The sequence below is a fragment of the Pongo pygmaeus genome, chromosome 11, assembly GCF_028885625.2.
Source record: "Pongo pygmaeus isolate AG05252 chromosome 11, NHGRI_mPonPyg2-v2.0_pri, whole genome shotgun sequence".
In the NCBI taxonomy this organism is placed as follows: domain Eukaryota; kingdom Metazoa; phylum Chordata; class Mammalia; order Primates; family Hominidae; genus Pongo; species Pongo pygmaeus.
In genome coordinates, this window is record NC_072384.2 from 121,092,293 (window position 1) to 121,164,381 (window position 72,089).

Sequence of the window (72,089 nt, forward strand, 5' to 3'; positions counted from 1 at the left end):
GCTCTCCAGTAGAGTAACCACTAACCACATGTGGCTATTTAATCATATATGGCTATTTAAATTTAACTAAACTAAAATAATTAAAAATACAGTTCCTCGGTCACACTAGCCACATTTCAAGTGCTCAATAACCACGTGTTTTTATGGGCTACCACAGTGAACAGCACACATACAGAATATTTCCATCATTAAAGAAAGTTCTGTTGGACAGCACTGGTCTAGATTATAGATCAAATTATAAATTTATAGCATTTGATACATCTTTACATTTTAGCTTAATTTAAACTGTCTGGATGACTACTTACTTAATACTGCCTGCTACTTTCTCTGACTTTTAAAATTAGGTATCTGTGAATTGCAAATATGTGGTTAAAAATAATATCCTAAGTTCTTATGATGTTGATACCTATTAGATGACTAGAGAGGTTATCAAGGCTTACAAAGGGATTTAAAAATTGATTATCTTGGTTATCTAGATTTGCATTATCACTTTTTTTTTTTTTTTTTTTTTTTTTTTTTGAGATGGTGTCTCACTCTGTCGCCCAGGCTGGAGTGCAGTGGCACGAACTCGGCTCACTGCAAGCTCTGCCTCCCAGGTTCACACCATTCTCCTGCCTCAGCCTCCCAAGTAGCTGGGACTACAGGCACCCGCCACAGCGCCTGGCTAATTTTTTTTTTGTATTTTTAGTAGAGACGGGGTTTTACCATGTTAGCCAGGATGGTCTCGATCTCCTGACCTCGTGATTCACCAGGCTTGGCCTCCCAAAGTGCTGAGATTATAGGTGTGAGCCACCACACCCGGCCACATTTATCACATTTTGTAAGGCTCCTGTCCACCTAAATTAATATGAATGTCCCAGGCTCATTCCCCTCATACAGTCTCATTTGCTACATTGCTTGTGATAAATGTCACTGAGTACGGGCCTTTTCAGTCCCATTAGGGTGATGCTGTAAATGATGATGGTTCAATGATTCTGTACTTCTATTTCTGCTATGCAGTGTCCTGTTCATTTCTAGGCATAACTGCAGGCAGGTGAACACTAGGGAGAGTTTCAGGAATAGCGGTATCAGTTTTGGCTGGATGACATGGAATGTTTTATATGCCATTTGGGACATTTGGCTCACTTTGAAAATCCTGAAGCAACGTTCATATTTTAGAATTAGAAATTCCGCATACCTATCTATAGTGTGCACTGATTTGAACTGGATTTGAAATAAACATATCAACAGTAAATCTTCTTAGGGCTGGTGATGGCACATACTTTTGAAATGCTTAGGTATAAACAAAGCAAGCATACATTTTCTAGGTCTCACTATACAGTCATAAAACGCTTGGCTATAAATCAGCACGGACCACTTTAATTTCATTTCTTGCCCACATAATCAAAACATGAAGCTCTCTTTTCTTTAACACATAATTCTTCTCAATCATTACATAAATTGCCATATTTCTTAATAACAAAGTAAATGCTTAGGTTCAGCTATGATTTACAGATCGGGTAAATTATTAGCTATATGGTTGTAATATGCTGATCTGCTTACAAAATATGTGTTTTAAGTAAATACATCTATGACTACAGAAGAGAATGTTATCCATTACTATTTAGATCTTTTAAATATCTTCTCTATAGCAGGGGCAAATACTTCTAGCTGGGTTATATTATTTGTGTTAATTTTTTTCAAGGCTTTATCATCAAAACCTGCAAAAGCTGATAAGGACATGCCTTCATACAACCACATTTACTATGAGGGTGTCACATCATCTTTTGTCACCAATTCACTTTCCAACTTTCAGAAATTATTTGACTAAGTTGAATTTGTTATATTTCCCAGGTTCCCAGATGCCATTGATTGTATAAGGCACCATTAATTTATGGATCATCTTTCTGAGGGTTAAGCAGGGATCAATTTCAATAAAAGTAATGTTGATTGGCAATGAGCTGCCAAATACATTCTGCCATTATCATCTAGCACCAGAATTTTTCTGAAGGAAAGAATTGTTTTGGTGGGCAAAATATTTTGTTGAAGATTTGGAGTTGCTGCTCAGCAATTCAGGTCATATGTGTCTTGGAGGCAAGTTACATGTCTCCAAGACACATGGGACCTGGATTGCTGAGCAGCAGTGTGTGTGTGTGTGTGTGTGTGTGTGTGTGTGTGATGAAGCTCTGCATACAGACCAAAGACTTTGGAGCTTGGGGTGGGGCAATCCTGGAGATAGTAAAAAAGCAGGGAGAGTGATGAGAAGGACATGTACAAATTGGAAGTGAAGCCTTCCAGTTTGACTTCTTCATATCTCCCACCAAATCTTCAGCAAATCATGCATGCTTACAGAAACCCTAGTGGGAAGATGATTTTGTAGAACTTGGTGGAAAGGCCAAAAATGTTTCACACCTGAGTAGTGGCAAAGATGTAGGGGCCAGGCTCAGAAGAACTATGGAGTGTAAATCCAAGAGTCAGTCCATGTTGATACCAATAGATCTAGTCTGTTTATTGCAAGAATGTATTGGTTTAGTTATACACGCCCTATGGAGGGAATTTAGTTCTTGTCCGTATTTCTTCAGTATAGTCAAAGCTACAAAGAGCACCTCTACATGTCTCCTTAAACACACAGAGAACTTCTCTCAAAAATGTACCTAGAAGTATTATTTTTGGTTCATTGTAAATTTACTACATGTTTACTACAAATTATCCTCCAAAGTAACTATATAAATTTATGCTTTGATTTTCATGAATGAAAGTTTTCCTTTACCCTTATTTTTGTGAACAAAAGATATTATCTTTCTAATTGAGTATGGGATGCTATTTTATTATCTTATTTATTTGTATTTAGTTAATTTATTTTTTGCTGATGGTTAGTGAGACTGGGCAGCTTTTCTTAACTGTATTAGCCATTATGTTTCCCTCTTCCATGTATTGCCTCTGTTTTCTTTGGCAGGCATTGCTAATTGTCTCTCCCTATCCATCCTTCACTTCTTTATCAACAGATTCTAATTTTATTTGAGATCCCAATATGCCCAGGTAAACTTATTTTCTCCTTTCACTTGAGTCTGGAGTGGGAGCCATGTAACCCAGCTCTGGCAAATGGAAAGTGGGAGTCACTGGGGTCTCCAGGTGAATTTTTTAAAGGCAGATCTTTTACTTGTGTCCCTGGCACATCACTTCTGTTTATTTCTGGAGCACAGACCTGATACCTGGAGAAAAGGAAGAAGACTGTCCTAGGTGAAGAGAAAGTCTATTGAACAGGAAAGAAGCCAAGCCCTTGATGATTTCCTCAGACTGAAGTGCTGACCCTAGATGGCTTCTTTCCCGACCTCTGATTATGAGAGGAAAATCAGCCTACATTTACTTAAGCCACTGTAACCACATTTCTTTAATAAGTAGCAACATGTCATACTATTACAGTATCTTTGTCCCATTTTTAATTAGCTTGTTTTTTCTTATTGATTTCCAAGAGTTCTTAATATATGATAGATAAAAATCCTTTGTCAGTTATATGTGCCATAAGTATCTTCTCCCAGTGACAGAGTTTTTGTTCTGACTTTTTCTCTAACTTCACTGTGTGTTCTGAAAACATTGCTTTCCCTCTCTAGATCTTGGGTTGGTATTCTGTAAAATGAAGAGTAGAGAGTATCCAAGGATTTTTCCAGCCCTTATATTCTGAGTTCATTGATACGGGCTTAATAAACATGTCTCTGAACAGCTGCGCAGAGTGGCTGGTCATCCATAGCCAGTCATCTTGATAAAGCTCTTTCTGTCCCTACTGATTGATCACACACAATCCAGACTGATTACTTAAGAGACTATTTGCAAACCATTCTCGTTAGCTGTAGAGTGATCCATCTTTTTGAGAATGTATAAAAATACCCTTACAACTATAGAGCTGAAAACTGTCTTACATTACCCAAAGCAAAAAAAAAATCGTAGAAAAACAAAAGAACAATATTACATTTCAGCACATGTAATGTTAAACTAAATGGACATGAGTTGTCAACAGAACTTGAAAACAGCATATTCCACTAATAAACAATAGAAGAAAATGGTGAGTAATTCTTGATATGTTTCAGAAATACTCATTACGTTCTATCATAAAATAACAACTTCCTAAAGTAAAGTAGTTTGCTAGTTGTCAGTTTTGGATTTGATTTAAAAACAAATGGTGGATAAATCCTAAAAGTCAAACAAAACAACAGGTAGATTAGAATGAGTATTTATTCAAGATGGTCTGTTTTCCACTGTTACTGGGAAAAGAAAATGATTTTAAAACTGGGAAAAACCTCCCCTAAATTTCAGATTTTTCTTTGTGCTTATGTAGAAGCTGATATAGAAAGGATTATGAGAAACAGTTTGGATGAAATTGAGAGAATACCTTTTCAGGGGTCAAGACCATCTTGGACTTCAGCCTAGCAACACCAGCCCCTACGTGAGTACTGGGTTTGCCAAAGGGCTTTGCATGATTCTTTTTCTCATTCCTAGGCTCTGGAAGAGACAAACCTGCCAAGCTGTCTAGAGCTGCAACTCTCAAGTTGGTAACAGTTTACATGAGGTTTACATGAGAACTGAGTGCATGAACGCACTAACCTGATTCAAATGAATGATATGTGTGAGTAAATAAAGTTTTGAATGCAGGGAGTGGAAAAACAAACAGAAAAACCCTAAGGTGATTAATCACTCCCATTCTTCCCTTACCAGTCTGTCTATGGAAAATGTCAGAGCTGCCTACTTTATCTCGTCCTTCATCTCCTGACTCATTACCTTTTCTTTGTTATAAGTCAAGGGTCCTCTGGACCCTAAAGTTTTCTGGAGTCTAATGAAGGAGTTAGCCTAATGTTGTCACTAACTGAACTGGATGGGTAGTCCTGACTTTCCAGTGCTAGGTCTTGGGCCTCTCTCTTTCTCTTGCTTCTCTGTGAGTTACAGAAGAGAGATGCCTGGGCTTTTTCCTTAGAACCACACAGACTTCTGCTGTTGCCTTCTCCCTATTTGTGGCAATGCTGACTCACCTCAGACAAGGTGCCAACATGGCCCCACCCCTCCAGTGCTACCCAAACAACAGCAGCAACACCCAGGAGGCCCATAAACCGAGACACCTCTTGGGGTAGCTTATCTTTGCACGGTGACCACTGGGAGCTGCTCACCTGTCCCACTGGAGTCTGGGTTCCCTATCTTTAGATTCTCTCTTGCTGCTAGCAAAATGGCTTCCCTTGTCTTGCCCTGCTTCATGTCTTCATTTTGGTGAGGTCAGAGGTGGGTTAAGAACCCTGCAGTCAATTTGTTTGTGTCTGTAGTGAGGCAACTGAATCCACAGCCCCTCATCCACAAGTCAGTTTAAGAGTAGTTGAAGCCGGACACGGTGGCAAATGCCTGTAATCCCAGCACTTTGAGAGGCCAAGGCAGGTGGATCACCTGAGGTTAGGAATTCGTGACCAGCCTGGCTAACATGGTGAAACCCCGTCTGTACTAAATTAAAAAGAAAAAAAAATTGCCAGGCATGGTGACGTATGCCTATAATCTGAGCTACTTGGGATGCTGAGACAGGAGAATTGCTTGTACCTGGGAGGCGGAGGTTGCAGTGAGCCGAGATCATACCATTGCACTCCAGCCTGGGCAACAAGAGTGAAACTCTGTCTCAGAAAAAAAAAAAAAAAAAGTAGTTGAACCTAGACCTGAGAAATCCTTCTCGCAAGGTGTCAGGTCCCGGCATTACTTCTGCCCCTCATCCCAGGCTCCTTTCTCACTGATGAAGGGGACTCTCTCAGTGCACCCACCACTGGCTGCATCCCTCCAGCAATCTCTTTCATTTTCTCCTCTCCTCTCCCCTTACTTACTATTGTCCGTGAACTTGAATAGATTTATCTGAACTCCATTTTTTGGCCAGAGTTCAATTATTTCTTTTTCTGTGCATGTTTGTGTTTTTGTTTGTTTGATAGACTAGTAATGATTTCCATAAAGGTTCATAAGAGGTATTTGTGTGAATTTGTTGAGTATATTGATTCTTTTTCTCTTGGAATGGGGCAGTAGAAATCTTTGATGCCATTTTCTATATTTATTGGACCACCTGAGTTTACCAGGAGTGCTGGTGAAGTGTTTCCAGCCCACTGAATTTTTTTGACATTAATTCTGAAATGTACACCTAACTTGATTTAAAAAACCAAAACAATGGCCCCCTCAAAATGAAAAAAGAGTAAAACACCACCCTTGATCTACTTTGTTGAGTAATCAATCCCTTCATTTCTTCCCCATAAGTTAACATCTTGTGGATGCCAGCCTTGATTTACATGCTTATCTGTTCATTCATTATTAAAGTGAAATAAAGACCTGAAAGTGTCTATGTAAACAAGATACATGATATTTTTGTCCATGTAAAAAGTTCATTCTTCTGCATTTTTTCATCATTCAAATTTTGCACCAAAACAGCATGTTTTCCATTCCAGTAGTTTTACAGTCAACTTTTATATCTGGTAAGGTAATCATGATAAATATTCATCTTTTAAAAAATAATCCTTGATATTCTTACCTACTGATTTTTAAATATGGATTTATAATAATTTTGTCTTCAGAACCACCACATCAAGGTATCACTAACAATTAAGTTATACCCATTGTATTGGAAATAGTGATAGCTTTGTAAAATTTCATCTTTCCATTCAGGTATATATATAAGTATATATCTTCATTTATTGAAGTGTCCTAGTAAGATTTTCTAGTCAGGGCTCACCAGAGAAACATAATAAACAAGACGTATATTTATTACCTAAGTTGACCCATAAAGGTACCCATTGCAATAAGGTTTTTAAAATTTCTTCAAATCTTGTGCATATTTTCAAAGTTTATTCCATAATAGTTCATGTTTTTGCTTGCTCTTATAAATTATGATGCCTTTTTCACATTGTGTCTTTAAAGTATAACATTCTGGCATAAGTAATGCATATAAAACTTGTAGAAAAGTTCTTGGCACATGGGAAAGTCTTAATGAATACTGTTGTTCTGTGTATATTTATTATGCATCTAGGCACCTGTCTTAGTCCATTTTATGCTACTATAACAGAATACCACAGACTAGGTTATTTATAAAGAGCAAAGCCTTATTTCTTACACTTCTGGGGGCTGAGAAGTCCAAGAGCATGGTGCCAGCATCTAGTGATGGTCTTCGTGCTGTGTGATAACGTGGCAGAAGTGCAAGTAAGAACAAGAAATAGAGAGAGGAAATTGGGCCAAACTCATCCTTTTATGAGCCCACTCCCAGGATAACTAACCTACTTCTACAATAATGGCATTAATCCACTGACCTAACTACTTCTTAAAGTCCCCACTTCTTAATAACATTACAGTTGGAATTAAGTTTCAACCAAAATTTTGGAGGGAACATTCAAACCGTAGCAACACTTAATACTCTCATACTAGTTTTAAAATTTCCTTTTGTTAAATATTTTATCTTATAGTTATAAATAATATAATCTAGAAATACGTTTAATTTTTACCCATTATTTCAATAAATGCCTTGACAAATGGAATTACCTGAAAGTAAAAATCTTCTGCATGGCCAAAAGGAAAAAAAAAAGAAATGAAGAGATAACCCACAGATTAGGAGAAAATATTTGCAAATCATACATTGGGTAAGAGGCTAATATAAATAACATATTAGAAACTCAAACTACTCAACAACAAGAACCCAAATAACCCTATTATAAAATGGGCAAAGGACTCAAATAGACATTTCTGGGGAAAAAAAGCATACAAATGACCAACAGAAATATTGAAAAGGATCAATATCTCTAATCATCATGGAAAGGCAAATTAAAACCACAATAAAAATAACCTCATACCTGTTAAAATAGCTACTATCAAAAAGATGAAAAAGCAAGGGTTGGCGAGGATGTGGAAAAAAGAGAGTGCCTATACTCTTGTACACTGTTGGTGGGGAAGTAAATCAATAAATGCATTGCTTATTGTTTCGGCTGTATCCTCAAAAACACATCTTAATAATATTAATAAAAGAAGACATCTTGGTCTTATTCCTGAGAATAAGGGGAACCCCATTATTGCATGTTAATTTTCTGCACTAAATTCCCTTTGTTTTATTTAGGGACAGTTTTTTGCTTTGTTTATCCTGGCCTCTTTCATAATTTGTATTTTTCTCATTTTCAGGTCACCCTTAGTTGTCTATTTTTAGCAATGTGACAATAAAACCCTTTTGGCAATTCTTCATACACGGACAGAGCTTTTAGTCTGATGGACTTTACTGAAGAGTGATGGGAATGGGAAATTTTTGTGATGCTGCCTCAAATGTCAGAAATTGGGGCCTTTCAACTTCTCCAGCTTTTAAATCTCTTTGACTCCTTTATTTGAAAGCATTAGCCAGGCCTTCAGGAGTGTTGCACACAGGGTGTGTGCAGAATTAACTATATAGACTTTAAACGACTCCCTTTTACTGTCAGGCTCATGTCTTGTTCCTTCTTTTTCTTCTATACCTTGTACCTAATGTTTCTGAGTCTCAAATGTTTCTAAGATACTGGAGAGGTGGAATGCCTTTTTTTCCTGGATCATCATTTTAAATTCAATTTTTTTTTGTTTGTTTATGTTTTTTGAAACAGTCTTGCTCTGTCACCCAGGCTGGAGTACAGCGACGCAATCTTAGCTCACTGCAACCTTCACCTCCAGAGTTCAAGCAATTCTTGTGCTTCAGCCTCTGGAGTAGCTGGGACTACAGGTGCTCGTCACCACGCCTGGCTAATTTTTGTATTTTTAATAGAGACAAGGTTTTACCATGTTGGCTAGGCTGATCTGGAACTCTTGACCTCTGCCTCAGCCTCCCAAAGTGCTGGGATTACAGGCGTTGAGCCACTGCACGCAGCCAAATTCTAATAAGTCTTTAAATTAATAATTTTGTTAGCTGCCTGATTTAGAGCCTTGTAAGATGTGAAAACATTATTTAATTTCTAATTTTCTAAAAGCTTTTAAAATTAGGAATTTCAACGCCTTTAGGAAACTCTTGAATTTTCTGATTGTTTTTATTATTTACCCATTATTCAACTTTTTCTCCTCATTCTCTAATTCTTCAACACTAATTGAGTATTTGCTGTGCTGTAGATGCTTCTCAGAGAATACAAAACTAAGTAAAAGATACCCTGGGCCATCACAAAGCTTTTAATATAATTGAGAACCTGTTTAAACAATTAAGTATAATTAAATAAGTGTAAAATAGATGTACAGGGAAAATGCTGTGGGGATCAAAGGAAGAAGCAATTAATTAGAAATGAGAAGATTAGGGAAAGTTCCACATCGCTGTTGTCATTTGGGTTGGAATTTGAAGCATGAGAATCTATTTTCTATAGTACTGATAGGGAGTTGTGATGGGCTTGCAGTAATATTCTGAGCCAAAGGAACAGTGAGAAAAAAACCAAAAGTGTGGGGAAAAAAGTGAGAACACATGGATAATGGCAAATAACTTTCTCTGGTTGTTCTCTAAGCTGTGTGGAAGAGGAGATGTATTTCAAAGTTGAAGGGGTCAGATTAATGAAAGCCTTGAAGGATTTTTGTCTTTATGCCATGTGTGTGGACATTCAGACTTGTCAAATAGTTTTTACAATAGCAACATGATCAAAACTCTGCTTTACAAAGATAAATCTGGGGAAAGTGTAAAGGATGGATTGGCAAGGTGAAAGATCAGAAGCAGGGAGCCTGGTAAAAGGTCTGAGTTCAGAAAGAGATTAATAGAGCCCAAACTAAGGCATTGGACATAGTAACTGGAAGAAAGGGATAGATAGGAGAGTCACTTAGAATATATAATTGATAGAAATCACAAACTCATTGGAAATAAGGGCAAATAAAAAAAAAGCAGAAATGAAGAATACATCAAGCTTTCCAGCCTGAGTAACTCGAAGAGTTGCAGGATGATTCCCCAAAGTAAACACAAGAAGTGAACAGAAGAGAATAAAGGAAAGGTAATAGGATGCTCCTAAAAGATACCATGTCAGGAAGTACCACTCAAAGCTTCTTTGGTCACAGGAAGGAAAAACTTCCCTACACTTTGGAGTAGTCAAAATTTCTCCATGTGGAGCAAAGTTCTAGCTTCATTATACTGGTGCTGTAACTAAGAAGTTACAGAATTTGATGAAGAATAGCTGGGAGATTAACTTAGGCTGTAATGAAAAACCAGATTACAGATACCTGAATAATAAAATGCAATCAGAAATGGTGGCTCGCCAACAAAGACAGTGACGCTTGAGGGTGAGGTTTACACATACACACAAATACACACACACACAACACATGAACACATACTCACTTGTAGTAGGCCATTTATGACGGGAAAATTGCATTAATAACAACCCGGGTGGTCTTCAACCCAGGACTGAAAGGCAAAATTGAGTCTGCCTTGGAATCACAATTGATCTAAAATTATGCTGGAATGCAAGTGTGCATGACTACATAAGTTTGTGCAAAGGAAAGGTAACCCTAAGCTTTTTTCTTCCATCCATTCAGAACATGCAGAGACACCCACCTAATTTCTTGGATGCTTTAATAATGGCCAAGGATCAGTCTGTTATTCTGACTCCTCCTGGGCCACTGTGGAGTGTCCTTAAAACAGAGGAAACTCTTCTGGGAGGGGGAGTTGAATATCCAGCACTAAAAGTGCTGCCCTAACTCTAATCCACACTGGGCCCTCCCAGAGGCATGGTGTCAGGCAAAACAAGGGGATGGGGATGGGGGTACAGGACTTCTTCTCTTGTGGCTGGAATTTCTCTAAGAGTTAAACTTTGCCACTCTGATTCCTAAAAAACCTACTTCCTGAGGGCAGTAATGTGGCCCCTAGAGAAAATAAACAAGGGCAGAAATGCATTCTTCCTGAAAAGAATTTCTCTGTGTCACTTTGAGTATCCGCTTCCACCAAATGATCCATCCACCTTATTTAGATTGAGCTAATATAACTATCAGCCATAATTTGCTAATTTACCTTTTCTGATTTTTCCGATCAGGGTGAGTGTCCCCTTCTAAAAATCTTCAAGCCACTTGCTGTTCTTTGGATATATCAAGTTTTCCTTTCTCTTACCTGCCATCTACTACACTTCTTGAAATTTTCCATCCTTAGTTATATTAATTAGTCGAGAATTTCCTTGATATTGATTTTGTAAAAACACTATAACTTTGTTAAAACATTCTTCCACAGTATAATTTCCCTTGGGCACTACCATGGCCTGGGGAAGATCCTATAATGGAGAGACTCTGAGTGAGGACAACAATAATAAAAGTTTGCAGTTAGTCCAAAGACTTATGGATGAGAAACTTCAGAACATTTCTGTGGTTACCTCTGAAGCATTAGGCAAAAATCTAACCTCTGATCTTCAGATGGTAGACTATTAGGGCTGGGCTGATGTTACACAGCCAGTTGGTGTGGGAGCCGGGGTTTTAGGTAAGGCACATCCCCTTGAAGGCCTTAAAACAGAGAATGCCTGGTCATGCAAGACACAGCAAGCTGGTAGGACCTGGCCTCTGTCCTGCTTGGTATGGCATCATGAAAAAATACTATGCCTGTCTGTACAACAGATCAGTGTCTCCTTAATAATACCCAATTTTGTTTTTAACAGAAAGTAGTTTATATACTGAAAGTGTTAGTCATTATAATCTTTTATAATCCCTCACTTTTGTATAGTACTTCTCAGTTTATAAAACTCTGCACACACTTGATCTCATTTAATCTTCCTATGACCTCAGGCAGTACACCTTATTAACCTCCCTTTGCAAGTGTGATGACTTAGAACCGTGGAGATTAAAGCAACTTTTCCACGTCTTTTGCCCCTCCTCCTCAAGTACTTTGTCCAGTAAACCACAACTGCCGCATGATCAAGGACCTGGATAGTTGGTGCAAGCCTCAAGGCTGGCTTGGAAACATGCATCAGCAGAGTTGCTCTTGATATTTCTTTAGAACTAGGCTGTATGTCCTTGGTCATCACGTTTCTACTGTCACATGTACACATTCTTTCCCTCCTTGCCTTAGTTAGAAACCGCTTACCCCTCCAATCGCAGCTGAGTTGTTGGTCCCTTTTGGAAACTCTCTCTGACTTCACTTACATCCACCTCATCCTATACTCTCTGCCTATAACAAACTTCTCTTTTGTGTAATTATGTGATTAATGTTTATGTCCCCTTGGAAGCCCTTGTATGTCTATTGAGTAAGAAAAATCTGTTTTTGTTCGTTGTTATGTCTCAGTGCCCAACAGTTTCTACTCCATAAGAAGCACTCAATATATATGTTTTTAAATGGATGAATGAATAATTAAGTCTTACTTGAATAAGTTCGCCCATTTGTTGGAAAAGCAATAATTTAATAATCTAGTACTGGAAATGTTTTTAAAGACTTTTTCTCCAACTAAGCAAATTTTCTTATTGTGAAACAGACCATGAATCCAATTCCCCTGGTACTTAAACTATTTCATGGAAGTAAATGAAGCTACATAAAATTAGTTAAGTCAAGCAGAGGAGTATTTAAGAAGTTTCAGTTTGAGCACATAAAACTAGTTTCATCCAGAATGAATTATTGAATTTATCAAAGATGTCAAGCTTTTTTTCCCCAAGAAGGCCAGCCACAGAAAGACTTTCATACCAGTGGATTAAATTAATTTCCAAGTATACATTTCAGTTTAAGGTAAACGTAAATGTATCTCAACTGGCCCAAAACATAAATGTCAATTTGTGAGGTACTTGTCTGGCATGCACAAGCTTTTCTCATGAGGATGCTAAATCAGGAACTGACAATCTGATTTGTCCATTTTGTCTTTGATGCTAATGCTGTAGCAGGAATGCATACTCATATTGTTATTTGTAGGAAATCTGTCACAGAGTAGTTTGAGAGGTGACACAGAATTTATTATCTTTATTCATGCTTTTAATAACACTAACAGACAATTCAGTGAGAGCTGGTGCAATTCCCACTGTACAGACAGAATAAAGGAGGCAAATCACAATTCATCATCAAGAATTAGATGAGCCAGAAAAATGCCTTTGGTGAAACAAGTTTCTTGCACTGACCTGTGAGAAGTTTGACTGTGAAATTTTGTCTTCTTAAAAAAGTGAATTTGCAATGAAAGAGTATCTGTAGAATAAAACCAGTGAAGAGCTATAGGAAGCTGCACAGAGATTGCTACATGACACCCCTATTGCTCTAGTGGAGGCAGCCCAACAGAAAGGGAAGACTGGGAGCTGGGAGACCTGGGTTCCATTTCTCGTTTGCAGCAACTTTCTGACTAATCATTGGCAAGTCACTTTACTACTCTGGCTCACAGTTTTTATACCTATAAAATGAGGAAAATAAATTATGTATGGCTCCAAATGTGAAATTGCTGCTTGGTTGCATCAGTAGGACCGGGGACTTTTTAAAATGCAGATTCCTGGCTGCTTTCCAAGACTTAACAAATCAGAACCTTTGGGAGAAGAGTCAAAACTTGGGAATCAATATTTTTAATAGCTCCATAGATGATACTTGCAAATTAATGAAATACAGCTGGAATACTTTCAGCCACAGATTGTAAGCTCTGGCTCCTTCATTCAGCAACCTAATCACAATCCATATCTCCAGGGCAGCAATGGAGACTGTGGTGGTGTCTCTGGTTTTGATTTAGTACAACTGTTCATCAGGATGTACTGCCTGGGATGGTTAATGTGTACAAAAAATAGGTAGAAAGAACAAGTAATAACTACTATTAATAGCATAACAGGTTGACTATAGTCAATAATAACTTAATCTTACATTTTAAATAACTAAAAGAGTATAATTGGAATGTTTATAACACAAAGAATAAATGCTTGAGGGAATATATATCCCATTTCCTATGATGTGACTATTTCACATTGGATATCTGTATCAAAACATCTCATATACCCCACAATTACATGCACCTCATATGTACCCACAAAAATTAAAAATTTGAAAAAATTTGAAAAAGATGTACTGCCTGGATTTTCTAGGCAATGCATAATTTGAGGAATATAGAGCTAAACTATTGTTAGTCTCTTCAGGGTCCGTAAATGTCATAAACCAGAAATGGGACATAGCTCTGCCAACAAAGGAGACCCATGGAAAGCTTTTGAGATGACTGTCATTCACAACTTGCATCTTAGGAAGTTATCTCTTGCAGTAGGTTGGTGGACTACCTGCTGCTGCAACCTAGGCAATGGGTCATGAGCACCAGAACCAGGGCAGTGACCTACTGCATACCTAAACCAAGCCAAAGACTGTCAAGTTGACCCTATAGCCTTTTAGAATGAATGGTGGCACTTCAGAAGCCCATGTGTTTGTATATGTGTGCGTGTGTATTTTTCTGTAGGACTGTGTTTCTTACTTACACATTTAAGGACATTTGTGCTCTTTCAATGTACCTAGATGTGGTGTATGTATGTACATGTGTTTAAGCAGTTTTGGTGGTGTTTTGGGATGTGGGATCCAGAACTGCTAGAAATTCCAGTGGGAATTTGAATTGGAAAAGTGATAATTTTCAGACTTGTATTTCTTTCATTTAAACAACTGACTCATAGTTAAGACATAATTTCAGCATACTGTGTATAATTAACTTTGTTTCCTGTGAAAACCTTCATATTTTAAATCAAGATAATGCGTTTTAATGAAGACCTTTTGGCACAACATTTTAAAAATCAAAATGATGATTTTTAGTGTTAAATCCTTTACATTTCAAAGTAGTAAGAGTTGTATATTGAAGCTAGAATTTTTTAAAGCCAATTCATGTTTGGGTATTTAGCTCATCTTGGCTTTTTTTTTCTTGTTGTACCTCCTAACTGATAGTTTATCCTGATACAAAAGATAAAAATTTAAACCTGTTTATACTAATATGCAATAAGTAATTTACTATTGCATCTTAATTTCTGCTCTCAAAATCTTGTTTTAGGGATCTTATGGGTTGTGGAAATCTCTGTAAGACGGTTTTGGTCTAAGCTACTTGGTTACCAAGATGCCAGTTCAAGAACTAATGACAATTGATATTCATGATTGTCCTTGTTTCAGGCAATCCACACTATGGTTCCCTGAAGGTCTTCCAAATGGTAGCCTTCTCTAGGCAATATTGTCCACTCTGTTATGCTATCAACCAAAGACTGGCTTTTCTCTTTGGCTCCACAGAAATTTATTGAGATACCATCATGAGATCATTGCTATACCCAGTGCTTTTAGACAGGGATCTATGAGCTGCCTGGAAACACAGAGCCAACAACAGGCTTCATTTGAAATCTCACAGTTGAAATATGTGATATATTAAAGTTCACCTTGCAGGTGTGAGCATTCGGATCATCAACACTGTGACCTCGCTGTGTGAACGGGAGCTGCTACAGGAAGGAAGCTTACAAATGAGCTGCATGGATCCCACATTTTGCTAAAATCAAATAGGACCTTTCTCCTCTTTGTTGAATGCCGTAATACACAAGAAATAAGCCAGCGGGATGCTCATGTCCAAGGTACTCATTCTTTTCACCCAATTCAAAGAGAGCCAGTTTCATCACTTTTATTCCGCAAGAAAAATTTCACCATGAGACAACCAGTTTCCCAAAAGAAAGTGAAATCTTTTATCTTAAGAGAGTAAAAAGTAAATTTTTCTATGTATTTTAATGAAGGGTTTCTATTCAAACAACCTTTGCTTCTCATCAGAACTTGTCCTTATATAGGAGAAATTACCTGGACTTTGGTGTCAAACAGACCTCAGTTCTAATCCTAAATCCAGAACTTAATAGCTTTTGCCTTTTTATTTTACATATGTGCTGAGCTTCTATTGTGTAATTCATGAAACAGAGATAATAATAATACTTTATGAGACTGTTTTGAGGATTAAATATTAATAAAAAAGCTACTGTACTGAGGTTGTGTAAGCCTATGAATACCACTTAAACAAATTCCCAAATTGTCTCAGGAATAGGTGTGCATGTGTGTTAATATGTGTGCATGTGAACGTTTGTAGTAGAATAAGTATGGAGTGGGCACTGGAGACTTGGGTTTCAGGCTCTCTCTCTCTGTCCTACCATCTTTCTGTCTCTGTCTTAGCCTCAGTTTCCTCATCTTTAAAAGGAACATAACCCAGGCAGATGTCATGATGACTAGTTGAGATGATCTATGTAAAGTACCTGGAACATGGCCAACACTCTATGTAAATACTAGTTTTCTTCCCCTTTTCCCTGTATACCTTTGCATATGGAGAGAAAGGGGGAGCAGGAGAAAATTAAATGTTATATATTTCATACTTGCAAAATGATTTCTTAATTATGCTGATGATATTGAACATCCATTGCTTACTTTGAACAGTGAAAATCACTTATACATATTATGTCCCGTAATTCTTACTCCAGCCCTTTTTGAGAGATGCTGTTACTACCCCTGCTTTATAGATAGCAAGGTTCAGAGGTTGAGGTAACTCACCTGAGATTGAACATGGGTCTCCTGGATTCCAAAGCCAACCAAAGTGTTCAAGCATTTGCTTTTCCGCTTCCCTGACCAAGCTTCCTTGTCCTTTATTCATGAGTACTTTGTTTGTTTTTTGTTTTGTTTTTGTTTGTTTGTCTTTTCCTAATCTTTAAATCTTTAAATTTAGACCAGGAAGAGTACTGTCTTAAAAATACAGTCAGGACTAACCTCAGCTATCTTTAGACCTGTGCTAGTCCAGAAGGTATCATTATTTTTCAGCCTGAGTATTTGATTGTTGCTTTTATAAGTATGTAATTGAGATGCACTGAGGAAAAAAAGACAGCACTGCACTTTCTCATTTGCTTTGCAACAAAGGTAGATGGTTTGAAGAAGCCTTGCCTTTAAATGATTAGGCAGCTTGTGTGACTAATAAGAATATTGTCCCTAAAGGAAAGTGGAACATCTTACAAATACAAGAGCACTCAATTAGAGTTTTAAATTAGAAAGTAATTATGTGGTTTTTTTTCTCTTTTTTTAAGGAAGAAAAAGAGCTTTTAATCTTTTAGGTGGCTTATTTTGGTGAAAAAACAATTTTAGGAAGTGTTTAAATTTAAAAAGCTACTCTGTGTCTTGTTTAATTTTGGACCTAGTCCAGTCCCTGAAGGACTAGAAGCAGATAAGTTTGCTTATACCTGGCTTTTTAAGTCACTTCATTTTATAATTCAAAACAGGGATGAGCTGTTGATATGGATTACTGCACTCAGTATAATGAAATTGTCAATATGCTTTGAGATGCACGGCATGTAATCAGACATGTAGAGAAATAGCCCATTCAACCTCTGAAACAAAAGATTTGCCTTTGAGACCATGACTGTACAAAAGCAACCATGCTCTTTATTTAGGAAATAAACTGGAATGGGGTAGTTTTCTCAACGTGAAACCAAATGTACTCTTTGACCCAAAACACTCTCCTTTATAGTTTCCATGGACATTTTCCAGGTGGATAAATAAAAGGTTATTGTTTGATTATGGTAGGTCAGGCTCTTGTCTTGTTTGATCAATAATATTATACTTCCTATGACTTTAGAGAGAAGAACAACATGGACGATAAAGACCAATGTGGTTATTTGTACATCTGTTCTTTTGAAAGGTCTCCCTTTATCTACCACCCGAGTTGGCATGAAACAACTTCTGGGGTTCAAATCTTCTGAACAATGATGCAAGTCTTAGCAAATTTCAAGAACAATTTAAAGAGGAAATAAATAGCATTTTGTTTAACTTGGTTCAATTATCTCCTTTTGGTAAGTCTCTTTTCCCATCCTGTGTATTTCTTGTCTGCTCTATCATTGGAATGTTTTCTGATAAGAACATTAGTAGAAGCTATCAACTGGACCCTGCAATGTTCTGGGTATGGTTGTAAATGCTTTATACTTATGTTTTATCTAATGCTTTAAATTTTGTGAAGGTAGGTTTTGTTTCTCCATTCTATTAATGATTGAAAAGATAAAGTGACTCATAGTTTCCATAACGATTATATGGTAGAAGTCAGGTTTACCCACCTTTACTCTTAATCATACAGATGTACTCATTAAGGATTGCTCTTAATCATACAGGTAGACTCATTAAGGGTTATGAGGTGGGGTCTAGCTCATTCTGCCCTTGTTCTTTGCAGTCAGACCCATCATCAATTACTGGCTATGCTTTTCTAAAGCCAGTCATGCCAACACAAATTTGGTTAGGATAAGTTTCCTAGAATCCTAGAAATTCAGAGTTTCAAAAAATGCTAGAGGGCACAGGATCCAATTCCTTATATATACTTGTGAGAAACTGAAGACCAGGAAAGCAAACAAGTAAATAAAGCAACAACAAAAACCTTGTCACGATTCACTCAGATGGTAGGTGGCAGGACTGAAATTAATATTCCTTTCTGCTGTATTCAAATCACTCTGCCTCCATATTACTAGTGATATATTTGCATCTTTACTTGTTTCTAAGAATACATTGCAGAATTTTGCATCATTTTTCAAGTTCTGTTTTTTTTTTAAAAAAAAAACTAGGAATTTTAAAAACTCTTGTTGAGAAAATAATTATAGATGAAAACACAAATAACTGGAATGCTATTTTGAGACATCTCAAACCAGAGTAGGAGGCTGCAAGTAACAAAGTAAAGAAGCCACTGAATACAGGAACTGGGAATAGTGTTAAAAAATCATACTGTTCAAAGTTTCTGAAAAATGCTCAGGTAGTGGGATGATTAGGGGGTACATGATGGGTTTTTGGTGATATCAACAAAATTCTAGTATTGATTTGATGATATTAGTATATATGTGCACACGTGTTTTTTTATTATTATTATACTTTAAGTTTTAGGGTACATGTGCACAATGTGCAGGTTAGTTACGTATGTATACATGTGCCATGCTGGTGTGCTGCACCCATTAACTCGCCATTTAGCATTAGGTATATCTCCTAATGCTATCCCTCCCCCCTCCCCCCACCCCACAACCATCCCCAGAGTGTGATGTTCCCCTTCCTGTGTCCATGTGTTCTCATTGTTCAATTCCCATCTATGAGTGAGACCATGCGGTGTTTGGTTTTTTGTCCTTGCGATAGTTTACTGAGAATGATGATTTCCAATTTCATCCATGTCCCTACAAAGGACATGAACTCATCATTTTTTATGGCTGTATAGTATTCCATGGTGTATATGTGCCACATTTTCTTAATCCAGTCTATCATTGTTGGACATTTGGGTTGGTTCCAAGTCTTTGCTATTGTGAATAGTGCCGCAATAAACATACATGTGCGTGTGTCTTTATAGCAGCATGATTTATAGTCCTTTGGGTATATACCCAGTAATGAGATGGCTGGGTCAAATGGTATTTCTAGTTCTAGATCCCTGAGGAATCGCCACACTGACTTCCACAATGGTTGAACTAGTTTACAGTCCCACCAACAGTGTAAAAGTGTTCCTATTTCTCCAAAATATATGTCTGTATGTATCTATGCATATTTATGTGTATACATTTTTTCAGCTCCCGGCTTCATGCCAGGTACTCTCCATTGTGCCTGGGAAATATGAATCCCTACCTTCATGAAGAAACATTGGCCATGAGGATCTTCCCTACAACCCAAGGACTATTTGAAGTTTGAAGTCTTTCAGCCCAGACAACACTGGCTATTTTCACCTTTGCCTTCAACTATAAAGGCTGGGCTCTCTCTGCAGGAGTGGGTAAGTACAGCCCGTGGCGGAGAAGAGAGAAAAAGTCTTTCAGTGCAGTACAGGCTCTATCACAATAGATGGGCCTCATTAGCTATTCTCAGCCTCATAGATAATGCAGTTGTGGATGGCATCGTTTGGTCTAGTGAAGAATTGCCCAGGAGATTGTGTTGACATCTGAGATTTATTTTAATCCTTTTTTGCAGATTTTATAACGAGCATTGTAACAAAGTATGCCAAAGAATCATTACATATCTTATAAAATCTTAATAATACAAAAATTAGAAACGTTTTTCATGCGTACGTTCAATTTGTTCAAAGTACTGATTTCGCTTTGCTGATTAGCATATAGTGCCCTGTGAGGGGACCCTGCCTTTAAGAGGTCATGCTCCCTGGATTGCTATGTATATTTTTAAATGAGTAGTATGCATATTATGTTTACAGGCCCCTACTGTCAAATCATATAGTTTGAACTAAATGACGTAGAATGGACACACACCTATGTACATGGGTTCTTCTTTTTTTTGACTTATTCACTAAAACCTTATTGACTGTCTAGCTTGAGCATAAAAGATAAAGTGAAAAAATAAAGCTTCAGAAATAAAGAGATATTTCCAGTGTGGAGCAGAAGATGTATTATGGGGATCTGTCTGGAAAAGGAAATGATTCCTACAAGAGCATGCAGCCGGAGGAGCGGCTGTAGTAAGAATGTAGGACCCGGGGCTGGATGCATGCCTTCTTTCCATGAGTCCACACTGAATAGCTGCGTGATCCCGAGCAAAGTATTCCATCATTTTGACCCTCTTTCCTCAACTGGGAAATGAGATTAATCTTACCTACTTTATAGTGCTATTGTGAAGATGAAAGGGAATACTGTATGCAAAATTACCTAGCACAGAGGAGATAGCCAGTAAAGTTTTTCACTTTTCCCCTTTCTGTTGTTTAGTGGTAAGATCTCAAGCAATTCGGTATCCTCAAAATGCAGTGTATGGCACATAGGTCATTGCAATACATCTCCTTCATGAAACTCTTCCTGGCCCTGACTTGGCATCTCATGCAATGTCCTTCCTTTCTCCTCCTCTCTCCCAACCCAGAAATCAGTTGCTTGTTTATTCTTTCCCCAGATTTCTGCTTTCTTCATCCTCCAGGCTTCCTTTTCTCTTGAGCATCTATTTGCTTCCCTTTCCTTTCTACAGCATTTTCTTACTCTTTTTTTTGTAAATTATACTTTAAGTTATGGGATACATGTGCAGAATGTGCAGGTTTGTTACATAGGTATACACATGCCATGCTGGTTTGCTGCACCCATCAACTCGTCATCTACATTAAGTATTTCTCCTAACGCTATCCGTCCTCTAACCTCCCACCCCCCGACAGGCTCCGGTGTGTGATGTTCCCCTCCCTGTGTCCATGTGTTCTCGTTGTTCAACTCCCACTTATGAGTGAGAACATGTGGTGTTTGGTTTTCTGCTCCTGTGTTAGTTTGCTGAAAATGATGGTTTCCAGCTTTGTCTATGTCCCTGCAGAGGATATGAACTTATTCTTTTTTTATGGCTGTGTAGTATTCCATGGTGTATATGTGCCACATTTTCTTTATCCAGTCTATCATTGATGGGCATTTGGGTTGGTTCCAAGTCTTTGCTATTGTTAACAGTGCTGAAATAAACATACATGTGCATGTGTCTTTATAGTAGACTGATTTATAATCCTTTGGGTAAATACCCAGTAATGGGATTGCTGGGTCAAATGGTATTTCTGGTTCTAGATCCTTGAGGAATCGCCACACTGTCTTCCACAATGGTTGAACTAATTTACATTCCCACCAACAGTGCAAAAGCATTTCTTTGGGTTCTATTCTTCTCAAAACCTGTATGTATGTATGTCTGTATGTACCCATGTATATTTATATGCATACATTTTTATAGTTCCTGTTGTATGCTGCTATCATGTGACACTACTTCCAGGCCCCTTATTTTCCTGGCATCAAAATGGTGTTACTGAAATGGTTTTCATTTGGAGGCTTTCCTGATAATAAATAGGGATAATGAAAACATGAGTCATTAAAAAATGAAAATATCCTAAAATCTCCAAAATTCTTACTTATGGTTGTGTCAAGACTTTGTTACAATATTAACAGATCTTATTTTTACCGTATTTTTACTCCCATCTCTCGCCGTCCAGTCCAAGGGGATAATCGGGCTTTTGACTCAAGAGTTTCCATTTTAAAGCTTGCCTGTAAGTCCTGTCCACCATTCATCATGATAACCCCTGCACAATCCTCACTCTCCTTCAGACATTAAGGATTTTGTTTCCTAAGGTTAAAGTCACTAAAGAGATATTTTAAGGGGAAGAGAAAGAGGCAAATACCTGGAGCATTGGGAGAGGTGATAAGAAAACATTGGGGGAAATTGTTAAGGACTAGGAAGAAGATGGTGGCCTGAATTTCTCTGAATAAGGAAAATTGGTGCAGAAATCTAGGGAGGTGGGACAGACCTGCCTCCTAGAGAACCTGGGAACCCAGGGACTGAACTCAGCAATTGCAGACTGTAGACACCAGGGCCCCAAGCTGGCAGTGTCTACTGTGCCCCAATTGTAGCAAGGCAGCTCTGGAATCAATTTAATACATTATGAGTTACCATCATTCCTAGGACTGTCACACAACTCTGGAGTGGAAGGAAGGAGCTCCAATAATAATAATGTAATGAAACTTCCTACCAGTCTAGCTGCATGAGAGCTTAGTGTCAGATTAAATTTGATGTAAGAACCTGCGCGTGTGTGTGTGTGTGTGTGTGTGTGATATTTATTATGTAATTTGCTAGAATGTGTTAAATACAATGGAGAAAATAAATCAAGAAATGCTGATAGGAAATGTTATAGTTGGAAGAGGTTAGAATTTGAATGTTGTGGACAGGGAAGATCTTACTAAAAAGAAAACACTTGAACAAAGTTTTGAAAAGGGTGAAGGAAAGAGCGATAAAGAGATTCAAAGGAAAGAGTATAACAGATAGAAGGAAGAGCAAGGTCTGTGAGGCCTAGAGGTAGGAGCACGCCTGTTCTAATGAGAGGCACTGAGAAGTTGTTGTAAAACTACTCTGTCCCTGGCCACATATAGCTATCGAGCATTTGCAATGTGGCTAGCCTGAATTGAGGTATATTGTACACATAAACGACACACCAGATTACAGAGACGTCTTAACGAAAGAAAAACCTAAACTATATCATGTGCAATTGGTACTGATTAAATGTTGAAATACAATATTTTGGATATATTATGTCAAATAGATTATTAAAGTTAATTGCATCTGTTTTATACCTTTTTTAATGTTGCTACTGGAAAATTAAAAATTGCACTTCTTTTATGTAGTTCACATTATATTCTTCTGGCAGTACTATTGTAGAAGATGAGATCTGGAAGGTGATGATGCCAAATTTTTAATGCTCCTTAGGCCATTATAAGACATTTGCATTTGTTCTAAGAAGGAGGCTATTAATTTCAAATTATTTACCAAACTTGGGATATCACTAAGAACTCATTGCAGTATAATTTGTTATACTGCAATATATATGTTATACTGAAATATATATATAACTATATATATATAGCTATATATAACTATATATATAGCTATATATAACTATATATATATAGCTATATATAACTATATATATAGCTATATATAACTATATATATAGCTATATATAACTATATATATAGCTATATATAACTATATATATATAGCTATATATAACTATATATATATAGCTATATATAACTATATATATATAACTATATATATATAGCTATATATAGCTATATATATATATAACACCTTTGAGCAGAAGATGAGCATAATCTACCATTTTTGTAACTGGATCACACTGGGTACTCTTATAGGTTGTAGGAGGACAAGGATGAAATCAAGGACACCTATTAAAGGGCATTCCAATAATCCAGGCTAGAGATGGTGCTGACTTGGGTAGCAGCATAGATAATGATATGTGGTCAGATACCAGAGGAATTTCTAATACATTCAAAGTGTGATGTAAGAAAAAACGAATGAGGATTACTCCCCAGAACGTTTGTCTTGAATATCTATGCAGGTTTGTTTTTCATTCAGTGAGATGGAGAAGATGAGGAGAGTGGATTGGGGCAGAAGCTCAGGAGTTTAGCTTTGTACATGTTAAGTTTGAAACACTTATTGGGCGTCCAGGTAGAGGTTTATGGAGGTAGTTTGATAATCAGGGAGTGGTCTTGGCAGAAGATAAACTCTGGAGGATCATCAATATAAAAATTGGCATTTGGTATCATGAGATTAAATGGTATCACCAATGGAGCGAATTAGAGGTGGGGAAGAGATGACGCAGGAGGATCGAGGCAGGGGGGAACTCAGAGTGTTCATGAGCAGAATTACTGCTATATCTACCCTGGAACACACTTTGTAGCATTCCCTTCTGGGGTTCTCATTGATGTAGACTTATTCAGAAGGAGAAACACCAGTACTAATTGGAAAGGTCCTGTTTGTTCTGGGCTGGATAGTTACAGCAGAGAGAGTGTTAATCAATGTGAGAAAAGTCAAGATGTAAAGTATATTCCTCCATATATAGATATGTCATTGTTTAAATGGGCAAATTATGCTGCAATGACCTCTAGTTATATCCCAATTTTGGTAAATAATTTAAAATTACAGCAATCTCAATATCATAGTGTGACATCAATTAGATTAAAGACTCCCTGCAATTTCTTAGTAAAATGTTAATTTTACATCACCTTAATTTTTTAATGCTACCCAATACCAGATTTGTAGTCCAAATAAAGATGACAAGCTCTTAGAACTCTACAATAGTGGAATCACTGTGACATACACTTTCTAAATACACATTATGGAGACATTTTCAGGTGCTCTTGACCTTGTCCTCTGGAAAATATGCTCCTTATATGTCCACTTAGTGCTACATTTTGAACTATTGCCTCTGAGTTTCTGAGTCTCTTTTTCCCCTTGAAACTGGATCAACATGTTCATTTCTTAAAGGTGAAGATTCCTCAGAGCAATAGAAGGTAGAGGCTGAGCGACCAAAAGCAGAATAATATTATCCTACTGCAGGATACCTACAATGTAATATGAAAAATTAGCTGCTTCTTCTAGAAAAAGGATTTCCCTCTATTCATCTAGCTTGGATGTGAATATAGTGTGGGTAGCTAAGAATTCAGGCTCTGGGGTTGTACTTCCTGAGTTCAAATATTGGTTCTCCCATTCTGTAGTCATTTGATCTTGGGCAAAAATTTAATCTCTGTGTTTCAGATTTCTCACCTGTACAATGGGGATAATACTGTTACTGACATCATAAAGTTGTTAAAAGGATTAAATGACTTAATACTTGTTAAACCTTATAATAGTGCCTCACTAAGCACTCTATACATGTTCTCTTTGTTTTCTATCTACCCATCACACTTTGTGTTCTGAAATTGCTGTCATCAGGAAGTATTTGTTCTTATTTTGCACAAAAAAATCAATTTTAGTTTCTGAGCCCCCATCCTTTTGAAACTGAGGATGTCATGAAAGCCCAAATTTAGTAGTTTTTCCTACTGCCTTGACTCCTCAGACCTTTAGTCGTACACTCACATGAGTTAATTAAAAGCCATTCTTTGTTATAGCCCTTTTGATTCCTTTATGTCCCCAAGTTCTGCTGTTTTTGTGCTACGTACCACATTGTCATTTCCTCTAGGGGCTTGCCATGTCCTTTAGGTACAATCAGAACGCAATTCAATCATTCAAGATGGAGTAACAAACATCAGATTTGCCCATTTGCCTGAAACCACCACAAAATGGATGTAATATATGAAACATGCTTTGTGGGACACTGGACACCAGGCAGTGAAATTCAGTGATCCCTGAAAGGCAGCAAACAATGTGAGTCCTACAATTGCCCCAGTTTATGGCCAGGAGACAGTTTCCAAGCCATAGTGCAGAAAAGGGGATCCAGGTAGAGTCTGGCATACTCCTGGAGTTGAGGAGATGGATCTGAGACCCTGGTAAAACCAAAACAGCTAGAGTTTGCTGGACAGAGTACTAGTGAAGAGAGAGCTGCACACAGAGAGAATTCCAGAGAACTGCAGAGGGTTCTCCTCCAGCGTTCAAATGAATATTGATGTACACATGCATGTGAGGAAGTTACCCAACATCAAGGAAAGAACCACCTAAAAGGATTAGAAACAGCATTGTTCAACATTCAAACAAGTCTGAGAACAGTGCCTGTTCCCATCAGCCATGCTGGAAAACCTCAAGATTTATGAAGCGTTGGATAGAATATTTAGGAGGATCTTGCATCAGAAGTGGGAAAAATTAGTCTAAGGATGAGCACAGCTCTGATCTCACGTAAGAAATCTTAAATGCAAGACCCAAAAGGATCATAGTACTTCCAAATAACTACATCCTGGAACAAAGTTTCAAAATATTTATATAAACACAAAATCACCTAGCTTCAACAAGATCATAGTCAAAATATGCAGCATCCAATAAAAAATTACTGATTATGGAAAAAGCAAAACTATCAATCAATTAAAGCCAACTCAGTACTGACAAAGGTGTTAAATCTAGCAAATAAAGGCATGAAATGAGCTAGCAAATAAAGGCATAAAATATGCTATTCTATCTATATCACATGTATCTAAAAAATTAAGTAGGAACATAGAAAATTTAAGAAAGACCCAAATCAAACTTTTACGGCTGAAAACTTCAATGTCCAAGATAAAAAATATGCTGGGTGCTATTAATGGTAGATTAGACATTGTAAATGAAAGATCAGTGAACTTGAAGGCACTACAATAGAAACTATTAAAAATAAAATACAGATTCAAAAAAATAGAAAGAGAAAAATAAAGCATCAGTGGGGCAAATTGCAGCGGCCTGATATATGTGTAATTGGAGTCTCTGAAGGAGTAAGGAGGAAGAACATACATCCAAAGAAATCATGACTGAACATTTTCCATATTTGCTGAAAATTATAAACTCACAGATTTAAAAAGCTCAATGAACATCAAACACATGAAACAGGAAAGCTACAGCAAAGCACATAAAAATTAAATTTAAAAATCTTATAAGTAGCCAGAGGGAAAAATAAGACACACACTGTACAGAAGAACAAGATAAGGATAACAGGAGATTTCCCATCAGAAACAGCAGAAGCAAGAAGGAAATGGAGCAACATCTTTCAAGTACAGAAAAAAAAAAAAGGCAATCTACAATCCTAGACAGTGAAAATATCTTTAAAAACGAAGAAATAAAGACTATTTTCATACATAAATGGTTCACAGAATTTTATCACCAGCAGATCAGCAATTTAAGAATGTTAAAGGAAGTCCTTAGGGCAGAAAGAGAATTACATCACATAGAAATATGGATCAGCACAAAGGAAAGGAAACTGCCAATATCAGTAACCGCAAAGGAAAAAACAAAATAGAAGTTTCTTATTCAGATCTTTTTAAGTATAATTAAATCTTTAAACAAAAAAAATGTAAAGTCAAGTTTATAATAAATATACAAGTGAAATATATGACAACAATAATGCGAGGGTCAGGAGGGGAAAATGGAAGTGTACTATTGTAAAGTTCTTAGGCTGGATCTGAAGTGGTATAATATCACTTGGAGGTAGACTGTGACAAGTTAAAATACATACTACAAACCCTAAAGCAACCACTAAGTTGAAGAGTGATAGCTAGCAAGCCAACAGAGGAGATCAAACAGAATCATCAAATGTGCTGTCTAATGTATGTTTTCCTTTAAATATGTATCATGACATGGCATATGGCTTCTGGAAATCTATTCTTTTGAAAAACAGAAAAGTTAATTTTGAAGAAGTAGAAAAGCACCTAGGAAAGTGGAGACTAAATCAAGCCCAGAAAAGCTGGATCTTACACTGATCCCAGGGTATGTCAACCATCTTTGTCCTGCAAATATCCTGAAAACAAGAAGCTTATCTATCCCAAGACTGTTGCAGGGATTAGTCGGAATTGCAAACGGAAGTACAAGACTTGAATCAGGAAGTAATCCACTTCCTCCACTGCACGGGGCAGATTGCAAACTTAAGTGTTGGGTTTCATTTCCAACATTCAGCCACTATATGAAGGCCCCATAAGCCTGTCGGAATTGTCTTACAGAAGAAGGTACTATCTAAAGCAAAATCAGTCTGAACAACTAGCCTATGTCTATTAAAATACATTTAAAAAAATAAATTTTATAAAAATAGTACAATCTTACCAAAACAGTGAATATCTTTCTACCTGCAGATGTCAACCAATTCTTGGAAGAAAAAAAACATAGATGGAAGAATATTAACTGAAAAAATAGAGTGTAAGGAACATCAACTTAAAGTATCAACAATTAGATTCCTGTAATAGGAAGAGAAATTGACCTGCCTATCAGGGAACCCCATCCAGGGGATGCAAGTAAGAAGTGGAATAGAAATCAGAGGCATTTTAGAGGTATTATTCATCTATTTATATCACAGCTGTCAGTCCTTATTTCCTACTCCTTCTTGAAAAACACCTGACTGCTACATGTTTATTCCCCAGTCAAAACAACAACAAAGAGTTTTGGGGTTTGGGGTTTTGTTTTTGTTTGTAAAACTGGAAGGTATTGTTACAAGGAGCAGAGTAGATAGTGTGAAGGCTAGTCACCTTGAGAAAACCCTCCTCATTCCGGCATTTGAGGAAAGCTACCTCCAGTATAATGGTGAGCCCATGCCCATTCCTGCCGAATTAAAGCTTCCAGCTAATAAACGACTGCTCTCAGTAAATCTTTCTATTGCTTAATTTTTAAATGTGAAAAAATAACCGAGGATCATCAGGCATTCGAGGAAATAATTCACACATATGGAAAAACTGATCAAAAGGAAAATGAACTGACTCAGGAACAGAGAATCACTTAAAAATCTGAAATCCATATTCATAAAAACCCAAGGAAATTTTACATCTGTAAAACCAAATCAGCATGCTATTAAAAAGGAGCTATCAGGAAATAAGAAAGAGCTCTTGTACGTTTAAAATACCTTTGCCAAAACTAAAAGAAGACAGGAAAAAGTTGAAAGAAAATGTTTAAAGTCAAAGAAAACCACCAAAATGTAGAGCAAAAAGATAAGAAGTCAGAAAACATGGAGGAAAAGGGAGGCATAAATTGAAGACAAATTGGTTAGTTTCTGAAGAAGAAAATGAAGAAAAGGAAAGAGGAGGAACTATCAATGTGCCCAGAAGGTACTCAGCAAATATTTGAAGAATGGGAAAATCAACAGAATCTTGGGTTGGCTGTTTATGAACAATGTGAAGTTGGACAAGTTTTTCACTCTGTCTGGAGTTTCTTCCTTCGCAGCATGGTGGGTGGTGGGTATGAGGCTTTATGTTTTGCAAATTATTTTGCATTTATTATAACTGCCTTTTTAAATTTAATAATTGTTATAAAATAGGACATAGCCCTACAATATATTATCATTGCTATAATAATTAGTATTCATTTTTTAAAACTGTAGGGCATTGATTTAAAAATTCCCTTTTACCTGTTACATATGCAAACTGATGCTCCTATGTCCTATTTAAGGGATTACTTTATACTTTAAAAATTTCTTACTGAAAGGGTACTTCTCAACATACATTGGCCAGGCTACTCATGCTACATAAAATTATGATAGAGTTGATTCATGTTGAAATTCTCTTTTCTTGTCAATTATTCTCTTCTGCTACTTCCTTCTAGGTTCATTTAGAAACAAACTAAATTTACTATATTGCAAACTATTGAATTTTAGGTAGCTTTGGCTAGGATACATTATACTTTATCTATGAAGATTCAATTCATAAATACATTCATATGAATAGTTTTATAATTCCAATCATTGCATTTTGGTATTTTTTCTATTTTAAATAGAAGCTGATTGAAGGCAACATCAAAAAATGACATACAAGTACCTTTTCCCAAAATCATATATATTTTGAACCTAGGAGACACTTAGAGTTCATGCAGTGTAATTCAATATCCTCATGTTAGAAATCAGGAAACTAATTAAGGACAAGATTGGTGAAATCTATTCTTCACGGCAGAGCCAAGGTTGAACCCAACTCTTCTAACACCTAGAAGAGTGTCCATTCTGATAATTAAAAAAAAATTGTTGACCATCTATGTATTCTAAAAGAAAAAACCATAAATTCATAACAAAAGATAGGCATTTCTAAAGTAAATGCAGTCTCAAGGGATGAACTAATCATGTGTACAGAAGGTGTCAAGTACAGTGTAAAAGCAATTAACAAAATTGAAATGTATTCTTTAGTTATTTAAATCAGATAAGTGAGAACGTATGTTCTTACATGATATCATAAAGCCATTCTATTTTCTAATCTTGTTACAGAATCACCAAAGGGTATTTTATTTTCTGTCTTACTTTCTACTTTTCTTGGTTTAGTAATCCTTTTAAAGGAAAAAAAAAAAAACCTCCCAAAAATTGAAGTGAATACATTTAGTGGAGTATAATCAGCTTCTAAATCTACTTAACTGGAGCCCCATCATGCATTTAGTGCATTGAATGAATGGCACAAATGGGAAACGTATTATAATGAGGACCGGCTGAATTTTGTGAGACTAAAACTTCACTTTCCTGAAATGTTTTTAAGCATCTGATTTTGTAGTCAAGTATAAGTCAATTTTCATAGCTCCTTATTTGCATTTGACCTAGACACCTGCATTACTTTTTGGAGAATTCTACTTTTATGGTGTTTTTGAACACTTCACTGCCACCCCACTATGACAAAATGCATTTTGCTTGCTGTGGATCTTTGAGGGGTGCACAGTGTGATTATTTTTAACTTTTCATTTGTATTCATTTAGGTTAGAACAAGTCGTTTACTTATATTACAAGGCTGTTTTGCTTTTCATGGGTTTATTTCCTCATTCATTTTTGAAAAACTAGATTCTGTTTTAGAGATGTGGACTTTTTTTGACAATAGACTACAAATTATACCTATGGATACTGTCACTGTTCATGTCCAGATAAAGGGCTTCCCACTTCTGCTGCACTAATATCTAGATTACATTTTTCTGTCTTGACTGATCTTGAGGAAATAAACATTCAAAACTCACATGTCCTAAATTCAGCTTGTAAGTTTCCCACTTCACTTTGCTGCAAAACAATGCATTACTCTAAATGCCATCATTGTTCTTCTTTTTGTCCAACTTGAAAACATGGGAGTTACCCTTGATTCTTTTCTCTCCCACCCTCCCACATGCAATGAATCCCCAAGTTCAACTGAGTCTGCCTCCTTCAGAGGAGAGATTGGGTCTGTTGCTTTGCTTCTCCATTCCCATAGCCCTTGTCTCAGTTCAGGCCCACACCATCCCTCCAGTAGACCAGTTCAATATCCAATTTTCCTCCTTTTCAATGTAGCATTTTTTCCAGAATTCAAGTGGAAATAGCACACTGCCTTGCTTAACATGCGAAATGCAAAATATCCTGACTGCTTTTAGGATAAAAAAACACCTTTCATGTTATACATGACATCTTCAAAATCTGGTCTCTAACTCCTTCTTCAACCTCATACTCCCCACTGATTTTGCCTCATCTGACTCTCAAGCCATATGGAAGTTCTTTTTAAATATCATTGCATTGGATCTTCACAAACTTCTGAACTTGTGTATATACTGTCCTTAGAATTCCCACTTCCTGACTGCATGGCTGGTGGTGTATGTCAAGAAGAATAATGAGTTTTCAGAGTATAGGTGGCAATATAGGGTCTTTATTCCAGTCTTCCCACCTATTAACTACCTTGACCAAGTTACTTAGGGAAATCAGGTGTCAGTTTCTCATCTCGAAAACTGTGATAGTAATACTGTCTACCTCGATGGAATTTTGTAAGGAGTATGTGTGTGAAGAGTGAAGTGTAGTGTCTGGAACATGGTGATCAATGAATGTTAGCTGTTATCAGTGCTAATCACTAGAAATAATAATGCCATTATCATCGAAGGAGATCAAAGCTACTAAAGATATCCTGTTGTATTTCATAAAAACTGCCTAGAGGTAAACTTGATAGCTATGGCAAAAATGAAAAAAATGCTTTTTCTCTACTATGCCTTAAATAATCTTCTAATTTGTAAGTCAAATCTGTGATTATATATAACGTAATTCATCTTCTATGGATGTCCGTGGAAAGAGCTGAAAAATTACAGTCACCAAGAACATATTGACTGCTAGATATTACTTATTTGATTAATAAATTAAAAACTTCTGTGGCTCACTCGCTTGAATTTTCTTGCATAGGAGAAGAGTCATCAGCAATTTCCTGGCCCTAGAAAGGCAGTTTTCACAGGGAGCATCTCCAGAGAGGTACAAGGTGCAACTGAGTCTTTAGTCCAGAAAGCCCCTGCTGTTTCCACACTCTGCCTTTTTCTTTCTTATCTTCGTTAGCCCTTCCTATTATTTTTACTTTGCCTCTGGGTTCAGACTCCAGGGCCTGCTGGAGGGGAGTGGGGGTGGTCAAGAGAAGGCCCTGATTTTACAAGTTCTTTTAACACTCCCTCCAGGGCTCACCCAAAGGGCTGAGCTGCTTCCTTCCTCTCCTTTCTTTTTGACATCCTCTGCAGTCAGCTCTTGTTTTCACTTTCTTTGTGGTCAGAACTACCTCTGCTATTGAAGTGATCCTTTCACCCCAACTCCCAGAACAGCCATCAGTTCCTGCTTCTTGATAGTCCAGAGAGCAGGAGAAAGTCTCTGCTTCACTGTTGTTTGAAATAAGTAATTACTAGAGTTCCCAAAAGTGGATGGCAAGAAGGTAAATTGAGTAGGTTTCACTGGGTGATGCCAAGGTCTCTTTCTGCACTGACTCTTATGATTCTAGGTTTAGAGGCGTCTTATTTTAAAATCTCCCATTGACAAAAACAACAACAACAACAAAAAAGCAAAAATATAAGTAAAGGGCACACACAGTCTCTCACTTACATTAGAGAGCAGTCTGTCTGCCACAGTGAGAAGCAGGAGTTTAGGAGTTTGAGTTTCTAGTCCTCTGGCATGGCCCCTGGGATCACCAGCCATGCAGCCTGCATTCCTCTTGGGCACAGAGCATTCCCCTTGGGCACAGAGCTCGTTGCTACTTTGCGGGCTCAAGGAACCATCATGATTTCAAGGGAGGCTGGGATTAAGGAGTTCCAACTCTATCCCTAGGACAGTTCCTGGGCATCCTGGTGTCTTACTAAAGTGCCTTAGTGGCCACAGAAGAGTCGAGATGTGGAGGGAGGGAAGAGGACTGAGGCTTAGGCTTGGAGGCTTCTATCAGAGCTCTCCATTCGGCATTCTTTCACCTGACAAAAGTTACCAAGCCCCTCCAGGGGCCAGGTACTGTGCTGGATGCTGGTGGGATACAGGTGACACAATCAACACGGACTCTACTTCTTGGAGAAGAGTCAGGAAGATGGGGTTGTGGAGTGCAGGTCAGTGGCAGGGGAGCTGGTAGGGATAAGAGCAAATAAGACAATTTCAGTGAGTGATAAGTGCTATAAACATTAATTAACCACTTATAAAAAGAGTTATTTGAGCGGCTACCTTGGATAGGGTGCTGCCTGAGGAGAGGGTGGTGGCTCTGCCAGGAAGTTCAGGGGGAGGGTTTTCTAGGCAGATGGTCTGAAGACTGCAGAGAGCTAAGCCAGGAAGGAAGCCTTGTGTATTCAGGAACCAAGAGCACTTACGAGTGTGTCAGAGAGAAGGCAGGAGGCAGGTCACATGGGCCTTACAGAGTTTGGATTTCATGCTAATATACTGGGTTTCAGGTATAGTTTCAAATGAAAAAAAGGAGTTGTCATACAATGAGTAGAATCTGGAGATAGAAACCATAAAGTAGGTTGAAAAGAAGTTTAATAGAAGTACTTAGTGAATTCTGTTGGATGAGTAACTGCAAAATCACAGAAGGACTGTGTTCTGGGCCTGTGGATGGGCCAGGCTTTACCTGATGGGCCAGGCTTTATGTGGTGCTTGGAGGGGCTCAGGAAACATTTGTCTGTCTACCTACACTGCCAAGCTCTCCGGCCAGCACTGTAAATTATTCCTGCAATCTTTCTTCAGCACCCTTTGCAGAGAAAGGTTAAAGGTTGTGCTCACTTTAAAGGAGAAATATTTAAAAGGATTCTGTTATCAGAGAGCATGTATTGAAGGGTGTATTTGGAGCCAAGAGGTAATAAATTAATAACAAAACAGAGATCCAGTGGCTAAAAATAAATAAGAACCCTGCTTGATGTCAAGTTTACTTGGTAATATTCCTGCTCTGACCTTGGCCTTCATTGCCATTATCTGTGCCTATCAGAAGAGGCATTGCCCTCTGCCCTTGGATCTTGCTGTCATCTCTGGATTTTACTGTAGTTCTCTAGGCTCCATGGATTTTACTGTAGTTCTCTAGGCTCCAGGTGTATATTTTTCATATTCTTCCTAGTCCCCTAATCTTGGGACAGAAGATCTGCTCTGCTGTTCTTGCATTCTTCTTCTGAAGCCTTCCTGGCATCCAGCTTAATATCTGTCTCACCCTTGCTGATGGACTTCCTGGAGCTAGACTACCTGCCTACCAGTCTTGAGTTCCTAAGTACCACTGCCCTGGATTCTCCTCTGCTTTCCACCACTGCAACAGGGACCACCCTCTCACCATCTATTCCACCTGCCCCAGGACAGCAGAAGCTGCCACGTGCCAGAGGAAAGAGCCCAGGATCGGGCTTTACCTCCGCTTGCTCCATTGCAGGGTTGTTGTGAGGAATAAAAGGAAGAACAATTTGAAATCCAAAGCATAAACCACCTAAACAATGACTGGCACATAGCAAGTGCTCGAGTCGCATTAGTTTCCTTCCATCCCAAAGGGCAGCTCCCAATCCTGCTGTGAGCATCTCATAGCTGGCCCCATCCTCTGGTAAACCCCAGTTCATGGCCAATGGTTCCAAAAATAAGTATAACAACAGCAGCAACAACAGTGCTTGCTATTTATTGAGCCCTTATTATTTTCCAAGGGTTGATAAGCATTAACTCATTCTAACATTAAAATAGCCTTTTATGGAGTTGGCATCAGTGTCTTTCAATAAATGAGGAAACTGAAGCTCAAAGACTTTAACTCATCCGAAGTCACCCATCTACTGAAGAATGGAACTGGGGCTCTAGATCACATATCACAGATTCTGCTTTTGATACTCTTAACCAAAGGTGCCTCCTAAGATAGAATATCAAGAGCTGATTAGCTCTCCTGGCTCTGAGCAAGTGCTCAGGTCTCATACTGGGCATCTTCTGGGAAAGGCACTAAACCCTAGTCCTTCAAAATGTTATTTGGGGATAATGATACTTATCATTCTCAACACAATATAAATAAAGATTAATTAGTAGATGTTGGTAAAGCACTTTGAAGGGGAGTGATTTAGGCATAATCACAGGTCTTACCTCTCATTGATCTTGAGCATCCTTTTTATTTAGTATTGATTCATTGTTATTGACCCAGCTTGATGGCTATTAATCAGGCCGGCTCAGGTTTCACCATTTCCAAATACATTTCTGCAAATTGGTAGTATAAGTTATTTTTGTCATAATGCATCTAGGCTTCCAACTGTCATTTTAACTGAGAATTTGAAAGGTTGAATTAATTCAACCTTCAATGACAGTTTTTTCATACTTTTATTATAGCTATTAATACATAGTATCATAATTTATTGCATATGTGTCATCTGAGGCTTCTCCATTTGAACTCCTTAGAGTGAGGATTATAATTTCTTAGTTATCACCAAATGAAATGGCTCCAGTAAGTGTCAAACATGATGTCTAACATCTACTTCAGCTAAATATTAGTTGAATGGACGAGACTGTCTAAAACAGTTTAGTGTACTTGAGGCAGATTATGTTGAGATTGGGTTTAAGGACAGACACTTAAAGATGATTAAAACTTTTAGGTGATTGAATTACTCAGTTTATTTTCTCTCCCCACCTGTTATATACTACACTTGTTCAGTAGCTACTATGGCTATTTTTGCAATCACCTTGATTTTCAACTTCTGTTTTTTGCTAGAACCTATATAGAAACAGCACAAGACAAGAGTTCTGAACAGTTGTTTTTTCCTTCCAGGAGGAAGCATTGATACTAGAGATGCAGTGTTTGCTAAATGCATACCAGTGCTAGACATGGAGCTGTACACAATGATTAGGTGAGATACTGTCATTTACCAAGGCATTGTAGGAAAGCAAACTGAGGCTCATGAAGATCAGGTACCTTGTCTCAGTCACACAGATAGTAAGTAGAAGCTTCTGGACTTGAAACCAGATTTTGACTGGCTTTAACTCTTGTAGCTTCAGACACAACACAACTCCTTCCAGGGTTGGTAATAATCATCCCTCTCCCCTTTCTCATCAGAGAAAATGTTTCAGAAAATATTTAATCAATACTAACAATATGGGATTCTGCAAGTAATTCATTACCACTTATTTTCATTTTATTTTACAGCTTGATCATAACAAAAATAGAACAGGCAGAGGGCTGTTGTGCTGGTGCTGAGAGAGGCTCTGAACAGGCAGGAGAGATTGAGCAAAACTGGATAACTGTAGCAGAAAGCAGATGCTGAATGGGATTGACTGTCTAGGCTCAATCCCAGGGAACTGATAAGACAGAACCGTGTGTTCAGGGAAAATGGTAAGAAAGAACTGGGTCAATCTCAGAAACATTTGCAGAGTTCAAGTGTCGAAGACAGAGGCATGAACTCCCCCTTTTGTATTAGTGGACTGTTGAAGTGAAGCCCCTGAAACCAACTTTGCACTGCATAATGTGACCTTGGAGCAGGCATAGCCCTGTGGTGACTGCAGAGAAGAGGATATGAGAATCTCATTGTAAATATAATCACCCTGTCCTGTACTTGGTAGCTCCTGGTCTTCCAAGGTTGCAACTCTTTCTCCTCTTCCTTCTCATTTCTGCATTGCCTTTCAGTCCTGCTCACTCCACTTTCCCTGCCAGCAGTTCCTACTGCAACCGGAACCGCACCATGGAAGTGAGCCCCACTGCAAGGAATACTCAGTAGAAAGACAGTGTTTGGACCAGAGACATGGTATTTTTTAATCTTACTATCCCGAACCCTCTGGCAAGCAGGAAGAAAAGATGAAAAGAGAAGAAGGAGGCAGCAAGGTTGTGGCTGAGATGAAGTTCTCAGCATCCATCTGAATTGGAGAGGCTAATCTGTGTAGCCTGTGATCAACCTATCCACCAATACTGTCAGCACCAGGTAGGGTGAGGTGAAAATACTGGAATTTCAGCATAAGAAGAAGCTCTGTCTCCATGTTAGTAATGCAAAAATGAAGCAGAACATAACCATAGATCATGGAATCTTTAGGACCTTCAGAGACCTGAGGACCACCTTCCCATGACTCATCAGGTTGGGGGACTGGGGGACAGTGCATTGTCAGACAGCCCACATTCAGAGGTGGGATGCTTAATTCATCCTTCGATTCATTCATCACATAGTTTTAAGTATCTACTACATACCAAGCAGTGTGTTATGTATAATGTATGAAGTATTGAACAAAACAGATTCAGACTTGCCCTACTGGAGTCTACACTTCAATGGAAAGGAAAAAGCAAGACTTGAACTCTTCTGCTTACTCCCACAGGATGCTCCCTCCTGAAGACATGAATCAGGACTGGAGGCTGTTCTGCTTTCTTCTCTTGGTTGGTGCCTCTAGACTTACATCTCCCAGAGAAGCTCAAAGAGATGTTTGACTTTTTTAGGTAAGATTCCTATGCTAAGAGGGAAGAAGGAAGCCGGGAAAGAGAAACAGAGAGAAAGAACATACTGTTTCTCCACAGTTGAATGGACTCCAGAGAGAGTATTTCTGCAGCAGCACAGAATCCCCTGGTCCTCATTTGCCCTGCAGTATCTCACTGGAGATGGGTTCCACAGGGTCAGACAATCCCTGTCCAGCATAGTCCTGAGCCTCCTGGGACAGCCCTATCTCTCTGATGACATCTGTTTCTTCTTGTCCCATGGCTGGTAAACTATTTCCTTAGATCTTTAAATGTAGGTGATTCATATAGTTAGCCATTGTTCCAATGAACCTGGAACAATTTCTGCCTCTTTCTATTATTATCTCGTATCATGAGTCCAATTTGATTGAAACTTATAGGACATTGAAAAATCCATATATAGGATGGCTGCGGTGGCTCATGCCTGTAATCTCAGCACTATGAGAAGCTGAGGTGAGCAGATCACTTGAGGCCAGGAGTTCGAGATCAGCCTGGGAAGCATGGTGAAACCCTGTCTCTACTAAAACTTAGCACAGCATGGTGGGGCGTGACTTTAATCCCAACTACTCGGGAGACTGAGGTGGGAGGATCACTCGAACCTGAGAGGTGAAGGTTGCAGTGAGCTGAGATCTCACCACTGCACTCCAGCCTGGGTGACAGAGCAAGACTGTCTCAAAAAAAAAAAAAAGCATATATATATATATATATACACAATTATATACATAATTTATACGTGTATATATATAAAGTATATACTTGTATATATATAAAGTACTTTAGCAAAAGAGACACTGGCCCATGCCAAATTCCTCCCTTATTTTTACAAATATGTCAAAGACATTTGTGAAAAGAATCCGCTTCCTTAGGCTTTAAAAATAAAACCTGACAACATGCATTGACCACTCTCAGAGTTACAAATTCATAAAGGATTCAAAAGATTCAAAGACCACAGCTGTCCTAAGAGGAATAACTTTATAGGGAAAGAAAGGAATGGAACTGGAGAAATCTGTGATTCCTAGCTCCAAAATGACCCCCAGGACTTTGAGACTATCTTGGCATCTGTTTATGTTGCTGAACAGGAAAATGCAAACACGAGTGAGACTGGATGTTTCATAACTCCTTCAACTTAACCTGAGCTTCAGTTGGCCCGATGATACTATAGCATCTTGGGCTCTAAAAAGACAATCCAAACTGGTGGTAGTGCTAAAATTATTTGGAATAAAGATTTGCTCTCAATCGTTGCCAAACAGATTAAATAACATAGATGTTACTTTGTTTCATTCTATTTTTTATGACTTGAACTGTTACAAGTGTACCCCATCCAGCTCCATAATTGCCTAGCAGATTGTTGAAGGGTGGTTTTGTATTTCTGCAGATGGTGCCACCTACAGCAGTCCTTCAGTTCTTGTTTACTCTGCCAGTAGCCTTGGTCATGATCTTCTAATAGCTCATTTAGGAGAGAAGAGGGAACCATGTGGCCTTTCTGTTCACAGTTCACTCACAATCAGCAGCCAATGTTATATTATCATGGATACAGTGGTGCAAGGGGTGGACAACTGCTGATTATACCAAATTCATTTCCAAGTTATTGCTCAGATACATAGTGAAGAATAGAGATATACAGTATATGTGGCAAATACGTATTCAAATTATCACAACAAAAGCCTGTTTATCAAATATTCAAGGCTGCAATAATTATTAAGGGATAGTTTCGTTTAATATTATAGAAAAACTTAAGATAGAGCCAGAGCTGAATTTAATTGAAATGTCTAAAAATGGCTGTAATTGTGTTTCTAGGTTACTGTTATCCCTATATGTGCTGTGAATGGCTTATCAGAGCTTTCATTCCTTTAAACTTTTTTTTTAAGATAATATGCAAAACTCAAAAAGTTCTTTTCGGGTCCATGAGGTTCTCTGTTTGAAGGCCTTTAAAACATAGTCAATAGTTATTCAAATACTGTTCATGATCTTAATGATCACAATTCTCCTTCTCCTCCTCCTCCTCTTTCTTCTCAGGACAATAGGAGCGTATTTTGGAAAAATTATAAAGTAGTTACAAAAAATTATTCTGCAATCAATGTACTTTCCAAAACAAAATGATATCATCGGGAGAAAAGAAATGCTTGCCTATTTTGATATTAGGTATAACTAATGTGTTAGTCTCTATCAAATTGTAGGTTATACTCTTTGCACGTCTAGGCTAGCAGTGTAGTGGAAATTTTATGCAATTGCTAAGATGATTCAAACTCCTGTCTGATTTTTTTCAGGTAACTGGAGCAAATACATAGGCAATATGGGATAATTATTGGACAAAGACAGATGCTTTGTACATCATTTCATCATGAGGATAAAATTGTAACTTATATTTCAACTACAAACTGTTAGGTGATTCTAAAATTACTGAAAGAAAGTGAGAAAGGGAGATTGAGAAAGGGAGGCAGAGAAAGGAGAGGATGAGAGAAAGGCAGAAGAAGAGAGGGAAAGAGAAAGAGAGAAACAGAGAGACAGAGTCATCCAGGTACATATTGTGAAGAGCAATAAAAAAATGTGTTGGCACATTTTGCTGTCCTCTGAGATATCACTAAAGACACGGGAGTAATTTGACTCAGTGTTGATTGATGTTATTATCAGCAGTATACTCTCTATGAGGGTTTTGCTCATGACAAAGTGAACACCTAGGAAACTTATTCACCACCTGGAGTTTAATCTCTCATGGAGCCTAACATGGGGGTGGGGTAACCATAGAAGAGCATTTCAAAAGGAGGAAGAAAGAGCTGACTAAGGTTAATATATTTTTGATGGAGATATCAAGTAATCTATCCAATATGTAATAGATTTGAAGTTAAATATGTAAGGATTGCTTAGAACATAAAATCTATTAAGTATCTAAAAACAAGTATTTAATAAATATGTTTAGTAGATACATCTATAAGAAAAAACATGTTTATTAAAAATACTATCACAGATGTATTAAAATTACTGGTATGATGCAGAGAAATTTAGATTCTTTTTTAAACTGCACAGTCCAAATTCTAATGCTGGCATTTGTGATTGAAAAATCTTTAAAAGTTGATCAGGTGAACAAAATTAGACCAAAAATTTTGTTCATCAAACAAAATATCTGTGACATTTTAACTCATGATGATGAAACTGACCAAGTTTGAATTTCTTTTCATTTTTTTCTTCTTATCTTGTAGGATGTTTCTAAAATCTTTGCCCAAGTTTCTCTTTTATAATGGGATTTATTTAGAAAAAAGGAAAATAGAAAATATTTGATGTTTGAAGGATATAAATGATTAATATCAGATAAGTTTTAAGATTAAAAGAAGAAAGAGGGAACAATGAGCTATATGCTCATCAAATACTTTTTAATGTGATATACTTTATATATATACCATTTCTGCCCAAGGTAAAGTTAGAGAAATGACAATGACAATGGTAGGTCATGATAAGAAGGTCAATTGCTTGTCTAGACACTGTCTTTGATAACAATAAGCATTTTAAGATAGAACAAAAGCATATCCCTTTCAAAAAGGTAACTAAATAGGGTAATGTGTTCTTCTATTACCAATAATTGGCCCTGGAATTAAAAGTAGAACATTTTCCTTTCAGTAACTGGTCTGTGCATCAGACTAGATACCGCCTTCTCTGTTGTAAATGAAATTCAGAGAAAAGAGAATAATTCTGGTTTTAATTAAGGTGATGCATTATTAGAGACCACACATGAATACATTTCATATTCATTCTTGTGTTAGATACTATATGAAATTTATAATGAACTCTTTCAATAGATTATATGCATCTATATGAACTAGACAGTATTCACACTCAGTTTTATCTCTTATTCCTTAACATCTTCCTTTCATTCTTGGTTATTATGGTTTCTTTTTTTTTCTTTTTTTTTATTATACTTTAAGTTTTAGGGTACATGTGCACAATGTGCAGGTTAGTTACATATGTATACATGTGCCATGCTGGTGTGCTACACCCATTAACTCGTCATGTAGCATTAGGTATATCTCCTAATGCTATCCTTCCCCCCTCCCCCCACCCCACAACAGTCCCCAGAGTGTGATGTTCCCCTTCCTGTGTCCATGTGTTCTCACTGTTCAATTCCCATCTATGAGTGAGAACATGCGGTGTTTGGTTTTTTGTCCTTGTGATAGTTTACTGAGAATGATGATTTCCAATTTCATCCATGTCCCTACAAAGGACATGAACTCATCATTTTTTATGGCTGCATAGTGTTCCATGGTGTATATGTGCCACATTTTCTTAATCCAGTCTATCATTGTCGGACATTTGGGTTGGTTCCAAGTCTTTGCTATTGTGAATAGTGCCACAATAAACATACTTGTGCATGTGTCTTTATAGCAGCATGATTTATAGTCCTTTGGGTATATACCCAGTAATGGGATGGCTGGGTCAAATGGAATTTCTAGTTCTAGATCCCTGAGGAATCGCCACACTGACTTCCACAAGGGTTGAACTAGTTTACAGTCCCACCAACAGTGTAAAAGTGTTCCTATTTCTCCACATCCTCTCCAGCACCTGTTGTTTCCTGACTTTTTAATGATTGCCATTCTAACTGGTGTGAGATGGTATCTCATTGTGGTTTTGATTTGCATTTCTCTGATGGCCAGTGATGATGAGCATTTTTTCATGTGTCTTTTGGCTGCATAAATGTCTTCTTTTGAGAAGTGTCTGTTCATATCCTTTGCCCACTTTTTGATGGGGTTGTTTGATTTTTTCTTGTAAATTTGTTTGAGTTCATTGTAGATTCTGGATATTAGCCCTTTGTCAGATGAGTAGGTTGCGAAAATTTTCTCCCATTTTGTAGGTTGCCTGTTCACTCTGATGGTAGTTTCTTTTGCTGTGCAGAAGCTCTTTAGTTTAATGAGATCCCATTTGTCAATTTTGGCTTTTGTCGCCATTGCTTTTGGTGTTTTAGACATGAAGTCCTTGCCCATGCCTATGTCCTGAATGATAATGCCTAGGTTTTCTTCTAGGGCTTTTATGGTTTTAGGTCTAACGTTTAAGTCTTTAATCCATCTTGAATTAATTTTTGTATAAGGTGTAAGGAAGGGATCCAGTTTCAGCTTTCTACATGTAGCTAGCCAGTTTTCCCAGCACCATTTATTAAATAGGGAATCCTTTCCCCATTTCTTGTTTTTGTCAGGTTTGTCAAAGATCAGATAGTTGTAGATATGTGGCGTTATTTCTGAGGGCTCTGTTCTGTTCCATTGATCTATATCTCTGTTTTGGTACCAGTACCATGCTGTTTTGGTTACTGTAGCCTTGTAGTATAGTTTGAAGTCAGGTAGCATGATGCCTCCAGCTTTGTTCTTTTGGCTTAGGATTGACTTGGCGATGCGGGCTCTGTTTTTGTTCCATATAATCTTTAAAGTAGTTTTTTCCAATTCTGTGAAGAAAGTCATTGGTAGCTTGATGGGGATGGCATTGAATCTGTAAATTACCTTGGGCAGTATGGCCATTTTCACAATATTGATTCTTCCTACCCATGAGCATGGAATGTTCTTCCATTTGTTTGTATCCTCTTTTATTTCCTTGAGCAGTGGTTTGTAGTTCTCCTTGAAGAGGTCCTTCATGTCCCTTGTAAGTTGGATTCCTAAGTATTTTATTCTCTTTGAAGCAATTGTGAATGGGAGTTCACTCATGATTTGGCTCTCTGTCTGTTATTGGTGTATAAGAATGCTTGTGATTTTTGTACATTGATTTTGTATCCTGAGACTTTGCTGAAGTTGCTTATCAGCTTAAGGAGATTTTGGGCTGAGACAATGGGGTTTTCTAGATATACAATCATGTCGTCTGCAAACAGGGACAATTTGACTTCCTCTTTTCCTAATTGAATACCCTTTATTTCCTTCTCCTGCCTGATTGCCCTGGCCAGAACTTCCAACACTATGTTGAATAGGAGTGGTGAGAGAGAGGGCATCCCTGTCTTGTGGCAGTTTTCAAAGGGAATGCTTCCAGTTTTTGCTCATTCAGTATGATATTGGCTGTGGGTTTGTCATAGATAGCTCTTATTATTTTGAGATACGTCCCATCAATACCTATTTTGCTGTGATTTGTTTGTTTCTACCTATATTTTTATTATCAAGGATATATATATGTATATATATATATATGATATCTCATAAGACACTAAGCATTTCTCTTCATTTCAGTTTTTCCTTTTTGCAAGGGTGAGTTTTGTTGTGATTATGAGTAGAAATGAACCTGCTAAAGGATGCTGGAGCTAGCTGAATTTAAACTTCGTCAGGTTACAATGCAAAAATATCATGACAAGAGTGTTTCATCTTGTCTTTTGATGAGCACAGCACAAAGTAGAAAATGCTCCCTTTTAGCGCTGAGTGCCAAATTTCTAAACTGGTGCTCTACTTACAGCCTGCAACATGAAGGCTTGTCCATTTGCACATCAGGGTAGAGCAAATCCCGCAGCACACTGGAGGGTTGGTGCTGTCAAATGAACTAGGACAGTGGTTAAATGACTCTGTCTTATAATTTTTTTTGTAACATTTTGTAATAAAATTTTTCAGACATATCACAAAGTTTTGAATACCTGTATACTTTACACCCTGCATTCTACCATTAACATTTTGCTGCACTTGCTTTATCTCCTATCTATCTCTCTATCCATCCTGCTACCTGTGGCAATCCATCTTATTTTTGAGATGCATTTCAAATTGAATTGCAGTGCTGTTCCTCTAAATACTTCAGCTTGCTGTAATGGTTTTGATGAAGAAAATGGATGCATTTCTACCAACCAAGTCTGAAAAAGCAATTTTTGAGAGGTGAATGAAGGTAGAGGAAATTATTTTCCAGGAACAAAGATATGGGGAAAAATAAGTTTTGAGACACCACACGGGGTCATTTTATAGCATGCTGTTCTAGTCCTGCTGGAATTTAAATCAATATGCCTTTTTTTCTCTCTGTAGCAAGAAAGAATTGCACATCATCAGATTTATGTGACATTCTTAGGACCAGCAACACATTGATATTAACTTAATATCAAGTGATGATAAAAATACGAGAATTGCTAGTGGATTTTGTTGTTATACCACTAAGCAGATATAGGACCATTTTGTTTATATATACTATTAAAACCCAAATAGTAGAGTCAGGATGGCCTGGCTTAGAATGACATAAAAGTCATTTTATTAGACCATTGTTTTGCTAAAATGATAAGTATTAATACATGTAACAAAGTAATTGAGATACATGTTCATCTCTGCACATTATTATGTTGTTCTTTGGCTGCGCAGTGACTCAGCCTTACTTGGTAAAAGATGGCTGAGTGAGTTACAAAGCAATGTAGTGAGTGGAACTAGGAGTTCTGAACAGGAGATGTTAGAACAATCCCTTTAGTAGAAATTCTTAAATTGGAACCAAAGATAAAGTATATAGGGCAGTCCTCAATCTGCCATACACACAGAATTAGAGATGATTTAACTTTGGGACCCTTCATGTTTCAATGATTCAGGAATTGATAAATGGGGCAGGATGGTGCATAATGTAAAATGATCATACTGTGCAACCTGTGTGGCAAAGAAAAATAGACACACTCCTGTTACCTAGGGGTGGACGATGATAGTGAAATGAGAGAGTTCCCCAATTCCCCTCGCAGGACATGTGACAGAGGTGTGGCTTCCCTGTTGGATCACTCAAACCCCTTGAGGGAGGGGGAGCATGCAGAAGGACAAGTGCAGAGGCTGGGGTGAGCGCTTTGGGCTGGTTCTAGGGGTGGGTGCCTGCAACCCTGGGGTTACAAAGCTCCTACAGCTTTGCCACCTGTGGATGGCTTGAGTGTTAACCAGCTCAGTTAACCCTCTGCCTTTTCACAAGGGCAAAGGGCCAGTATAACAACTTTCTGTATCCCAAGCTCTTGTCCAGTGTCCTGGAAAAATTAGGTCACACATGGACTCGAAGGATGAAGGCAAGGTTTTATTGAGTGGTGGAGGTGGCTTTCAGTGAGATGGATGGGGAGCCGGAAGTGGGGGATGGAGTGGGAAGGTGATCCTCCCCTGGAGCTGGGTTGTCCAGCAGCTGGATTCCTCTCCCACCACCCCCAGACGAACTCCTCTTGGTGTTCAGATGTTCCTCCTCTTCTCCCTTTCTCTGCTGCATTGTTCTGCCTTCTGTCTGCTGGTCTGCTGGCTTGCTGGTCTGCTCTGGAGCTTGGGTTTCGGGGTTATATGGGTGCAGGATAGGGGGCATGGTGGGCCAAAAGGCAACTTTTTGGGTATGAAAACAGGAATGTCTGTTCTCATTTAGGGTGTGGGTCTTCAGGCTTGAGGATGGGCCTTTGCAGGGGAACCACTGTCTTCCACCCAGTATTTCCCTGTCTCCTGTCCCTATCAATAGGATGGTGGAAAACAACCATGGAAGCTTACAGAGGTTGACTGGGACCCAATCTAAGGGTAATTCAAAGGAGGAGGACTTGTAATTCCACCAGGGTTAGACAGAAAAAGAGAATACATCAGAGGGTTATAAAGAACAGAGAGAAAACTGATGATGGTGGTTGAACTGTGGAAGGGAAAAATGGCCACTGAGTAGGTAAGGAGAAAGAATGGGAGGTATACAGACCTTTTCCATGAAATAGCATGATATTTGATCTACGTGGTCCTCCACATGGGGGAACTTCTGATTCTTTCTTTTGCCCAGAAGTGTCTACACATCCATATGTAAGGTCTGGATGAGGTCTCATATCTTCCAGTCAACACTCCTCAGTCCTTCTATCCATAGAGATCTTGTGCCTGGTAATATACCCCATCCCACCTGGGAAGCTGACACAGAGGGGCATCTGGAGAGAAGGAAAAGGACAGCAGCTATAGATTATGCACTATTTTGGTCGAACAGAGAAATATCACAAAATGAGAGGCCTGGAGGAAAGTCAGCCTTCTAATTTTATAGAAAGTTTAAGTGATTCACCTAATAAGTTCATACAGCAAGCTAATTAAAAGCATGGACTTTACCTTGACTTCTAGTCTAACATTGTTAAGAGGAAGTGAGAGATGAAGAAAAATAGACAGAATGGGAAGGAAAAAGAGAGGAGGAGGAGAAGGGAGAGAGAGGATGGTAGAAAAAGAGGAAAGAAAAGAAAAGAAAAATATAGGTAAATATCCCCCAGTCCCCTAAAATATTTTATTTCTTAATTTTTAAAATATAACACACACGCTCACACACACAAATACTCCTTTTTATAGGCAAACTATATTATTCATTTAAACCTATGCACTCTTACTTTCCCCAGGCTAACCAAATGACTCAATTTGGTAAATTACTGCAGTAATTACTTTAGATGTCATTTGTTCTCTGAATTTTTATTAAAAGGAAAAAAAATTCCACTATTTTAAAATGTCCATAAACTCTAAAATTATATCTTTAACTTCCCCACCTTGTTTTAGTTTAAAACATTCCGTTCTGTCACCCTCCTGACGTCCAACCATGACCGGATGAATGTCACGGAGGCTGCAAGTTGTTAACTTGTAGAGAGCCATACCAGACAAACACATTCAATGCCTTCTTCCCTTCCTTGTTCTCCTTTAAATATACTATATGTATATAAACATTTCCATGAGGAAAAAATCAATAATTAAGTAATTAGCTAATTTAGGTAGTTTTTCTCAAAACTTCTATAAGAGAGAAAAAAGACTATTTCTTGACATTTTCCGGAAAATCCTCCAAAAATTCCAAATAGCCCCACTCTGCCATCCAGGGACCACAGCCAACCACCCCTAACCTCTACCCTCACCCTCAAACAACCTCACCTTCCTTTCCTTTCACCCACACTTGACACACGTTGACTCTTTGCTAGCCAAATGTTTATCACGTTGTTAATAAGAAATGGTTTAAATTGATTATATGAAGATGTATGTCTTCTCCTCCTTTGTTCTTTTCTACAAAACAAAAGTCAATGGTAATCTACTTTATAGTCACCTTTGTGGAAACCCATTTTTGTCTGCTCGATAATGGAAGAAATTTGAATTTTAGCAAAGGCACAGTTTAGAATAGGTACAATCAATAAACAATAAATATAGCCCACAGAGATTTTGAAAGTGAACATATTTCCTACATTATGCTATTATACATGCTAAAGGAAAAAAGCCTTCTCTGAATATCAGAGAAAAGAATTAATGAGGTAAATTAGATTTAGAAGTTTTCTATTGGACCTTTGCCAAAAGACACTCATATGAATGCATTCTTATTTTCGTATCATATATAAGGTTTTCATATTTATGTCAACAAGGGTTACAGTATTGTGCAAAAGGTGAAGAGACCATAAGGTTAATTATAGGGCATACTTTTTAAAATTACATATAATTGGCAAAAACAGATATTTTTCTCTTTGCATAGTGTCATCTATTTCTTCTATCTATCTATCATCTATCGTTTATCCATCCATTGAGCCAGCCAGGCAGCCAGCTAATATATAATACATCAGCGGATGTGCTGGGTTAAAAAGAAGAATGAGACACATTCCCTGTCTTGAGTAAGTTCACAGTGTAACAAAATGCCCTGTCTTTCAACTTGGGCTTCACCTCCAGAGGTTCATGTAGGGCAGTCCTTAAGGGCAGAGGATAAATATGACATGTCTGTCTGCAGCTTCACTCTAAGGCTAAGCTATTGAGAGTATCAACAAGTCATTTCAACATTTTTATAGATAAAACAAATAAGGATATTTCATGGAATACAGGCAAAATTTGCAAGGGTGTAAAAACATTTAAGAGTAAACAAAGATCCTGACTGATATTCTATGATTCCAGAGGAGGAACGGCTGTTTGGCTCAAACCCCCAGAAGGAAGCATAGCAGGTATAGATGCACCAGGAAAGAGTGTGGGGACTTACACCACCTGAGCAGGTAGAGCCAGTCTGGGAAGGGCCTCAAATGCTATGCTGATGAACTTGAACTTTATCCCAGAGGCTCCGGGAAGTCACAGTGAGTGAACCAACACAATGAAGCTCTCCAAATAGTTTCACTCTTAGTGGTAGGCTGTTATCAGGCATTGTCTAAAACTTGTTGAGGCAGCAAAATAAAATGGATATTGTGCTATAGATGGTGAGCTAAAAAAACCTCCCTTTTGGTTCCACCAACCAACCACTAACCACGTAAATGCATTTGCATAAGTACCTCAGGCTATCTGAGACCCAGCCACCTAACCTACTAAAGAGAGAGAAAACCATTTGCCCTTTTGCCCTGACAGGGTCATTGTGTGTCCCAAGGGAGACTATGTCCATAAAAGCTCTAGATAAATGGTGAAGCACTGAACAATACATTAATGAGTCATCGTAACTGTGAAATAAAAGCACTCAGTAAATATTCTTGTAATTTGTATGTGTTTCCAAATCCTGCTTTCATTATTTTTAATTCATATAGCCTGCCCTTAGTCACAGGATGAAGGGGTCATGTTCTTGCAGGATTGTTGTTTTTCTTTGATTGTTTGTTTTTTATGACATCTAAGCACAGCCTCCAGTGCAATAATTCAGTAGTAGCTCAATAAATGTTTCTTGTGTGACTGTTCTTATGGCCAACTGCTTTACATCTAGCCTTGTTTATGTTCCCCTCAAACAAGTGCAATCTCCTTCTCTTTCTTTCTCTTGCTGTTTCTCAACTCCATGTTCAGAATGATGCTTTGATCCTGAGCTACTTGAGGCCATCTGGGTATCTTGGTGTTTCTATAGAGCCATTCATCTCAGGGCTTCCTGATCACTGTTCTCTGTATTCTTTTTTTTTTTTTTTTTTTCTTGAGACAGAGTTTAGCTCTTGTCGCCCAGGCTGGAGTGCAATCATGCGATCTCGGCTCACTGCAACCTGTGCTTCCCAGGTTCAAGTGATTCTCCTGCCTCAGCCTCCCAAGTAGCTGGGATTACATGTGCCCACCACCACACCCAGCTAATTTTTGTATTTTTAGTAGAGATGGGGTTTCGCCATGTTGGCCAGGATGGTCTTGAACTCCTGACCTCAGGTGATCCATCTGCCTTGGCCTCTCAAAGTGCTGAAATTACAGGCATGAACCACAGTGCCCAGCCTGTTTTCTGTATTCTTTTACCCGATTCTCTGCTCTCTTAACAGATAAGTTTAACCCAAGTTTCTTTTACATTATCATTATTTATTTATTTATTCATACAGCAAGAATTAAATGTGTCCCTACCTACAGCATGAGATTCTGGGAAAATAATAGGGAAATTAAATTTTTTTGTTCCTGGCTTGAAGGTGCTCCGGAAGGGTGGGATGAACAAATATATAAGCAATTACTAATAAAGCAATGCAGAAAGACTAGAATAAATGCATCAACGAAGCATGTGGGCTTTCCAAGCACACACTGACTAACTCTGCCTTGGAGAATCTGAGGAGGCTTCACAAAAAAGGTGGCATTAAAGAATCTCAAATAATGATGACTTATTTCTTTATTTACTCTCCTGGTCATGTATAGCCCAACTTGTTTCAAAAACTATTTCAGATGGATCTCAAAACTATAGGTAATCCATATAAAAGTAAGTGGGGAAATCAGGATATTGAGAAAATAGGAAGAATCAAATAAAATAAAGGCATGGTGAGATTAGTCCACAAAAAAAAATAAATAAATAAATAAAAAGAGACCTTTAGGCTCGATAGAGATGGGTCACAGATTCAGCTCTGAGCTAAGGCAAAGAAGAGAAACATCTGAAATGAATCAGAGTGTGCTTAAACACAAACCAGCTCTGGGAGATCTCAAATATTCTTGGTACTGAGACATTTCCTTGGTGGCCCCCATAAAGAAAACCCTGTGAAATGTGAAAATACTTTTAAACAACATCACTACAGTCAAGAGGGTAGAAATTTTCATGGGTTTGTTTTCACATCTTATGGGAACCAATGGCAGAATGTCCATGCCAAGTTCAGTAAAAGCAATTCTGTGTTGTCAGGTATACAACTCAGAACAATGATATAATTTTGCCAGGTGGGGCTGGAATTTGGAGCTGAAGAAACAAGATGAACTGCGCAGAGTTGTGAAAGTGCCTGAAGTGGCTGTGGAACCAGCCAGAGTTTGGCATGGCTGCAGCATAAGGTGTGTCTGGGAGCTCCCGCTGCCTGTAGGACAGAATCCAAACTCTTTAGCATTGCAAACGAGGTCTCTGATGATATGGCTCTCTGTCTACATGTCCTGCCTCAAGCATTGCTACACCTCATCCCCACCCTTGAACTATAAGATTCAATCTTTCTAAATGTTTAACTTTTTATTTCCTAGATATCCCATGCTCTTTCATGCCTATATAGTTTTGTTTAGGTAAGGTCCTTGGCCCAGGTTGCTATAATCTACCACGTACCTATCTCTATCTACTGGGTCTGTTTCTCTTTCTTTTTCAAGACTCACTATCCTCCATCGGCTCTGTAAAGAACCTTCTAGGTTGCATCCAGTACCTCTACTCTAGATTCCATGATGCCCTGGTCTATCTCTTTGTGCTCCTCATTAGCTTTGTAATTGTATGTATGTGGATATCTTTGCCTTATGTCTAATCTGCAGCAATGTGGTAAGATTCTATCTCATTTATTTTTATTACCTATCATCTGACAGAATGTCTTACCTAAGTAGGTATTGCATAAATATTTGTGGAAGGAAGGAAGGAAGGAAGGAAAGAAGGAAAGATAATTGAAAGTGACAGGCAGATGATGATACTAGAGTAGTTAGGTGGCTGGGAAAAGATTGCAGAAGACTCCATATCTATGCTAAAGATTGTGAACTTCATAGAAAATGGAGCACCATTGAAGATGTTTACACAAAGGAGTTAATGGGACAATTCAGCATTTAGGAAGGATAACTGGATGCATTTTGTGGGTGGACTGAAGGACAGGCAGACCACTTGGTGTGTATTGCAATTGCCCTGGTGTGAAATAGTACAGGTCTGAGCCGAGACAGCTTAAAGAGCACGAAGAAACAATTGTTAAGTCTAAATTATCAGAGCTTGGAACCAGTTTTTTTTTCTGAAACTGCTTTAAAGACTCTGCTTGACAAATACTTCACCAGCTCACCAAGTTCTTTCCTGCTCATCATTTGTTATTTTTAAATTGAGATGCAATATACATAAAGTGCACCAATCTTAAATACACAAGTCAATGAACTTGATGTATTTATACAGCTGTAACTACCACCCTGATTGAGAGAAAGTACATTTTTTGCATATCAGAGGGCTTTCCATGTCCCCTCCTAGTCAATATCACTTCTCAAAGGTAGCTGCTATTATTTGTATCATCATTGATTAGTTTTGCTTGTTCTTTTTTTTGAGACGGAGTCTCACTCTGTCGCCCAGGCTGGAGTCCAGTGGTGCGATCTCGGCTCACTGCAAGCTCCACTTCCCGGGTTCATGCCATTCTCCTGCCTCAGCCTCCCGAGTAGCTGGGACTACAGGCATCTGCCACCACGCCTGGCTAATTTTTTTGTATTTTTAGTATAAACAGTGTTTCACTGTGTTAGCCAGGATGGTCTTGATCTCCTGACCTCATGATCCGCCTGCCTCGGCCTCCCAGAGTGCTGGGATTACAGGTGTGAGCCACCATGCCCAGCCTGCTTGTTCCTTATGTAAATAGACTGCATAGTACACACTCCCTTATATCTTTCTTCTATGTTGCTGCATGTGATTATAATTCATTTATTTTCATTAATGCATATTTCACTTTATGAATATATCAAAATTTATTCATCTATCCTGTTGATAGGTATTTGTTATTTTTTTCCAGTTTGCAGCTATTTTGAATAAAGTTTCATCATTTTCATATCTTAAATTGTTCCTTAAGATATGTTCCTTTCATATCTTAAATTGTTCCTACTTGGACTATAAAAGGCAATTATATTGCAAAAAGTCTTGGACTTGGAGTCAGCACTGGCTCTGGCAGTTATTAGCTTTATAACATTGGCGATTTATTTCACAAGTTTGTCTCAGTGTTTTCAGCAAAATTGGGATAACTCTCTGAACTCACATGATCCTAAAAACCACATAGGGCCAGACCTAGTATGTGTGGGATGGATGCCGACATGAGATTATCAGGAGGGGAGTCTGATTCACTCACTGTTGTAGCTGCCGAGCCTGACATGTATTTAACGCCCCCAAACTGTTGAATAAGTAAATGAATGTTAATAATAGTTGATAATTTTACCATTAATCTTCCCTGTCTAAACAATAAGGCTTCCTAGTAGACTTTTTAGTCATATACCAAGCCATTATGGGATTCGTGGATAAGCGATTAAAATACATATAGTACACAAGCGTGTTCTAGTGACTCCTACATTCATCTCAGCTGAAATATGCGATGTGGACATTGCCCAATTTTTGCTGCTTTCTCAGTTACTGTTTTCTTAACGTGACATTCTACAAATGGAGGGACTGTTGTTTAAGCAGGCTTTGGGACCTGTGGAGCACTTCTCAACACTGACTCTTATGATTGAGAGCAGATGTTACTTCTCCTTGTGTTTGGCTTTTAGTGCCATTTTAATCCTATTCTACCAAATGCACTTAGCTCTTCTTATTCACTGTAAATACTTGTAACATTTACCATTTATGTGCAATTGTTTAACATCAGCCAATTTGCCAACCAATCTTTCAGAAGTACACCTATTACTGCTACCTTTGCTCGAAGCTTCTGGGTAAAGATCCTGTTGGTGCTCATTAGCTCTGTGCCAAAACAGCTATTTACTGAGGGAACAATGAAATCAGCCAGCTGTTTTGGCTACGTGATACAAAAATAACTGCTTTGACTCCTGTAGAAAGAATGACAGGTTTTGGTTTTTGTTAAGCGAGATCCTCACTCCGATTAAAACTCATTTTCACACATTATGTTAGCTATTGAGGGAATATTATGATAAACAATGAAAATTTGTTAAATCTGAAACCTTTTCCTATGTCCCTTAATTCTGGGTCAAGTCTGACTTCTAAGAAATTTTACCTAATGAATTGTGATGCTTCTGTGAATGGTTAAGGGGCCATTCAACTCTTTGTGCCAAACACCAGACTCTTCTCTCAAATGCCAATTAGACATCTCCTCTTGGGTATTCTATAGGACATAAAAATGCAACTCACCCCAAACAAACTCTTTTTTCTAAATTTGTTCCTTCTTTTCTATACCCTTCTTGGTGGCTGACAATAGTCAGTTGTACAAACTGGAGTCATCTCTCCTGTACCCCACCTCACCCACACCACTGGGGGCTGTATTGAACCTGTGACTCACTTTCGTGGCCCCAACCTCTTTATCCCTCTCCTCTGCTCCCTCGTCTCCCTCTCCCCTTCCACTATCATAACTCCAGCCCTTCACATCGTTCTCCTAGATTCTTGTTTTTGCTTCCTCCACTTCCAAAATCAACACCCTCTCATTTTTTTCCATGTTTTTTTAATGCAATTGTTTCTAAAATTAATACTAAAGAATGCCATTTCCTCTTTAAAATCTATCATTGTCTTCTCAAAGCATTCAGGGGACATTTATAGATGCCTTTTCTTGATATGTAAGGGCTCCTTGCATGAGGTGGCCCTGGCTTGGTGTTCCAGGCTCATCCCTACCCCTCTCTGACAGGTATTTGTCACTCCAATAATAATAAACTTTTTCAAAAGTGTCATGCAATGCTTTTTGTGTCCTTGTGTTTTATTTTTCATTTTAATATTGATACAACTTGTTTATGAATATATTCTCATTATGCAAAATTTGAGCATCCTAAGCTATGCAAAACATAATATGGAAGTCCCTTTTCTCCCCAATCCCATCTTCCCCAATGCTGTGCTGTTTCAAGCCTCTGCATCTACACATATTCTCCTCTTTGTCTAGGAGGCCATTCTTCCATGTTATCTAGCAAATTCCCTGTCATCCTTCAATGCTCACGTGGAATTCTGGTTGCTCAGAGAAGGCTTCTCTGACCTCCTTTGTAAAACAGATGTGGGCTGGGCATGGTGGCTCACGCCTGTACTCCCAACACTTTGGGAGGCCAAGGCCAGTGGATCACCTGAGGTTGGGAGTTCGAGACCAGCCTGGCCAACATGGTGAAACCCCATCTCTACTAAAAATAAAAAAAATTAGCCAGATAAGGTGGTGCATGCCTGTAATCCCAGCTGCTCGGGAGGCTGAGGTAGGAGAATCACTTGAACCAGGGAGGCAGTGGTTGCAGTGAACTGAGATCAGGCCACTGCACTCCAGCCTGGGCAACAGAGCAGACTCCATCTCAAAAATAAAATAGGCGTGCATCCCTAGGCTTGCGTTTCACCTTGTACGTGCCTGAACGCTAACATTTGTACTTGTCCTGCAATTATTGATTTGGTTTTCTTTCTCCTCAGCTATAAGATAGGCTTCTTCAAGGAAGGGAAAGCTGTCTTGCTTGGCTTTGGGCCCCAATATCATGCTCAATAACTGTTTGCTAAAAAAATGAATGAGAAAGTTGTTTAACTTGTTGTAGGGTCCATTTGCAGCAAGAGGCGGGAAATAGCCACAAGGAAAGGACTTTTGAGTAATGGAAAGTGATCTTCTCTACAGTGATAAGCTCAGGACATTTTCTTCCAACCTGAAGTCATAGAGATAGAGAAACATTTCCCATAGCAGCAGCAGCACAAGACAAAAGACATGTATAGAGATTTAAAGAATGTCAGGGAGTGATGACTATTCTATGTGGATTAATGAGCTAGCAGTTAGGAAAGTAATTAGAAATAACAAATTCTTTAACCATATGTATGATGACTTCTATGCAGCCTATATATCAAAGTTTGAACTCTGGAGTTTACATATGAAGAGTCTTAGATGTCTCCACAGTGAAATGTCAGATGCGGTCAGTCTGGCATGGTTGGCTTGGGGCACTGAGGGTCAGACGCTTCAGGAGATTGAAAAAAGATCAGAGGCAGGCAGAGATGGTTCATGAGCACTCCTGCCTGAGTTTTAGCAAAGTCCTTAAATTGGTAAGGTAGTTTGTGCAATCCGGACATGATCACTTCTGAATATTGTTTGTAAATTGCTGAACCTGTTTAAGTTAACTTAGCTGTATGTGTAGAATTTATTCCATAATGCAAAGTGATTCTTTTCAAATAATATGTTGGTTGTTTTGATAAGGTCTCAAGTTAATGAAATCCTAAGATGTTATCAGAATGTCACCTGAAGCAAATAGGTACAAATAATATTGTCCTGCTCTGCTGGTGTCCTGATTGGTTAAAGCAACAGAGGAATCCCTATATAGGCCCATTTCATGTCTAAATATGCCACACAGTGCATGGATAAAAATGAAAAATTATATTAATACAATACTCTGAATATGTCTACATAATCATACATACACTTTCTTTTATTTTCAAGATACATTATTTTCCCTAACTAAGCTGAACTGATTATATATAGTGTGACAGTATATTATAATATAATATCATTACAAGTAAAACAGAAAAAAAAGGACAAATAAAAACAAGAGTGCAGAAACAACAAGAAGTTGTAGGAAGCAGTGATTGGAAGCCTGGCATGAATTATTATGTGGATTGTATTAAAACTGAGGCCAGAAATGAGAGGAGGTCAAGCAAGATTAAACAATGCTAACAACGACATTTTATGAACAAGTTAGAACTGTAAAATTTTCATAGAGTATTAAAGATTGAATAATAGCTTTTAAGGAAAGATAAATATCAGGAGGTCAAGAGATTGAGAAAGGTGAGAGAATATAAAGAAATTAGGGTACATGCATCCCTGTATTTAGTTTCTTCAATGCTGCTAATTTTAAAAAGCCTATGCGCTGAAAAATAAATAAAAGTTAATTGGTTGTAAGGAAAACATGTTAGTAAGACAAAGTTATTGAAATTAAATATGAATCACATAGCTAATTTACCTATGACATGTAAGAAATATTTTAAGTGCAAAATCTTGTGAAAATGGAGGTATACAAAACTGCCTCTAGTGTTCTGGGTGAAAGAAATACACCCCATTGACCTGGATTTTCTTCCCTGTCTTTCAGGGCTCACATCGCCACCACCTTCCTCTTACCCTCTCCAATAACCAATTTTCTGCTGACTTATTGGTGGCCTCCTTTTTGCCAAATTTCAATCGAGTCATTCAACTTTTCTTGTTAGTTGACCTCTCTGACACAGCTGACCATTTTCAACTTCTCGAAAATTTCTCTTCTCCTGATTTATCTTTGGTCTTTCTTTGGTGATTTCCTTCGTACCTCTCAAACTACTCATTTCAAGGTTCCCTTACTAGCTTCTTTTTCTTATACTAGCCCTTGCATTTTGTATAAATTATCAGCTCTCTTCTACTGCCCCATGGGCTCTCTGAGGTCTTAGCCACTTCCAAGGTTTCGTCCACCAATTACACAGCACTGACACCCCACAATTTGCCAGTTGACTCTACCATCTGTACTCTATTCTGGTTTGTTCTGCTGACTGCTCAGATTCCCTGTATGGGCACCTTATTATTTTCTTAAAATGGACACATTTTTCTCTACCTCAGATTCTCTTTCTCATTTATATCCCATCAGAAATGGCGCCATAGTTCACACAGTAAGTTGTTGAAGTAAACTTGTGTTCATTTTTGATTCTTCCTTCTTTTTTACCCACCATGCCAAATGGTCATCGAGTTCTGTCAACTCTACATTCTAAGGTTTGGTTTTTAAATACGTCTCCTCCCCTTTTTCTTCTTGTGAGCTTCTTAGCCTAGACCTATATTCTCCGTCACCTGCACTAGTTTCTGCAGGTGAGTTGGAATCATGGCCTCCTTAATGATCTTTCTGTTGTCTGTCTCTCCCTCTAGCCATTCATTCTCCACATTTCTTCCAGAGTAATTCTGCAGAAATGCAATTAGGATCTTGTCACTCCCCAGATTTAAATCCTTAAATGGTTCTCAATCACAATGTAGCTAAAATCCAAACCACTCAGCAGGGCAAAAACAACAACAACAAAAAACAAACAACAGCAACAACAACAGACATTCACGCTTTATTCCCCCAAGTCCACCAATTATACACATGTTGACCACTTCCCTTCCCCACCCCCACTGCTGATTCTTTGTCTTATATTTTGCCTTTTGTCTTGTTGTCTTTCCGTCCGTTTTCTTCCTGGTGAAATCCTCCTCTTCCACTCAGATACAACTCATGAATTTCCTTCTTTAAGAAACCTTTCTTGTGGGTAACTCTTATTTTGGCTGTTTCATGATCTTGCGCACATGCCCCAATCATAGCACCAGACAGACAGTCTTGTGACCATCTGTTTACCCACCCGTTTTTCCCATTAAGCAGAGATCCTAACATTTTTTCAGATGTGACACATTTCACAGATGACATTCAATAGTGCAACACATTTCCACCAGTATTCCCAATGAGGTGGCTATAACTCCACCATTTTTTCTCCAATCAAGAAAACATATTAATGGGAGTGAGAATGACCTTGGATCTGTCCATGCACACATACATGTGAATTTATTTGTATTTGGAAAATCATTTAGCACTCTCATTCCAAAGTCAGACTGCCCAGGTTTCAATTCTGGGTTTATCATTTGTTGCCCAAAGCCTCTAATGTATTATTTAACCCCTCTAAGCCCAGTTTCTTTCTCTGTAAAACAAGTATTATAATAAAATTTAATAAGAATTAAAAGGACTCTTGAGAGGATAAGAAAAATGCTTTTTTTAAAAAAACCTAATTCACGTGACTCACTTAGTGGTGGGAATATGAAGTATTTCCAGTAAATTTTAGCTATTATTATTACTACTGTTTCGTATAGATGGGTCGATTTCTTCTTCAGTGGATGGTAGTAATTCACTTTTATTTTCCTGCTACAGAATCTGACTTCACGTGAGTACATTTGTGAAGAGATGGAAATGATTATCCCTGAGGCTTCTGTTACTCATGAAATTGGAGAAATAATGCCCATGACATTGGACAAAATATAAAAATAACACTATTTGAGATCATCAAATACATAAGGCTTGTGCAATAGGCATTCTAATGTTCTTTCCTTTCCCCCAGCGAAACCTGCAAGGCAGAGGTAAAAATGAGGGCAAAGCTCTTCAAATCTTTGGAAGCAGAACAGTGTTCTGAGATGACAATGAGATCAGCTTTGCTCAGTTATATAAAGAGAAAAACACTTTACCAGGAGAGGCTCCATCAACCTGAACAACGAAGAGAAAGAAACAAGCCTGGTGATTGGAAAGGAAGTTCTTTAAGTGTGAATTGCTCCGAGTACAATATAAACCTTGTCAGTTATGGGATTCCAGCTGTTGTTTTATTGCCTTTAATTTCCCATTAGTGGTTCAATGTCTGGGAAAGGTATCCGGCCTCCAGGAGGGGAACTAAGGTCTAAGTTCGGAATTGTTGTTGCTGTCTCTGCCAACATTTTGAATAGTGTTTAAACGAAACCATTCAAATGATTATCTTATGCCTAATTCCTATAAGGAGTGTTTGTGACTAAAATAAGCTCTTCAGGTGCCCTTTCTTCCTCTCCTATGTCTCTACCTCTACTCTTCTTCTACCCTCACCAAAAAATGAGATGCTGAAATAATGCAAAAAAGTTGTTATCATATATAGTCTTATAGTGGTAGCTATTCCTTGCCTGGGGTGGGGTGGGGGTGTGTTGGGGGGAGATGGAGTGTGTGGCAGTGGAGGATGGGCTTTTTTTTTCTTTTCTTTTTTTTTTTTTTTAAGACAGAGTCTTGCTCTGTTGCCAGGCTAGAGTGCAGTGGCAGGTTCTCGGCTCACTGCAACTCTGCCTGCCTCCCAGTTTCAAGCAATTCTCCTGCCTCAGCCTCCCGAGTAACTGGGACTACAGGCATATCACCACGTCCGGCTCATTTTTGTATTTTTAGTAGAGACAGGGTTTCACCATGTTGGCCAGGAGGAGGATGGGCTTTCTTACCTTACCTTTCCTGCTCCATGGAGTAAACATCTTCCAAGTGTGTAATGTCAAAAGGGAGGTGTTTCAGTTGGGTATACTTTGATTCTGCCCCTTACCCAACAGATTGCTGGGGGGGTATCTAGCTGGTGGAATTAACTTATGTGTACTGTCACAGTAAAGTAAGATTCATTTCTTGATCATTATGAAATCTATTGGTGTCTGTGCTTCATCCTAGACTGAAGCTTGAGGGGAACAAGCATTTAAACTAAGATAGGCTGGGCCCAATAGCTTACTGCTGTAATGCCAACACTTTGGGAGGCTGAGGTGAGAGGATTGAGGCCAAGAGCTCAAGACAAGCCTGGGCAACCTACTGAAACCCTGATTCTACCAAATTTTTTTTTTTTTTTTTTTTTTAAATCAGCTGGATGCGGTGGTGAGTGCCTGTAGTCACAGCTACTCTGGACACTAAAATGGATAGTTTGAGCCCAGGAGTTCAAGGCTGCAGTGAGCCATGATCACAACAATAGAGGAAGACCCTGTCTCTAAATAAATAAATGAATGAATAAACTAAAAAATAATTGATAGATATTTTTGGACTATAATTAAATATGTTTAGTTTATATCATCACACTTATTCTCACAGTATTCAAGTGAGGTATATAATAGTATTATTTCCATTTTGAGACCAGAATTTAAAGATTCTGAGAAGTGGAGACCTACAGCCATTAAGTAGAAGGGATGAAACTCAAACTCACATTTCATTAAATAAAAATTCTTTACTCTTCTATCTGTCCAACTTTCCCAGAAAAGATAGGTAGAATTTCTTCTCTCTTCTGAACCTGAGAGTTTGCATTGCTGAGAAACTTTAGGTAGTAAGAGGGAGAGCTACTCCCTGTCACCGATTTAAAGGGGGCTGGGTCTTCAGATCTGAATTCGCCACTACTTAGTTTATGCATCCAGAGACAGTCATCTATTGAGTCTTGAAGGGCTGAGTACAAACTTATTAATTGTACCTCCCATCAAATACACTGAGATTTCTACAGAAAAGATTGAAAAGGCTCTCTTTTTTGTATGTCTGATTTTCACATCTTTCTATCAGGTTTCAGGGGGTCAGGTAATGAAATGCAGGTGTATTCCTCTGACAGCCAGAATGGGAAGGTTACAAATATTTGGTCAGAGTATTGCGCACTTATAAATGGTAGCCTTGTAATAGCAGCATTCTTATTATTCCAAATCCTGGAGTCAGGATTTCCTGGTCCTGAACTCTAATATGAGCCATATTTTTCCTGTGTAGTCACAGACACAATGGTCACCTTAATGTGCCCAAGGGTTAAATCAATTGCAATAGGATGATAAAACATATACAAGAAAACACACACTAGCAGTTAATACCTAAAAGGCCAATTGAATTCAATGAGAATTTTTATTGAAATCTGTGGCTGAAGAGCAATCACTTAGCTTCTGTTCATGGCCTACGTTTGAGAGAAGCAATCACAATTATTAGTTGAGGCATATTGTTTTCTATTAAGCAATACATGAATATTGTTGATCCTGTCTATACTACTAGGCCCTATTTAACTCTACATATTTCAACTCTTTCCAGTTAAGGGATGGGTTATTATGGTGTTTTGTTTTTAATCTTATAATTTATACAAGATTAAACATGACATTTCCATTATAAACCCATTCCCCAGCTGGCTTAAAATGTATATATACACATATATGTGTGTGTATGTATATACACATATGCATATATGTGTGTATATATACACACACAAAATATTGCGTTTTGGCAATACTTTTCCCATACCATTACATAGCAGATATCAAAAGTCAAAATACTGCAGTTTTTCAGAGATGACTGTCACGTATGCTCCCTGAGCAGGGTTGAGGCAGATGGCGGTGCAGAAGGGGTGGGAGACCTCGCCTCCCATGTTCTCAAAATGCAGAGGAAAGCAGGCCTTACTCTGCCAAAGCTGTGTGATATTTGGCCCCAAATAAAGTTGGACCTTGTTCTCTGTTTCTCCGTCTTTTCCCCACCTTCTGTGTAGAGACCGTTGCCTATCTTAGTTACCATTCTGCTGTGCAAATTCTGCCAATATTGGCATGTGTATGTGGCCCAAAGTGGAGAATCCAGACCCAGAAGGAAGCATGACAGTCACTCTCTGTCTCTGCAAGCCAGAGCAGAGGTCACTGAGAGCACCTCAGGTATAAAGTTATCCCCAAGATGGAAATTCTGAAATTTACTTTGTTAAGAACTTTTTGCTGATTCATGATCTGAGAATTTTTCTTTTTATGTCTAACTACTAGTCATGTCCCCATGATATGTAATTATTGATTTTAAAAAAACTTAATTCAGTCATCCAAGTGGTTGGCTCTTGTGCCAATCATATTGAGAGGCAGAATTTTAGTCATTAGGGACATGAGAAAACTTCCATTATCAACTCTAAACATTGATTTGATTAAAATTAAGCCTTCTGTCTTAATTACAGTCATTGATACTTTCTTACCTATAATTACGGAAGAGTATATCATGGAAGCAAATTTCATAGTCATCCTTACAATAGAAATATGAATAGAAACTTTATAAATGTTTTAGTGGCATTCTCCTTGCAGCAGCTACTAGCCTCTCTTTTGACTTTTTGTTGATTTTATGATTTTGCTTCTTTTGAAGTACTCCAAGGATATAAGGAAAAGTGGTAATTTGATATTTTTCTACTTTATTCTGTCATTTTAGAAAGCAAATTTGAATAAGATACACAGGTTTCTTATCCCTTTGACCAAAATTACGGAGGAATGGAGAAGTGAAAAATGACCATAGCCCTCTCCTGGCAAGATTTTGAAGTGGTTGGAAAGTACCTGCGTCCATGCTTTTCCTCATTGAGCACCTTTTTCCTCTAGTTTCTTTGTCTCTCTGTCCCTCAGTGATGTTATGCTTATTATGTCTTTGTCCCTGCCAACACTTGCTCTTCAGATGTGTCCGCATTGAACTGGAGTGATGCATCTTCATTCAGTTCATTTTAAATCAAAGTCAATGGATCACTTCTCTTAAGAGAATTGCCTTTTACTCCTTATCTATAAATACTAACAGGGAAGCTTTGAAATTGTTTTAGAATGAGGAAATGAAGAGCCGTAATGAACCTTAAAAATGTCTGATACATTCTTGTAATTCATCCATTTGTCTACTTTTTACTTTAAGAAAAACATTTCTGAATGTCTCTGTGCTCTGGGTGCCATAGCAGCTGTTAGTAATAAATAAAATATAGTTTCTTTCTGAAAGTGACTTACCCTATCAATCTAGTAAATGAGGAAGTAAATAAAGTCATGTAATTGAATTCAAATTTGTAGATGCAATTATATTGCCCTTACAGAGTGCAGTACAGATGAAAAGGAGAGGGGAATTTAGTATATCTGATGAAAGAAGTCAGACAACATTTCACAGAGAAGGTTATATTTGAGAGAGTCTTAAAGGAAAAGTATATGTTTACCAGGAAACATAGGAGAGAAGGGCATTAAAGGCAAAAAAGTTGGGAGGATAAGGGAGGAAAAGATATTCTAGAGATAGAAAAATCACAGGGACATTAGATAATATTGCACATTCAGGGACCTGCAAGGAGTTCATGTAGCTAGAATATGAGATGCAGAGAAGAAGAAACTTCAAGGGAACTGATAAATCTGGAAAGGAAGTTAGGGGCTGTGTGTGCTATGTCAGTATTGTTTGCTCTGAATTTATTTCTGGCCTTTGTGCCACCCTAGGTATACCCATTTAATGGTGACTCTTAAGGTAGATATTTTGTGTAACAATACTCCAGACATAATGATATTCCCATTTCCCTGGTCTAACATGGCAAGAAGCTTCAGCTTGTTTGATGGGAAAGACCTTGAAGGATTTTAGACAGAAAAGGAACATGACCAGAAGTGCTTTGTCCGCAGCAAGGAGAATAGATTGAAATAGGACAAGCCTGGGAGCACATCAATGATAAATACTTGAAACATCCCACACAACAGAGTCTGAATACAGTCGGTAACAACAGGAAAGCTGCAGGAGATCTTGAGCAGATAGAATCAACTGGATTTGGCCACCAATTAAATGTGAGAGATGAAGAAGCAGTCTTGGGAAAATCCCAGGTTTCTGATGAGAATGCTTGCATGGTATGGCATTTCAAATAAGACCAAGTCTGTGGGAAAAGATGAGCTAAGCTGAGGGCATGTGGAACTGGGGATATAAGTGGGACATCCAGGGAAACTGTTTTGTAGACCATTTACAGGGGTCTTATGTTAGGCCATTCTTGTATTGCTGTAAAGAAATACCGTAGGCTAGGTAATTTGTAAGAAAAGAGGTTTAATTGTCTCACATTTCTGCAGGCTGTACAGGCAGCACAGCAGTCAGCATCTGCTTCTGGGAAGAACTCAGGAAGCTTCCAATCACAGCGGAAGGCAAAAGGGGAGCAGGCACGTCACATGGTGAAAGCAGGAGCAAGAGAGAGACGGGGAGGTGCCAAACACTTTTAAACAACTAGATCTCATGAGAACCCACTCGCTATTGTGAGAACATTACCAAGGGGATGGTACTAAGCCATTTATGAAAAATCTACCCCCTTGATTTAATCACCTCCCCCACCCCCCCACCTCCAACACTGGGAATTACAATTGAACATGAGATTTGGGTGAAGACACAGATCCAAACCATATCAGGTCTGGTGCTCAGAAAATGGGCTGAGTAAGGCTAGAGGGACATGTTTGAGAGTCACTAGCACCAAAGTGGCAAACTGCTCAATGGAAGTAATTATCCAGCAAGCATTTGGAAAGAGAAAAGCATCAATGTTGAAACCCTGCTGTGTGAAGACATTTAAGAAGGGAGAAGAGTTATCACCAGAAGGGGTCAATAAAGAACAGTCGGAGATATACTAAGAGTTGAGGGTAGGGAGAGGAGTTATAGAAAATAATATAAGAACCATAAGCTATAAAATCATTAAATCAGAGTTTTAATGACACAGAGAAATGCTTATTTGGAAATAAAAGGAAAGATGGGAAGAAAAAGGGGAGGGGAGAGAGAAAGAGAAGAAGCACAGTAAAAAGGCTTTCTTCTTTGTTGACTTTTTTCAGTAAAAATACAGACTAGACTCTTAGGCTAATGTGGCAGTGACAGGAGAAGTCTGCATGAACAGGAAGAGAGAGATGAGAAGGGACATTTCCACATCTGAGTTTGGAATTTGATGTGCGTGAAAGAGGGTGTCAAAAGATGAAGTCAGCATCTAGGCGGTGCTAAGGAGCTTCAACTTTATCTCAAAGGAAACATCAAAGCATTTTAAGCAGGGCAGAGATAAATCCAGGGTTGTGCTTTAGAAAGAACATTCTGACAGCTATGCAGAGGAAGGCTGGACCGGAGCAGGCCTACAAAAGGAGATTAGTCAAGATGTTGGTGAAATCCCGGCCAGGGAGGATGAGACCCTTCATGAGGGTATGCCAAGTGGGCACCAACCCCATGACTGCTCAGAGATTTTCTTATCTGTCTTTGATAGAGTGTGGCTTGTTGGTCCATCCTGGGGTTCCTAATAATAGCCAGCAGTAGGAGCAACAAACCAATTGCCCAACTTGCTCAGAAGGCAGATACTAAGTGTTGCTGCTACTTTGTGTGACCATTCTTGGCTTTCAACAGAACAGTGTTTCTACTCTCCCCTTCACCATGCCTCGGCTCTAGTCTGGAAGAAGGATTGTGATTTCAGCACCACACAATTGCTCAGCTCAGCTCTAGAGGGGCATTTGCATCTGAGCTCTGTGAATGGTACCCACCAAAGGCTTGCAGCTTTTAGCCTTTAAAGGGATTTTCCACCTTTCCTGCCATCCTTCACATGGGAGAATTACTAACAGTAATCCTGCAATCTTCTTGACCTATATTTTAAAGCTGTGGTTCTCAACCAGAGGCAATTTCGCTGGCCCAGGGGACATTTGACAATGTCTGCAGACATTTTGGTTGTCACAACTGGGAAGAAACGGGTAGATTGTTACTGGCCTCTAGTGGGTAGAGGCCAGGGATGTTGCAAAATATTCTACAAGGCACTGGACAGTTGTCTCACCTGCCCCATCCCTCTACGAGAAAGAATTATCTGGTTCTAAATGCCAACAGTGTCAAGGTTGAGAAACTCTATTCTAAAAAGCTGGAACATTGTTTTCTTAAGAACATTTTATTTCATCACTTATCACATAAATGTATTTATCAGGTTATCTCTTTCCAGCCATCTTGTATCTACTATAAAGTGAAATGAAGAGTTGAATAAGTTGTCTGATTATGTCAAACCAAAAATTTAAAAAGAATCTTACTCATTTATTAAGTATTACTCTATTTTTTTAAAAAACATTAATGGTTCAAAGTGTGCCTAAAGGTGCTAAAATTCTCCACTGTAGTTTCAGCTTTGGACCGTGAATTGATTGAGAAAACAAAAGTTGAAACATGCAGATAGGTTATCTTACAAGATTTTGGTCAAAAATATTAGTATTTTCAAGTACCTGTAAGCTTTTCCTACATATATTTAAACTCTGGTAAATCAGAGAAGATACCATCCTCTCTCACCCACTCCACTGAAATAGGATCCAAAAAAAACAAATACCCTGACCTTCATATTTGTACATTGAGATTTAGTTGATAGGTATAGGGTATTGACCCTCTTGAGAAATAGGCATCATCCAGTAGCTTCTCTCTAGAATATTAACTTCATTTTTAGCTTCTCTCTAGAATATTAACTTCATTTTCTTTTATTTTACTCAGAAAAGAGAGTGTATTCATGTTTTAATCCTCTCTTCCGGGATATTTCGAGGAAAGAACACATTCTGGCAGAATGCAATAGATCTATGCCTCTATAAGGCAGGAGACAATTCACACATCCCACAATTACTAAAACTGTATTAGGCTTATATTAGAAAGATAATCTGTCTTCTTAGCAAAGTTTCACTTAGTTTTTGCCGCATTCTGACTTCCACTTTTTTCTAATCATTATATATGTTGTTAAAAAAATTCAAACAGAACGCTGTATTTATCATAAACTAAAAATAAAATGTATGTCATCAGGGCAGGTATTTAAGCATTCAACAACTCAAGTGAATGGTTAAAAAAAAAGTGTTTTCTGGAAGGATTATTTTATACTGTAATCGAACTCCTTAGGATTAGCATGGGGACCAATGAGTCACACAGGAACCTCAGAAAGGTAGTCTGGGGTGGAGTCAGAGCCCACTATATTCTTCCTCTTGGCAGCATGCTGATCAGGACCTTTGTCTAAATTGAATCTGAAATTGCTTTTCAATGTCATCTTGGAATTTCTAGAAGGGCACTCTGGCACCATATTTTCCCTTCTGACTTTGAGTAGGATTACCATGAGAGGCAAAGTCCTAAAACGTACCGATAGTCATTTTTTTAATGGTTAAAATATTTTCAAATAAAATAAAAATCCAATATTATTGTAGAGAGAAACCTGTTGCTGTTGTTTTGGAACACACTTCTAATCTGTGGTTATATGACTTCAAAATAAAAGGAGTCTGGCAGTTTAGACAATAGTTTGTATTATTAAATACCCTCTACTCTGAGCTTCTTTAATAATCCATGCATATCTCTGCCACTGCATTTATTATATTAAATTTGAATTATCCCTTTATGTGGCTGTCTCCTTCATTAGAGTGGAAGACTTCAAGATAAGGACTATGTATTTGTCCATGTGTCATACCCAATGCCTAGTCCAATTACAAAAATAAATAAATGCACAAATAGGTGGATAAAATGGAATTGGACACTGAGAGATAGCATTGAGGATAGGTTGGAGTTGGCATTAATTTGGGCTCAGGGATAGCTGGAGCATATACTATTAATGAATTTTCAGGGAAAAGTCAAAACATCAGGGTAAAATATATTTAGAAAATGCTGGGTTTGTTTTTTATAAACAGAAAGACTTAGAGTTTATAATTTGTCTATATGCATTGTAAAATTTTGAAAAGAAATAGAGCATATAACGTTTCAGAAATTTATTTGACCACATCACACCCATTAACTATTTCAGAAATAGTATTCAGCGAAACGTCATTTGGAGAGTGTTGGCTTGTATCCAGAGGCCTTCTTCAGTGAACCATCTTTATTTTATTTTATTAATGTTATTATTATTATTACTGTTTTTAGAGACAGGGTCTCGCTCTGTTGCCTAGGCTGGAGTGTGGTGGTGTGATCATAGCTCACTGCAACCTCGACCTCCTGGCCTCAAGTGAGCCTCCCTCTTTGGTCTCCCAAAATGCTGGGGTTATAGGCATAAAGCCACCATGCCTGGCCCACTGCACCATTTTTGAAAGGAGGTCCAGAGCTATTGGTGAGAAAAAAAAGGAACAAAATAGGAACTTGAAAGGTTAGGTTTTGGAAACTTAATTCTCAGAGTGAGTAGTGTGGGTTTGTGGAAAAGGTAAATTATTATTAGAAATTATTAGAAATTAGAATATTATTATAGAATTATTAGAAATTATTAGAAAACTATGAATTGGGTAAGTGCCTAGCTTCTGGGGGAAAAAAAACACAAAAAACCCTAGAGATTTAAGGAAGTAGAGTTCCTAAGTCAAACTAGTGACAAGATACCCAATTGTACTTGTTTTTAATACATTTTTAACCCTTCACAGTTTATATATGAAAATGGCTTTAACTACTGTTTTTCTTGCCTAATCAATGACCTTCAAACCACTACCTCAATGTTATCATCTCTTAAGACTCTGCCTCTCTCTTCCCACTTTAGCCACAGGAAATCATTGCTGTCCTTCAAACACACTGATCACACTCTGGCCTCGGGGTCCTTGTGTCATTTATTTTTTCCCTATGTCTGAAAAACAGTTCTCTAAATACAACTTCTCATTCTGCTCTCCCAAAGGGCAATCCCTTAAAGATTCCTTCTCTATCTAAAATATCCTGCCGATACTCTCTCTTAATCTTCTTTACTTTTCTTCACAGTGCTTACCACTGCTTGAAATATTACATATATATGTATGGTTTGTTTTCCTTTACTGTAGTATGTTAATAAGGCACTGGATCAGATGTTAAGGGTATAAAGATAAATAAGAGACAGTCCTTGCCTTCATGGAGCTTCCAGGCTTAGGTGAATATAGGTCCCTCTCTGCCGTTCATTCCCTGGACACCCCAGTCCTAATGGAGATGCCTTAGAATCTGTGACAAAGTAAGAAAACCAAGAATGGTTCAGTAATACCAAATTTTGCACAAATTTGCCAAAGATGTGAGAAAATCCTAGTCATGGAACTTCTTCACGATGTGATTGTGAATTAAACACACCTTTGTAAAAGGCGAAATACTGTAAAACAACATATTTATTATTATTATTATTAGTGTTTAACCAGCACTTTTTATTTAAGCTTATATTTCTGAGCTAAACTAATAAATTCATCTTTCAAATGAACAACTTGTCTCTAGGCATAAATTGGGTACATTCAGAAACACATTAGCAATTTTAAGCTCACCAAATTTTAGAATTCTAATGCTGGAAGGGACCTCAGAGATCGCCTAGTGCAATCCCCTCATTTTTGTATTTATGCTTACGGCACTAATTATTACAATCTGCTGCAATGAACAGTGGTCAATAGGCATTAACAGACCCAGAGGAGTGCTCTACCAACTTGACCTCTAATTGGCGGTTGCAACTCAATCTTGGCATAAGAGAAGGATTTTTTTTTCTTTCCTATAAACATATAACCTTGGTCTACATAGAGTGTTTCTTTCCATATTGAAGAGTGAGACAGTGGAGAAATTATGCATTAGAAATTAACTGAGCTTGTCTGTCTTTGCCAAATTATATTTTTGTAGTAGGGAGAAAATAATCTGGATTGAAAATTGTTCATTTAATGTTCTGAGCCATTCTGAGATAAATATTCTGATGTGAAAATTCAATGGACTGCGTGATCTAAAGGAACATTCAAACAGGAAGTAGTCAAATCAATAGTGCAATGATCACGCTAGAGAAAGAAAAATGTGTTCTTCTATTAAGACACATTTCAAGAACCAGGGTGGCCTTCCTTGATAATTCACTTCAAAAATCAGCTTGTGGAAATGAGTGCGGGCATTTGTCAGTGACTCTGGGGACTTTAAGAAGTCTTTGCACTGTTTGCACTGTTTTTATAATTCCACTATTATTTTTTTAATCCTCTGCTATAAAGTACAAATGCCATTAAAGGGTCATTTTGGGCTTTTTGTTGTTGTTGTTGTTGGAGGGGGGGATAAGAAGTGAACATTATCCAAATTTTAGCACTTTTTTTTTTCTTTTTCTTTTCTTTTTTTCTTTTTTTTTTTTGGAGACAGTCCCACTCTGCTGCCTAGGCTGGAGTGCAGTGGCACGATCTTGGCTCACTGCAACCTCCACCTTCCTGGTTCAAGCAATTCTCATAGCAATTCTCATACCTCAGCCTCCCAAGTAGCTGGGATCACAGGCGCAGGCCACCACACCTGACTAATTTTTGTATTTTTTGTAGAGACAGGTTTTCACCATGTTTCCCAGGCTGGCCTTGAACCCCTGGCCTCAAGTGATCCATCCACCTCAGCTTCTCAAAGTGCTATGATTACAGGCATGAGCCACTATGCCCAGCCCCCTTTTTATTCTTCATTAAAGTATTTTCATCAATTAAATTAAGGATGATTGAAATATTCTTATCACCATAATTATTACTTAAAATTTACAGATCTGACCTAAATTTTTATTATAATTGGTTTTAAATATTTTTAAAAGAGTTTGCAAGGAGCAGGATTGATCAATTCAACATATAAAGGATAGCAAAATAATACTCTTGACTTGGATCTAAACTATTATATGTTGGAGTATATATATCCCACACACTAAAAAAAAACTTTTAAAAGTTGTACAACAGTTAAATGGCTTTTTAATTCTACAATACACAGCATCTAGTTTAACTGACTCTTACTGGCATTCACTTGTCACTTTGGGATTGTGGACAGAGGCTAAACTGTTTACCAAATGAATACTCAAGCAAAGCTCCACTGTCACAATTGAACAGGGATAACAGCACTCAAGAATTGTACCAGCATATGACTAATAACTCCAGGCAATAAGCTGCCTTAGATATAGATCTGTGTTTTGTAATGAAAATGTAATCATAAAACTTAGACTGGAGTTTCTATCCTGCTAAGCCAAGTTACCATCAACAAACATGTTAGTACCTGACAGCACATTTCAGCACCTTAATGTCAGAAAATCAGGGCATGCCAATTTTATTCATAGCTCAACGAATTCCACCTACTTAGGCATCTCCCAGCTTGTGGGTTAAATGTAATTTTAAAATTCTGATTGCTCGATAATTGATAGGCATATTTTAGGAATTGTGTTGTGTTTCTTTCTTTTTTTTCTTTTCTTTTCTTTTTTTTTTTTTTTTTTTTGAGATGGAGTCTCACTTTTGTCGCTCAGACTGGAGTGTAGTGGTGCAATCTCGGCTCACCACAACCTCCGCCTCCCGGGTTCAAGAGATTTTCCTGTCTCAGCCTCCAGAGTAGCTGGGATTACAGGCATGCGCCACCAAGCTCAGCTAACTTTTGTACTTTTTTAGTAGAGACAGGATTTTGCCAAGTTGGCCAGGCTGGTCTCAAACTCCTGACCTCAGGTGATCCACCCACCTTGGCCTCCCAAAGTGCTGGGATTACAGGTATGAGCCACCGCGCCTGGCCAGAATTGTGTTTCTTATTCAAGAGGCAAGTAATAATTTATAGTAAAGGGTTTTTTTTTTTTTCTAAATAAAATGTGTCTAATGTTTCACAGTTTTAAATACCCTGTGGCTTATTTAACAAGGATATTTTATAACAGAATTATTCTATTCCTCTTTTTCCTTCTCGTGTCCTGTGTTGTACCTTATCCCATGTGTCAAGACAAATGTTTCCTGTTAACAAGACTGCGTTATAGGTTTTAGGACTTATTTTTAGTCATTCATTCCCCAAACATTTATTAAGTTTCTTTTCTAGGGCAAACAACACTGTTAGGTGCTAAAGCTACAAAAATGAATAAAACAAGAGTCCCTTCTCACTGGAAGCACACAGGATAGACGTTCATCTACATAGATACCCACAATACATTTTCATAAATAATGTAATCAAGTTAGGAATGAAGACAGTGGAAGTTTGGGAGAAAGAACAACTCAAGTAGACCAAGCAAAGCCTGTAAAGAGGAGGCATTGGTTTTAAACCTAGAGAAGAAGTAGGAATTTCTTAGGAAAAAAAAAAAAAGTTTATTCTAGGGACAGAGATAGCATGGCCAAGGCCCAGAATGGCTTGTAAATGGGCGTTCACATTTGAGGAATGGTTAGGCGTGGGGTGGACCTGGATTGAAGAAACCAGTTGGGAAAAATGCCCTGGGGAATATGTGGGCAATATTGTTAAGAGCCTTAAATGGGCTTTGCCAAACTAGTTGGACTTTATCCTGACAAAATGAAACAGTACATGGTATTAAAGTACTAATTTAAGCTTTTAAGATTATTTCCTGTTTTTTCACCTGTCAGTTAAAAAAATAACGTTTTGGTTGGCTTCACTTTCTTTGCATCTGTTTCCACGGGTTACTTTAACACCAGAATGGCATCTGTGGAAAGCAATCTGAGCCCAAGGCTAGAGTCTAAACGCACAGGGTTTCTCTGAATGACAATATCCAAGAGACTCACATAAAGCCCTGATCATCAATCCCCAAAAAGATTAATGTCCAGAACAAGTTCGGAAGATCAATTAGGGAACTTCAGAACAAAGCCATGAAGCATATCTCTATGGCTATGGCGGGTGGAGTAGGCAGACGGCTGCATGTTGATATTTATGGAACATTAAAATAAATAACTGTGCCCAAATATCTAACATCCA

General features: G+C 38.1%; 1 long non-coding RNA gene across 1 annotated transcript; it reads left to right on the forward strand.

Moving 5' to 3' along the window:
- The first annotated feature begins 4,312 nt into the window (after positions 1–4,312).
- Positions 4,313–36,731, forward strand: LOC129031951 (uncharacterized). Its single transcript, XR_008501160.2, has 6 exons — positions 4,313–4,420; positions 15,278–15,459; positions 17,547–17,697; positions 19,432–19,628; positions 35,725–35,803; positions 36,100–36,731. It is a non-coding gene; the product is annotated as an uncharacterized LOC129031951 (long non-coding RNA).
- Positions 36,732–72,089: the final 35,358 nt, after the last annotated feature.